Source organism: Phalacrocorax aristotelis, chromosome 1, assembly GCF_949628215.1.
Source record: "Phalacrocorax aristotelis chromosome 1, bGulAri2.1, whole genome shotgun sequence".
NCBI classification, from domain to species: domain Eukaryota; kingdom Metazoa; phylum Chordata; class Aves; order Suliformes; family Phalacrocoracidae; genus Phalacrocorax; species Phalacrocorax aristotelis.
This window is the reverse complement of record NC_134276.1, coordinates 116165267-116226214: the sequence shown is the minus strand read 5'-3', so window position 1 is coordinate 116226214 and position 60948 is coordinate 116165267. Positions and strand designations below refer to the sequence as shown.

The 60948-nt window shown below is 42.5% G+C and overlaps 1 protein-coding gene across 2 annotated transcripts; it reads left to right on the top strand.

Moving 5' to 3' along the window:
• The first annotated feature begins 2575 nt into the window (after positions 1-2575).
• On the top strand, positions 2576-27639 carry VGLL3 (vestigial like family member 3). Of its 2 annotated transcripts, none has more exons than XM_075102299.1 (4): positions 2576-2737; positions 11982-12237; positions 17749-18249; positions 25329-27639. In XM_075102299.1, exons 1-4 carry the CDS (start codon positions 2645-2647, stop codon positions 25370-25372), a joined length of 894 nt encoding a protein of 297 aa, XP_074958400.1. In that variant the 5' UTR covers positions 2576-2644; the 3' UTR covers positions 25373-27639. The 2 variants fall into 2 exon arrangements, with proteins under 2 accessions (XP_074958400.1, XP_074958408.1); XM_075102307.1 differs by having other exon boundaries at positions 2591-2737; positions 11985-12237.
• The last annotated feature ends 33309 nt before the right edge of the window (positions 27640-60948 follow it).

Here is a 60948-nt window from a genome sequence, read left to right as displayed (position 1 = left end):
CCCACTTACCACTCTTTTATACAAATTCCAGGTTACGGGCCAAATTCACTGTTGACATAAGCAGATGCAAATCTAATGAAGTCACTGCAGTTACTTCTACTTATGCCAGAGGTGAATTTGTCCCTATTTTTGGAACATGCTAGTTTTGTGCTACAGCATTGGCACACTGTATCATGTCAAAATCCTTTTCAGCAATGGCTGCGTGCCACTGGCTGACTGACATGATGCATCATGTCAAACATCTGCCTGATAATGGTCCAGTTCTGCTTTTTGACATGAGGTATCATGACACTGTATCATGCCCGAAGGCATCCGATAGGAATTGTGGCAGGATCTGATAATAAGGAATGTGTGCTAAATGAATATCGGAGCATTTTGGCATCCTGTGGAAAACACTGATATCTATGTTAGTGCATCAGTAAATCTCTTGCAAGTGCCTCATGTACTTGGGTGTAAAATGATCGCTAATGTACTCCCACCCCAAGGTATTGCGTTAGCAGAGTAGATGATAAATCATTTTCTATTTTGGTCTGGTTCTGCTTTAAGGACCAATAGTGGATTTTCTCCTAAAAACGATCAATTGGTAATGAAAGAACTTGTTCCTGTTCGTGATTCTACAGACTTGTTTTTGTTGCTGTTTGTTAAGCATGAGAGGGTGTTGTTTTGGAGGGGTTTTTGATAAACTAGCGTCGGGCCTTATTGCCATCGCATCTGAAAGTGTTTTACCTCAGACAGAATGGTGCTAAACAACATCTTCCCTAAAACAGGAAACATGTTTCACAATCCTCTGCGGCAAGCAGCACAGCTTCCCTGAGAGGATCTGCAAGGGTGGATAGCAGCCAGTCGTCCAAATGTGAGAAGGCCGGGTGCCAGGAGACGGAGCAGCCGGAGGAATGCCTGAAGGCAGCCCGGCCATACACTCCCGGTAAAAACCTTCAGGTCAGGATCAGACGAGTGTCCAGAACAGCGAACTTCAGAAGGTGGTACTTGTTATTGCTGATCGACGGCCTCCAGCTCCTGCAAACTTTGCTGTCAGGATAATGCTCTGCCTTAGGCTTGTTGTTGCGGTAGGAAACGAGTAGGAAGAGATTTCTGAAATTAATAGGGCTCATACCGAGCAGAGATTTGTAGATAGCAATCAGCACTTGGATTTTTCTGTTTCCCCTGAAGAAACCTTTCGGAAGCCCCTATATTTATTGTAGCAAAGTGTATGCTGTATGTGTATTGTACCCTTGCGGAAACTTTGGACTAGCTGTAAAGGATAACACTTAAGTTTGTATATCTACCTAAATGGACTCAAAATGCAACAGGAACAAATTACCAGAATGCTATTAAAAGAAGTGTATAGCTACCTTAAAACCTGTATGCCCAAAACTTAGAGAGAGAGAAAAAAAAAAAAAATTAAATGTGCCTGCAGGAAATTGGATCTTTTTTTAAAAAGTATTACAGCCGAATGTTTCAGCGAAATGCTTTCTATAAACAGGGAATCCTACTGGGGTCAGACAGAGCTATTTTAACCTTATGTATTCATCTAACTGTTCTGGCCAAGGAGATGCGTGTGTGTTTGTGTGTATATACACAGAGAGAGGAGAATATAAATTTAGAATTTTTGGTTGAAGGCTTCAATCTTTGGCTGCTATTGAATGCAGGTAAACTTCAAAACAATTTTTTTTTTTTAAAGGAAACTTGAAATAATTCATCCTAACCTGAATGAGGAGAAAACAAGAGCAAACAAGTGCAGTCATTCCAGGCTCATAGGCTGGGATAATGCTAACAAGCCATGTGCGTAGTCTTTTCCATGTGAGGAATGGTATCAAAAGCCTTCAAGCACAGGACTGCAGTAGGGTGGCTTGCGGGCAAAAATGTGTGTGCAGAGGTAGGCCGTAAATGTATTTGAGTAGGACTAGAGCCACTACCACCAGATACTGGTTTTCTGCATATTTTCCAAGTAGAGCAGTGCACTTAATTCTTTTTTTTTTTTTTTTTTAAACATTGCAGACCAAATGTGGGAAGGGAAGAGAGACTTCCCAGGCTAGTTGAAAACATACCCAACCTGCCACCTCGTATGGGACAAGTGGGATCTTCCTTCCTCCCAGTCGAATTTCCAGGAAGAATCCCTAAGGAGGTGAAGTGTGGCCGATGCAGGTGATGCTTGACTATGGAGAGTCCACGCTGCTTAACCTTGGCCGAGCTTCTCACGGGGCTGAAACCCATTAGCGAGGCGCTTCCCTCTCCCACCCAGAAGTGACGGGGGACTCGCCCCCGAAGCCAATAAATAAATACCGCTGGGGGCCCAATCCCGCCTCCGGGTGAGGGGATGCCGCGGGACCCCCGGACCGGGGGGCAGGTGCTGCGCGCCCGCGGAGCCGATGGGGGGGGGGGGGGGGGGGAGGCGGGGCGCGGTCCCCGCCCCCGCGGCCGCTCCCGCCACCACCGGGACGCCGCCGCGCTATAAGTGCGGCCGCGGGGTGCGGCGGCCGCCGAAGATGCGCTGGCAGCCGGTGCTGCGCGGCGCCCCGCCGCGGCCGCCCTGCGGGGAGGAGGAGGAGGAGGAGGAGGAGGAGGAGGAGGAGGAGAAGACGAAGGAGGAAGAAGGGGGAGGCGGCGGCGGTGGTGGTGGCGCGGGGCGGCCGCGGCCGCGGCCATGAGCTGCTCGGACGTGGCCATGCAACAGCCCGCCCCGGCGGCGTGCGGGGCGCCCCGCTATCTGGTCGCGCCCGCGGCGGGCTGCCCGCAGGTGAGCGGCGGGGAGGGAGGGTTTGAGCGGGGAAGTGGTGGCGGTGGGGCGGACTGGAGGGTGAGGGGCGGCTTTTTGGGGAGCCCTCCCACATCCCCCTTTAGCGGGCTGCATAGCGCATCGCTGGCTGGCCGGGGCGGAGGTCTCCGCCCCGGCCAGCCAGCGATGCGCTATGCAGCCCCCGGCCTGATTTGGAGATGCGGGGAGCTGGTGAGAGTGCCCCAGAGCAGCGCAGCATGGTAAGACCTTTTTTTGAAAAGAAAAACGATTTCCCCCCAAATTCTTCTATTTGCGGGGTGGGTGTTGGCTTGCTCGGCGGGAGTGGGAAGGGGGAGAAAGTTGTTATTTCTCGCCTTCCTCGCCCCCCCCCCCCCCTCCGCCGTCGCTCCTTACTTAACGAGCCTCCCCGCTCGCCCGCTTTGCCGGGGCGGTGCGGTCCGCGGGCGCGCACACGGGCGGAACCTCCGCCGGCGGCGGGGGAACCCGCGCTGCTCCCCGCGGACCGGCCGCGCCGCGCCGCTCACAGCGGCTCTCCTCGAATATCGGCTCCGGCGAGTTTCCAGCTGAATTTGTTGATCAGATGTATTAAAAAAAAAAAAAAAGTGAATCAGGAAATTCTTATCAGGCTGACAGCATTTTTAGACTATGCAGTGCGTGGGTGAAGTGGGACTAATATTGACTTGGCCCTAATGTAGTCATCTGAGAATACATTTTTTGGTTGTTGCTGCATTCCATAAGGTTTTATCATTATTATCCATGAAGATTGTTTTCTCCGTACATGGGAAGTGACCCCTAATATCAACTTGCCTGGGAGACATGAATATGGGCTAAAACATTAAAATTCCAATCGCGTGTTATTGGGTTTTTTCTTTATTGTTGGGAGAGAGAGCACGTTTGCAGAAATGATACCCCAGCAAACTTTTCCAGGTTGCTCTTGTTGTACATTGTAAATGCAGGCTCTGGAAAACTTGCGAGTTTTGTCTGTTGCAGCGTGCCTTCATTATTGTTTCTCCTCTAATCTAGGTCACAGCTTGCAAACCCTTCCATCTATACAGTAATTTTACTTATGAACTTTTTTTTACTGCATGAACAAATCATGCAGGTTAGCCTGCATGATTTGGAGGGAAAATAAATAAATAATCTCAAATAACTTGACTCTTTGACTAAGAGACCTAGAAGTAGAAAACTGTAATTGAAACTTTGGTGAACTTTTTGGCGTTTAACTCTGTAGGTGATCAGCTGTATTCCTCTTCCAGATCTGGGGTGTAGAACACACAGTACGTGAAAATCTATTGAACGATCATTAGCAGCTGTGTCACGCTCAAGTGCAATTGCTTTTTATTTTTAAACAGAATCATGAAGTTTCTCCACCAGCTGAAAGCAGCACCATGTATTAAATGTCCCAGAGGCACCCTAATGAATGCCAAAGTTTCTTGAAATTTCATTTTAAATTAACTGAGTTATTGTGGGTCATGCTGCTTAAGAAAAGCGGAGGTAGATATGCAAGGCAAGAAACATAGATAACTCTGTTGAGCCAGTACAGCTCATGGGCTGTGGCCAGCACGGTATATCCCATTACCACCAAAAAACATTCTAAACCTTGCCATCCTACATGGTATTGATAATTTGTTTTAGTTAATCCTGCTTGTGCCTATTTTCCTGAAATATTTGGAGCTGGAGGGTCTTCACAAACTGGTCAGATGTCAGACTGGAAAACCGAGCTGTCGTTGCTGAACTAAGAATGTTGCACCCTACAATTCTAGCAGCTGCAAACTTTAGAGCAGTTTATGTATTTTCTCTGAATCCAATCCTATTTAAATAATAATAATTTAAAAAAGTATACATAGAATGAACTCATGCATGTGTAGTTGTGGTGGAAAGATTTATTTTTTGAGTAACGAATGACATTTTGAAAGCCTCTGTTACTTCAGAATTGTCCTGTCAGGGACATTTAATCAACTGGTAAAGAGCATAAGAAAGAAGGATGAAGAATCTGTTGCCAGGTTTTTGTTTCTTCTTACACATGTGTTCAACATGTAAAATGCTCCTGCGCTCTTCGTGAGGATGATGACCATTTTAAAGAATGTTCTTTGCCGGAATTAAAACTGTGGTTTAAAAATAACGGTGAGGGAAGATGAATTAGTGGGATATCTTAAAAATAAAGCTCCTCATTGGATCTGATAAAGTGGAGCTCACCCTCAAAATATCCAAGGACTCTATTGAAGCATTTTTCAGTGTTGTACTACTCTGGTCTCTTTCAGTACCCAGTAAAATGGTTTGTTTTCTGAGAGAGAGCTCCCCCGTGCTGTGCTCCTGTTGGCTTTCCTTGTCTTCTCAGTGCGAGGAGACGTAGGTGTGTTGTTCTAACTAAAGCTTGTGCATCTTCATAGGTATTTGTAGTAAATTTGTCACAAATGTGTAATAGGTTACGCCTGCTTTCGCTATCAGTTTTGCACCCTCTAAAGAGCCAAGGCAAGATCCTTAGCTGTGGAGCTGCTGTTGCAGGCGTAAAGGCTCAAGTTCTGGGCTGCGGCGTCTCTCTGGAGAGGTAACTTCATCGTGTTTTATAGGTCGCGTGCCACGTACGTGGGTCAGGAGAAGAGTCTCCAGCAAGCGGCTGGCACTGTGTCTCTGTATGCAGTGAAAGGGGTTTGAAAGGTGGTCTCATTTTCTTTTGTTTTTTATTCTTTTTTAAATAACAGATTGCTTTTAAATGATGGACTAGCACGCACCCGGGTTGCACAGAAGAGATCTTTTTTAAATTTTTTTTTTTAGGGGGTGGTCCATCATGCCTTTTGAAAGTTACCCCACTCTAAAGTTATTCCCACATTTCTGTATCTGTAGTTTTCACTCCCTTAAAATCAGCGCGGAACTGATTTTTGCCTTGCACAAAAATGCAGAATTTCTGGAAGCTTAGCATTCACCAATCTGTAGCCAAGAAAGAACTTGCTGGCAAATTAATTCAGATAGGATTTTTTTTTTAAAGCGCTTAATGGACTGAAGCCTGAATTCCTATTGAATGTTAATGGCAGTGGAGGCTTAGCACCTTAGATCTTTGAGATTGCTGAAGTCCAGGGTGTTTGCTGGAGGGAGTTAAGTGGAGTATGGATATACGAATGCTTACACGGTGCCAGAAGGAACTGATGAAAATGGGGTGTGGCCCTAATTCTACAGATAAATCAGGGTTTCCATATTCCTTTGCCAAAAGACAGAGCGAGCGTGTGCCGGCGTTACAGTAAGAACGCGTTCCTGTGTGCGGTAAAGAGCCGTGCCTGTGCGAGCGTAAAGCCCTGCAGAATGGCGAAATTAAAACGCTCTTCACTCTGTGCTTTCCTGCGGGGCTGTGCAGATGTAGTAGTAAGTTTTGACTTTCTTACAGGTTGGGTGAGGAATGGGTGTAACAGAGCTGCTCATTCGAAGAGACTCTGGAAACACATAATCAGTGAAGAATCCCATTGTACTCTTGGTGCACAAGAAATGCTATATGGCTTGCCACGCCCTGTCAATCTAGGTATAGCAAGGTGCAGAGCTGAGGCTAAGGTAGGATTCACTCTGGCTCATGAATAGCTGAGCTTAAGACCTTTGAAATGGGAAGTTACAGTAAATGGTAGTTTTGGAATTTCTCCGTGGTATGTAGATGTAGCGAGCTAAGCCAACACCATCCTTGCTAAATCAAGGCTTGCATAAAGAGTTGTGATATGCTCAAGTCAGACTTTCTGCTGGCAGTGCTGTAGACAGACTTTTTCCAGATAAGGGCTTGTCTCCATTAGCAAATTAGGTCGCTAACTCAACTCTTCCTTCCAAACTAACAACATTGCAGACAAGGACAAGTCGCGTTTAACTTTGTGTCAGCTGGCTGTAGCTAATCCCTAATTCACGTACTGTAGCCTAGTTTTTCAGTGAAGTTCTTTGTGTCACATGCTCACAGCTTTGAAGAGGGATTATTATACTGCTTATACAGTGTGGCATTTTCAGTATCTCATGCAGCAGACAACAGCTTCACATTTACTTTTTGTAGTTCAGATGCTTTCTCAAGGCTTGTTCTGAAGCCTGGTGGTTGCTCTACTAATGACTGCACTGGAAACTGCATCAGACCCATATAACTCACCTTTAAAGGGTACTTTCCGAATTACAGGTTTTAAAATCTGGATTAAGTCTTGCCCTGTGGGGGGGCTTTTGTTTTGTTTTGTTTAATCCCACCAGAGGCTACTGATCTGAAAAATCTGGCTTGCTTTACCTTGTTGTTCTGAGTGGGACCAAATTCTATTTTACCTTCCTCTATCTGCATAAAAATAGATCTTTAGACTTTAATTGTACACCTCTGTTTAGAAGTACAGCAAGAGATGTAATAAGTTAATTCTTTTTCCACTGCTTCCCTACCTCAGTGGAGCACAGCAGGAGCTCCAGGCTCTACTGCTGCAAATCCAGCAGCTCACCTGCAAGCAAGCACACGGCTTTGCTCTCGGCTTGCTCATTTGCGAGGGTAGACGGTAGCATTTTGTGTTTTCAGGGCATGCCGTAGATACCACTTTCAGACCCAGCATTCCATGCTCTGATTGCTTGAAATTGTCGTCTTCCTTGAATACTTTCTGTGTTATCAGCAGGAGCCTGCTTGGCAGACAGCTCCACAAATGGAGGACTGTCCGTGATTTGCCTGGAGTTTGTTGCTGGAATTCCTTCTCAGAAGCTTATGTCAAATGACAGCCTTTTTCTCAGGATAGGGTCATATAGTGTTTCCTCAGTGTTTCTTTATTTTTGGTTCCTGTTCTTTCTCTCATAATGGAAAATCTGTAACAGGTGGCCACAGGCACACCAGACTTTCATGCTTGGGAACATAAAGGACCATATGCTGTATGATGGCATGTATGGAGATAATAAGTTGTAGGAATAGGCAACCAGCTTATATGTAAAATAAGAGCTGGCCTGAATTTTCAATTCAGACTTGGCTAAACTAAAATGTTCTCTGTTTTCAACTGCTCAGTTGTTTTTCCTCTTTTGCTGCCTACTAGCTGGTTTCAGCTGGAAGTGAATTTTTTTCTATTTGCAAAGAGGAACGTTCTGACATTTTTACCAGACACCCTGGGTGAGATCTGGGACCCTTGAAGTCAGTTGGACTTTTGCCACTGGCTTTAATGTGGCCAGAATTTCACTGCGTAAGAACTGTTTTGCTTGGTTCTGGATAGGGTATGTCAGAAAATAACAGGCATCTTCAAGACGGGAATTTTTTGTGAGATTTTGGACCACATGCTTCCGTGGTCTAAAAGTGGTCATTCTTCCTCCAGAAGACAGGATGATGCTTAGCCAGCACAAGCCTTCTCTTTAATATGGCCGTATTAATGGTGATTTGTTACTGACCTTTAGTTTCCTTTTGTCAGACAACTTGCAGAAAGAGTTTAAATTCTCTTTGCAAGAGCCTGTTTGTGAGTATATGAAATAACAAAAATAATGTTGGTTTAAGCTGAATTCAGCCCACGCTGTACAGCATTATTTACCCAGAGGTTGTAGCATTCATCCTTCAGCCACGAACTTGGGCCTGTTATCTAAGATGCCATCAGGTGCTGTAGACGTTGGGTTTCCCTAGTTCCTGGTCTGCTAAGCTGACTTTCATTTCTGTATTCTGGGTCTTGGCCAAGATGAGATATTGTGTGTTTGTTTTGTTTTGTTTTTCAGAGGCTGCTTAATCTCAGTCTCTAGTTTTTAAGGAAGAGAGAGGTGAAATTCATTAATATATTAAAGTATTGGAGACCTGAAAGTAGGGAAGAAATAACATTGTGTTTGGTCAGAAAATACTCTTTGTAAAGATCTTACAGATACTGTTGGCTGCTTAAAATATATGCCAGAACTATTTGTATGGAAAAAGTGCAAGTGAAACTGGGCTAGCCCACATGAGTTATCAAAAACCTAACCTGGTGGTTTTTGTTTGTTTTTGTTTCTTCCCCCTGCCCCCACCCCATGATGGTGGGGCCAATTCGTTTAGCAGTTGATGATCCTGCATACTTTTCCACTCACACAAAAGCAGCCAGAAATGCTATGAGAAGATTACTGTTAGGGTCAGAACAAGAAAGACAGAATTTGTGTGCAGGCAGGGTTTTTAAAGGGAGTTAGGGGGAGAAAAACATTATTGGAGGACGTGTACAGTGGAAAAGGTGTATATACACTGCATACAAGGAAACTTCTTTAGCCACTTTATCTCACTGTAGTCTCTTACTTAGAGTCCTGTGATGACAGGCTGATAATTTCTTCCTGAAATACCAATCAAGTAGATCTGAATCTTATCAGAGGCTTGATGCAGTTTTGAAAAATTTAATTTAGAACTCCCATCCTTCGCAAAAAACGCACCACAAAGCACAACTTTTCACTGTAAATCTTCAGTCTGCACACAAGGCTTTGCACTTGTCCATCAGTACCACCATCTTTTTTTTTTTTCTTTTTACATTTAAAAAAAATTAAGAAGACAGATTTGGTGTTTTCGAAAACAACAAGTGCTCAGAGTATCTTGTAATGACTGCCCATGGACTGGAGGGGAGGGAAGAGAGTTGAAATGGAAAATGAATCAGATTCTTAGGCTGTGGAGGGGGGGAACATTCCTGCACAGAGAAGCGACTCTGGAGATAAGTTTTAATTTCCTGAGCTCCAGTCTCTATATAGGAACATTGAAAGACTTCCTTCCTGAGAAGCAAGTCAAGCCAGGGGTTACATTAAATGATGTGTTTCTCTATATAATCGCGTGCTTGTATATGTATTTACATACTCATGGTATAAATACAAATAGTGTACCTGTAATGACAGAAGTCCGCTTTTGAATGCATTGCATGAATTAAAGGTCTGGCATATACACTGCACCTGAGATGTCAATATATTATGACTAGATATATTACCATATCTGTTTAGACCTCTATAAAGGATCTCTTTCCTACTTTGTCTCTATGTAAAGAACAAAACCCAACCAAAAACAAAGCGAAAAAACCACCCTCCCCAGCACTTTTCTTGCATTTTTAAGAGGAACTGGGTTATGGTGCACTTTTAGGAACGATCGAGTCACTGAGGTAGATGTGTTACAGACTTCTAATGCATATATATCCTGTATATGCAATAGTGTTATAACCATTTCTGTCTTACTAAGGACTCATCGTTCCGTGATTACTTAGGCAAAACCATGAAGATCACTAAAAGTGATACCTTAGTAAGCATTTCAGGAACAAATGTTGGGAGGCTTTTTCTTTGTTTATGGAAGGCACAAAGCATTTGCAGAAAAGTATATGTCAGCCCCAATTCTGCATTGCCAAAATTAGTTTCAGAGCCTCAGGCTATATTTCCTTTTAGCAACTAGTTTCTAGTAAAACTGTTTTAATTTGCCGTATCCTTCTTTGGTTCTTTCCTTTTTTAAAATGAATCCCTCAGTTTTCCTTTATATGTTACAGGATTTTGGGATAAAACTGTATGTCTAAATAAGTAATTGTGCTACGCAGAGCCACAGTATAACTTGTTTTGTGAAGCACAGATTTACTTGAATTCCAGACCATTGTCTAGGTATCCCATACTGTAAAACAAAATTACTTACATCCCTCATTGCAGTTTGTGTAACAGCATCAGTATTAAAGTATTACTGAGATGTTCTGTTTGTCAGTTAACCTACTGCAATATCAGACACATTGCTTAATTTCTACGAGCTTTTAGTATTATAGGTTTTAGTTCCACTTGTCAATAGCTGTTTCTTACAATTATTTTTTCATAACCATTCATAATTAAAAATAAGCCTCACAGTATCTATTTTGTGTCACAATGAGAGAATTTGTATCAGCTTACATGACTTTAGAAAGCACTGAGTGTAAATATATTGATGGTATACAAGGTCGGAAAATGACTTTCGATTATTTCTAAATCGGACAAGCCTATTTATTGTATAAATGGAACTTTATAGACTGTGTAGTTTAACTCTTTCTTTAGAACAACTTTGGAAAAAGGGAAAAAAACTGTAAACTTAAAAGAGATTCTGATGGCGCTAAAGTGTTGCCAAGCAAACCATAAAAGATAAGTTAAACTGTGATTCTATAGAAAAGCTATGAAATACTTCTACATATGTGCTGTAGTTGTTTTGGGGTTCCTGAAGCTGCCTGTGTATAAAGTCAGCTGTGGAAATGGCTAGCCAGCTAAAAGCTATCATTCCTGCAGCTTGACTGTTGTGGGGAGGTTTTTTTTTTTTTCTGTGAAAACAGTTGTAAAGTGGAACATCTGAAAAATATGTTCCATGCAAAATGGATCTTCACACACATTTATTTTGACATTTAGGTTTGATTTGAGAGAGAGGGAAGATTCTGAAATAGTCATTCACAGATGGCTTGTGCGGGTTTTATTTTTTTTTGTATGCCTCTCTGTGTTTTTGGTTTGGGGTAGATTATTTTGCATGTGTTTGCAGACTTGTCAGTTCCCCTCTTCCCCCAGATCGCGTGTTTAATTTTTTATGACTTGAATTTTCATCCTTTTTTCCAGACGCTGATGTTTGAAAAAGAAAAAGAAAAAAGGAAAAGGGTCAAAAAACCTCCTATCCCAACCCCAAAACAACAACAAAACTCCACCCCAAACCAGCCAAACGCCACCCCCCCTCCCCAAACCCTACTCACCATCCTAAGGCATAGCTCCCTATGATAAAAATTTTCTTGGCAGCGAGCGAGAATTTATGTATTTGTGGACTTTGATAATACAGTGGCAAATTTTTCAGGAAGCACCAAATTCTCCCATTTTTACGTCTTCAGCAATAAGTAGATGTGGGGAGTCCGGAGTCTCAACTGGGGGAGCGCAGCCGGCAAAGCCTGGTGCATGTTCAGCTAGATGGGTGAAATGCAGACGTTGTGTTATCTGGCCACCCTTCCACAGAGCTGGACTTGACCCCTGTAGCGTTTACTGAAGGGAATAACCTTTCCAGTTGGGAGTCAGGAGTGAATTCATAGAATTGCTAGATCCTGTCTGTTTTCTTTTGAAGGTATTGACTGAAAGCCGTTGCTATTAAACTGTGGTTGTGAAATGTGCCTGAGCAGCAGGTCCATCTGGGTGTGAGGAATAAAAACTCTAAGTGGCGCTGGTAATCTCTTCTTTGTGAAATGTCGGTGCAAAATATCCTTGTATTTCAACTGTAATTATGAAATGACTATTCAATGTATTCAGTAATTTTTCTTTAAGGAAACCAGATGTTGAGCTTGCACTGAATGCCATCAGTGATACATCTCTTGTTTGTTTTTAATCCCAGAAGAAGTTAGCTGTATACAACAAGATGCAGGAGTCTCTGGAAGTGACCCTTCCCAGCAAGCAAGAGGAAGACGAGAAAGACCAGCCTGCTGAGATGGAGTACCTTAACTCTCGCTGCGTCCTTTTCACTTACTTCCAGGGAGACATTGGTTCAGTAGTGGATGAACACTTCTCAAGAGCTTTGAGCCAAGCCAGTAGCTTCAATCCAGAAACTGCCCTTACCAAGAACAAGGCAGGACTAAGTCCTCTGTGGAGAGGTAAGAGGAGCAGTAACTTGCTGTCTGTGGTGTGGCTCACTCGGTCTCTGTAGCAGTAACGCGTATTGCATTGCAGCTGAAATTTTGCTCCTCTGTGGAGGTAGAAAAATCCCCCTCAAATTTGAAAGAACCGAGTTGCTTCTTGGGGTTGAGTGATCTGAAGTATTAAAGGGGAAAGAGGTGCCAAAGGAGTGGAAGAAGCAGTCATCTCCCTCTCTTGCCATAGCCCGCGGCTCTGCCGAGGCCTGGAAAGAACAGGGCAGAGCTCATGTAGCTTCAGAAATGTCTGCTGCAAGGTTGGAGGCTTATTTTTAAGCTCCAAGTGTGAAACTTGGCCTGTGAGGCAAGAGCAAAGCTGTTCGGAATGCTGGCCTTGGACGTGAGGAGACCCATGCAGCCTTCTCGGGTGACTTTGCCAGGCGATTAAGATTCGTCTACGGCTGCTTTCCAGGTAGGGAGGAGCCAGCACAGGCTGGAACAGGCTTGGGTGCAAGCCCTGGCCCACGTGGCTGCAGCCTGCCCAGGGGCAGAGCTCGTAGGGAGATATATCCATTGCTACTGGCTTCGCATGTCTAAAACAGGGACAACATTACTCTGCTTCTGAGCAGGGAGTACACAGGTAGTAGGTGCTGTGAGGCATTTGCTTACTGCCATAACACTTACCTCTTGTAATGAATATAAGCATGATCAACATAACAAAGAGCAGATCTTTCCAGATAAACTAGGCAGACCTTACAGATAAGATTTCAGAATCAGTGGCTGGAGAAAGCACGCTGGTAAGGTGCTGTTTCTGTTCTGTTGAATGTGGCAGTCTGAGTAATTTTTCAGATCCACAGCTGCATTATTTCTGATCATGTCCATACGTGGACTGGCAAAGGGCTGTGAACTAAGAGTTGTGAGCAATGGCCTTGCATCGGGTTGAGTGAGAGAGATACCATGAGGATCCTTGTAGGAGTGGTGGTGGTGTTCATAATCAGTGATGTTGAGCTGAGAGTGTATTGATGAAAGTCACAGATAATAAAGAGAGACGGGACTTTTGGAAACCGCTGTGAAGAGAGAACTAGCACAGAAGGGCTTGCTTTCCAGAAAGATGATGACAAATCCAAGGAAGTTTAAGCAAAGGTCAGCCCAAGCGGCTAGGGAGCTAGAGGAATTTATGGCTTGAGCCGGGACCATTAATGTTAATGGGAAATTTTCCGTCGACTCGACTGAGTGCAGGATTGAACCTATGCTCACTAAAAGGGAGACTGGAGCGTTTATAAATGGCCCAGACAGGCTATAAATGTTTCAGAGATGGGATCAAGGCAGTCCCCAGAGACCCCGTGCCTACAGCAAGCCCTCCTCACTGGGCTGGGAGACATACCATGGGTGGGGTTGTGTGTCTTCTCTTTGGCCTCAGACATACCCTGCTATTTTTCCCTGGCCCCTGGCTCCCCCCACGGTTACACAGCCTTCCCCAGAGGGCTCTGCAGGGGACAGGGTGGCCTAGCATAAGGGTTCTTCAGCCATGATGCCTCCTGACCCAGTGTGCCCCTTGCTGTCAGCAGGGAATGGAGGTCTGCATGTCCTGAAAGTCTTCTGGGAATAAAGTAAGGGGATATGCCCTCTGCCGTCACTGCACCTGCTGAAGTCGTACGAAAATCCCCAGGGAGGCTGCTGGGCAGGGCTGCTTGGTTCTGCGGTGTGGACGCTGAGAAAGCTGAGGGTATTTGCTTCTCCGGAGAAGGGAAGCTGACAATAATTTTATCAGGCACAAATGAGTTTCTGAAACATGCCTGCTTGAAAAGAGTGGGGAAGGAGAGATGCTAACACCTTGGTCTTCTGGTTGCTGTACAGTTGTCAAAGATGCTCAGTTACAGCAAATGGATGTGAATTTGTATCCCATTACCTAAAGTTAAAATACTATCGGCCTGAAGGTCTTGTATAAATAACCTTCATGGGAAGTCATAATTTTTGTCAATAAATTACTCAAAGATAAGTAACTAAAAGCAAGCTTTTGCATTTGCAATAGCCATTTTGGAAGGTACAGATTTAAATGGGAAGTGTGTAGGCATGAACTGGCTACTCGGCTCACTGTGTTATTTCTCCGTTACCTGAAAGGAGGGATTAGTAATGTTTTCTGCTTTTTTATCATCTTGTTGTGGGATTTTTGTAGTGTCCTGATGGAAGAGCAAACTGTACATTCATCATTAAGGTGATACTGTGGGGTTTTTTGTTTCTATGAGGGATTTTGCTTACATATAGAAAATAGAACCTGTTGTCCTGAAAAGAGCAAGTTTTCATCCTTTGTACATTGAAAATACTGATCAGTTTAGGCTAAAATAAACTTCAGGACTGACTTTTTATAAAATATATTTCCCTATAACAGGCTCCAGTAACACGGACTTTGAATATTCAATTGTAGGCGTAGCTACCTGAAGTCTTTTGCAGGGGCTAATGGAACTAATGACATCTTGAAACTAATGTTAACTTAATGGTATTTTTATCAATGTTTTTTTCCTAGCTGAAAGTGTTGGGTTTTTTTTCTTTCTTGGGTTTTGGTTTCTTTGGTTGGGGTTTTTTTTTTTTCCTCCTGCCTTAAGTGAGAAGTAATGTATTACAGAAAATTCCATACATTGTCTTCTTTACAGCATGTGCGCTTTGGCATATTTTCAGTGCATGTTGGCCAGCCACCATGAATATTTGCATTAGTCACCACTTCGTGGGATCTGAGATGTTGCCATCTCCCTGCCTTCCTGTACTTAGAATAGGAAACTGTGGTAACCGTATTATCTTTCCCGGCAGACAATTTTTGTTAAATGCCTCCTTCCCTGCTCCTGAAAGCCCTTGGAAACTACTGAGATTATTTTAATTTCTTTCTCAAGGACAACGCTGAAATGGCTGTTTCTCCATTGCCATGTCCCATAGAGGCCAGATATCTGATATGATGGTGTCTGTAAAGAGAATTGGTTGTCCTCGCTATTTTAAAGGTGGAACAGAAAGGACACCCTTCAAACACCGTGGAAATGTGTGGTAGTTGGGGTTTGTGGTTCAACACAGAGATGTTTGTTGTTTTGGGTTTTTTTATGGGGTTGCTGCACACTTAATACTTAGTAGCATCCTCTGTGAGCACTCAGGGTGGATGAAATTTGCTTGCATGTTCATACAACCTAGATGGACCCTGTATCTCTAGTGACATGACTTGACCTTAAACAGTGAGGTTGGTCTCTGCAGCTACACTCAATGGTGTTTCGGTGGGGGCTGATCTATGACAGTTTCTGACAGCAGTAATGGCTTTGTGAAATGTGCACAGGTTTGAAAAATGGAGATGACCAAACATGTTTTCTGTGGTCTAGACCTTCTGCATGATTGGTAAAGCCAATCTGGTATGAGATCTGGGATGAATTCATCTTGGCAAATTCAGTGGCTTAAAGTGCTCTCTCCTGATATTAAAGTTGTCCTGCAGATACTTTGTGGTTTTCTGTGCTTTTTTAAAGTGAAATGGTTTGGATTTAGGGCTTTTCTGTGCAGATAACAGCCAGATAGTTTCCAAAAACTCTCGATTACAGAGATTGATTTTCCAGAATACTGGCAATGCATCGTCAAGCTGTGCTCCTCCATTAAGCAGTGAGGAAAACAACAGACTGGACATGAAGAAGCTTGGTTTTGCTTTTTTTTTTTGTCAGCCCTGCTGCCAACACTGTAAGCCTTGCGCACTCTCTGTCTTGGCCTAATCCCTTGTAACAAGGAACGGTTTACAAACAAGGAACAATAGCAATTTCAAAGGGGTGCTGAGGCTTCTGTTATATGCTCAAAGCTCTCTCCAGTCTTCTAGCATGAATTAAAATAGAAAATCACTGCTAAAAAAAAGAAGCAACCTTTTGAAGAAAGCCATGTTGGATTATGGTCTGCTGGATAACCTTGCAGCCTCTGAAGTGGTTTGGCACGAAGAGAAGTGCTCTCTGTTTGTCCACAGCACATTTGCAAAGTTTATTTCTGATACCAGAAGTTAATGGGGTTCAATAAACTGCCTAAATCAAAGCTAACTGATGTGTGGAAAAAATTTCTAGGATTTTAAACCAGGTACACAAGTGTCCTATTGATGCAGTCAGAAAACACTTTTAGGTTTTGTTTCCAAAATATTTTTGTCAAAGCGAACTTCAGAGGCAGGAGTATTTGAAGAATCTGTTCATTCTCAATGGTGTCTTCACCCAAGTCTCATTCCAGTTGCTTGTTAAACAAAGCAAAACAGAAGGTCATTTAAAAAAAAAAATAAATATTTTTGTAAATGTTATGTGAGGACCAGAGGATTCTTTGCCTCGTCAAATATTAAATTTCCCTGCTTTATTTCTCTGTAGGCTGTTTTTATGACTGTTCTTTCATCAGAGGTAAAGTCCTGTATTTTTATGTTTCCATCTTTGACTAAAAAACCCTATTTGAGCTGAGACATATTGAATGAAGCAGTACTTTCAAACATTACCTGGCAAAAGGATTGTGAGAATGGAGATGCCAATACTTTCGTACACATCAAAACCACTAACCGCTCCTTCAGAAAAGGAATTTTTAGAATGTGATTTCATAATGTAGAGGAATTGGAAGCTATTTAAATACAACTTGAGCCCTAGCTGTAAGAAGCAGGAAGGCTTTAATTTCTGACAAAAGCTTCTTTCAGTTACATAGGTGAATCTGCTTGTCAGATCCTGCTGGGTACAGGGCAGTGTATGTTCTGTAAGGGACTAATGTACGATGCATTAGATATGATCTTTATCCCATCAAAACATGCAATTAGTCTGAGAAGGTCTGGTATTCTTCATTTACCAAATGTCTCATATTCTGCAGTGTGACCTGGTTCTCTGTCCTCAGAAGCGTTTACAGCCACAACAGCTGCGTTTCTAAGTGACATGTTCTGCTCCTGTCAGGAGTTAGCCTCTCCTCATAATTTCAAAATTCCTGTACCAAGATCCTCAGAGACTTGTGACTCTTCAGGCTGGAGAAGAGAAGTCTTCTCAGGGGGATCTTAACAATATGTGCAAATACCTGATGGGAGAGGATGAAGTTGAGGGAGCCAGGCTCTCCTCAGCAATGTTTGCTTCCAGGATGAAAGACAAGAAATATGAATTAGAAAACAGGAAATTTCATCTGAGCACAAGAAAACACTTTGTTGTTTGTTTTTGTGGTTTTTTTGTTGTTGTTGTTGGGGTGGGGTTTTTTGTTTTGTTTTTAATCTTTGAGGGTGGCCAAACACTGGAACAGGTTGCCCAGAGAGTTTGTGGAGTTTGGATCTTGGTCAAAATCTGACCTAGACACAGTCCTGCACAGCCTGCTCCAGGTAACCCTGCTTGAGCAAGAGGGTTGGACTAGATGGTCTCAAGAGGGTCCTCTCCTACCTCAACTCTCCTGTGATTCTGTAATTGCTGGGGAAGCTTGAGTTCAGTGATACAAATTTGAAAGATTAGAATATCATTGTGGGGTTTTTGTCATTGAATTTGTTGTTCAGCTTCAGTCATACTTCATTTCTCTCCTCTCTGCCAGAAAACTCAGCAATTTCAAGCCAAAGGAGCAGTTTCCCAACTTCATTTTGGACCAGCTCTTATCAGCCTCCCCCTCCACCATGCTTAAGTGGAGTACACCCTGATTTCCCCGTTACTGCACCAGGCACCTTCCCAACACCAGAGCCCGGCAGCTGGCCAGGACACGGCCTTCATCAGACTGCCCCACCTCCTCCCCCTGCTGCATCTGAATCCTGGCATTACCCTTTAGCATCTCAGGTGAGCCCTTCGTATGCACACATGCATGACGTGTACATGCATCATCATCACCCTCATCCACACATGCACCATCATCATCCCAGCTCACACCGTGACCCCCGGTATGGGTCCCTGCTGATGCCTGCAGTCCGCACAGCCAGGATTCCTGCTCCCCAGTGTGACGTGACAAAGACAGATCCCGCTGCTGTCACCAGCGCTACCTCAGCATGGGCTGGAGCCTTTCACGGAACGGTGGACATTGTGCCAAGTTTTGGGTTTGACACAGGTAAGGTGGTTTGATTGTGTCTGTGACTTGTTTTAGCAGGAAGAATTTGAGTAAAGTGGAATCCCTGCAGCTGAAGCAGGTCTTGTTCTCAGAGCCTTTCCCATATATATTTTCAAGTGGGAATCCCTCCTGAAATCGCTGTTAGGGCAGACGAGCTGTGAAACATCCAGCTCTTGCTGCCTTTTGCTGAGAGACATTTGTCTGCCTTGGTCCCATTCAAGCCAAATGAGTGTGATTTTTGGTTTAAATCTTGTGGGAAATGGTTAATTAAACTTCCATGTGGAAGCTTCCGGCTGCTTCAGCTAGTTCATATGTTCATTCGTCAAAATATAGCTCCAACGAGGACTGGACTAATAACTTGTCAGTACATGAAGGCTGCATCCTACTCATCTAAACTGGACAGAGCAGCATTTCCTTCCTGTGTAGTATCCACGTCTCACATAGAGAGTAGAGATGCTGGTTGAGCTGTGCTTGCCATCAAACTAAACTTCTTTCTGCAGGGTCTAGGCAGAGGTCTGTGGATTAGATCCATTTTACTGCAGGGTCTGTAGCCATAGGACAGCCTCCCTAAACTACATCTGCAAGCTTTGACTGTCAGGCTCTCATCTCAGTGTTAGGAACAGTCCAGCAGCCCTCACTGTTCGTAGCTGCTTGCGATCAGGTGATGGGTGACTAACAGTTTCCAGTGCATCCATCCTGGAGCTCGTATGCACTATTGAGGTCTCCTTTTTCTGCTTCGTACTTGTCTGACCAGCAGCAATCCTTGCAGATTAGTACTTCTTAAACATGTTATGTTATTTATTAAGGAACTACTAGGTTTGCATCCCTCTTCCTTTTTCCTTAAGGTATCTGTTTGTCTTCTTGATAGCTCTAGCTAACTGATTCAATCTGTGAGAAACACTTCCTTGCTTTGATCAGTGTGCAGGGGAACAAAGAATTGGTGGAGGAAAAAAATGCTGTTTCTTAAATATGAAATAACATGAATCTGATTATAACTGAGCTAACCTAACACAAATATCTCTCTTCCCTTATTAGCAATTGGGAACAAATAATCTCTTCTAAATACCATGCCACTTGGTGCCTCAAGAAATTAAGAAAAAGCATAATAGGCTTCTTAACACTAGACAGTTTTATATCTATTAATAACATTTCCAGCCGTGCCAATGATACAAGAGGAATTATATTTTGTGCTTTTGGGTATGTGTTGTGGTTTAGCCCCAGGCAGCAACCAAGCACCACGCAGCCACTCGCTCACTCCCGTCTGGTGAGATGGGGGAGAGAATCGGAAGAGTAGAAGTGAGGCAACTCATCGTTTGAGATAAAGACAGTTCAATAGGGAAATCAAAAGATGCACACAGAAACAAAGCAAAACAAGGAATTAATTCCCTACTTCCCATGGGCAGGCAGGTGTTCAGCCATCTCCAGGACAGCAGGGCTCCATCACATGTTAACAGTTACTTGGGAAGACAAACACCATCACTCCAAATGTCCCCCCCTTCCTCCTTCTTCCCCCAGCTTTATATGCTGAGCATGATGTCATCTGGTAAGGAATATCCCATTGGTCAGTTGGGGTCAGCTGTCCTGGCCGTGCCCCCTCCCAGCTGCTTGTGCACCCGGCAGAGCACGGGGAGCTGAAAAAATCCTTGACCAGTGTAAGCGCTACTTAGCAACAACCAAAACATCTCCACATTATCACCCCTGTTTCCAGCAAAAATCCAAAACATAGTCCCACACTAGCCACTACGAAGAAATGTAACTCTGTCCCAGATGAAACCAGGACAGTATGAAATGATAATCTGACAAGACTGGGATTTCAAGGTTTGCCTTTCTAAAAATTCCATAATGGGAGCAAGCTACCCTCTCTGAAGTGTGAGCAAATTGTCACTGTCACAAGCCCCCTGGTCTGACAGTAGCCCCAGCAGTCCAGCTCCAGAGTTATAATATTTTACTTACCTTTTGGGGATGGAGCCAAGAACTGTGTAAGGGACTGTTAGTCAGGAGGAACCACTTCCTGGCTTAGGTATGAGTCCAGCCTAGGTTGTGGGTTGTTTCAGTGCTGGGCAAGTTGGTTTGCTTACAGCTGGTTTCTTGGTAGTAGTACGCATAATAAACCAGGTGCTTTTTCTTCTGTAGGAACACAGTACCGCAAAAAGGACTATGGGTTATAGCACTGCCTTACAGGACTAATACAGCCTTTGCTCAATGCTGCCCGCTTCTTGTGAAAATCCCTATGGAGGGGTACAGTTGGATGCTAATTTTATGAGGGCCCTGATTTGGCAGTGCTTAACAGTGGCTTACATGTCTTGTAGTTGTCTACTCAGCATGGGAGGCAGTGGAGAAGGCCTGAACTGTTAATTTCTCACCCATGCCTGATGTATGGGTTTTAGTTCATGAGCTCCTGTGGGGGATAAGAAAGAGGGGAAATGTGTGACTAGTTTGCAGGAACAGAGGATCTCAGCAGAGCAATGTCTCACTTGTTTGTGACTATTCAAAATGGCCATGCACTGAAACACAACAGCAAAACCTTATAAGGCAGGCCCAGTTTGGCATGTAAAGCTTTGGAAACAAGGGAGCAAGCAACAAAACACAGCAGTTGGTGGTAGCCTGTGACATTACAATCATTTGCTTTCTTATCCTGCACACTCATCTCTCCTATGCTCTCCAAGCAGAGGCTTGCTGGGAAGGGCAGGAAGGCTCTGAGCTCCCTTTTCAGCCTTGCCTGCAGCTTGTAGATTTGAGACAAATGCTTTAGTGACAGGCATTTGAGGCCTGATCGCGGTGAAAAGAGGGAGCTTAATTGTCCCAGTGTTTTGCATGCATCTCAGATGGTGTCGTCCCAGGGAAGGTGTGTTGTGCCGCTGAGGAGAGGAGCGGGCTGCTGAAGCACCACACTGAAGCATCCAGCACAGTTGAGGCTTTTCTTGCTCTATGTTAACTCCAGGGGAGAATTATACTGGATCCACATCACACAGAATTTCACTACATTTAACTCTAATGTGAGACAGCAAGCTCAGCAGGGAGGCTAAAATCTGAAGGGCCTGGAAGCATGTACTGGTTTTGTGCAGCATTGAAGTGGTTTCTTCAGAGTAGGATAAGGCCATAGTGGCAAGAAAACTTCAGTTCTGGAAGTCTTTGCTCATATATCCCTGGAGAATAAAATACAATAACCTGAGGAGCTGTCAATATATCAGATTCTATGAGCTTCAGATGATTTATATAAAAAAGCTCATTTGGTATATACCTAGACATTGCTTTTCAGAGTCCGTCAGATACGAAAATTATTTCTCCCCCCTTCCCTTACTGTGGGTCACATTTCTTGTGCTACTGTCACATGTGATTATAGAAACATTTGCAAAATTCCTCACGCTGAATTATATGGAATGATAGTGTTGGGATCAGGGCAGGCTGGCTGTAATCTTACCCTCTTCCAGCTACATTGTTGCATCTCTGCCATACTAAGCCACATATTTGATCTCATGAATGGCTGATGCTGAATCACTTCAAAGGTTAAGAGGGGGTTCCCCTTGCATGCATGGTATAGTTTGGGAATTTATGTTTCAGAACAGATTGTGTAGGACATCAGCATTTCACTGTTCATGGAGCTAACAAAGTATTGATCTGTCTTGCACATCTGTTTGAACTTACATGGTCCTGTTTTAGAGGATGAAGAGGGATTTAGCTACCTGATTCCCATTAAATGTGGCTTAATCCTCACATTGTGTGCTGCAAATTAACCCTTTTGGAAGCTTCTTTATTGGTACAAGGGGGATTAAAGAAAATGCTAGTCGACATCAATACCTGTTACGTTTGTGGCGGCTGGTATGCAGTGTCTTTCCAAAGCTGAAGCACCCAAGCTATAATGCTCAATATAAAAGGATGTTTTATATCAAACATTGATATAAGCACATTGATATAAGCACAACACGTTCGTACTTTAGACCACAATTCCCTGCCCTGCTGATGTCAAGCAAAGCAAGGTCAGCCCCTAACAGCACTGACTGCAGTTCACAGCATATGTACAGAGAGCGTTGCTGCAGCCATAATCTCAGTGTCGGGGCTAAATCCTTGTGTTTACGTTAAAGGTGCACAAGCCGAGTTGAGCACTTAAGACCAGGGAGGTGGGGAGGGGAACTGCTGTCTTGCAGTGGAGCTGATGGTTACGGCTGTCAGTGTTTTCCTCAGGAGCAGAGCGGGAGGCTACAGAACTTTAGGTGGTCAGTCCGATCCCGCTGCACTGGGGAGGAGGGCAGAGCAACTTGCCCTGCTACTGCAGAGCCTAGGAGGATATCCTGTCCTGCTGTTGGGCAGATGTGCTAGAGGAGGCTTCCTGTAGCCCCAGCATGCTAAAAGCAGAGCAGGATTATGGCATATCTGAGGGCTGTAAGTCTATCTTAAAATTGAGGTGCACATCCTTTATCATAAGAAGTTATGCACGTTGAGGTGCATAACTTTAAATTTTGGTGAATTAATCAACATCCTCTAGTCCTGGCTTACTATGGAAAGCCCACTTTTGGAAATGCCTGTACATCAGTGTGTCACGTTGAGTATGGAATTTGAGTGGTCAGTCTACTGCCTTCTGTAGAGTTGTTTCTCTTCACACACACCCCATGAGTTTGTCACAACTCATTAAGATTGTCTAGATGTTCCCACAGAACCTGCATTCTGCTTTGTGGCAGTTAGCTATAACGTTGGTATCCCAGAGACAGGGAGTTGTGCTGGTGTGGCGGCACTGACTTATGCACCGCAAGCGAGGACGTCTTTGCCAAGAGGAAAATATTCTTGCAGCAGGCTGCAACTGAAAGCTTTCAGTTAGTAGCAGGGTTGCACTTGGATGACATGTTAGGACTGCAGGTAGCCTTGCCATGAAGTAGATGGGAATATAATGAGAAAAAGGCATGGAAAATGTTCTGCATTCGGTTCTGTAACTAAGGCAACTTTGGTTTTTTAGATTGTTTTCTGTGGCTGTTTAAACTTAATAGCTATACCTTAAACCTCCTTGTTACAGCTACCTCTGTTTGTTGCAAAGATACCTAACTAAGAAGGTGTCTGTTCAGCTGGTTATTCCCCTTTGACCAGTTGCTACCGTCAGGTGGACATCCTCCTAAACAGGTGTGTGTGTCATTTTTTTTAAAGCTGCTGGGAACCATATAACCTGTTGCCCTTCTCATCAGCTTCCATTGCCTCTGGTGACCCTTAGTGCTCCACTGGTGAACTTAAATTACTTTCTTACACTCCAAAGGGTTTCTCCTGCCTGACTCCCCTTTTTTTGTTGTTGTCTTTGTTTAGAAAAATTATAAACAGCAGGGGTAAAATAACACAAAATTGTCATCACTAACTTTGAGGGAGCTTTGAAAGAAACTAACAGCAGTTTATGGTGATTCTGCCTCGAAAACAGGTAACTCTTAAGCAACAAGGAGACATCCTCACTGAGTAAAGAGCCTCTGAACGTGTTTTTATAGGCATGCTTTAGTTGAGGGATATCCCAGGTTTTCCAGTCTAAAAAAACAGGTGCAAGTGCATATGAAATGAAGCAGAAAGCCACTGAACATGCTATAGCTGTGTGCTCTGCTTTCCCTACCTGTTTACTGCTGGACATGCAAGTGTTTGGACACCGCTTGGGAATCCTCACATGGATAGAGCCATATACTGTTATCTTTTATGGGACTATTAATTGCTTTGTAGCTCAACTCTGAAATTATGTTGATCATCATTAAAGATTTCACTGCTTGTATTCCTAAAACAAAGAGGTGGTGGTCAGATCTGAACCTGTTATGCCTATTAGGCTTTCTGAACACATGGGTCTTCCTTTGTGTTTCACTATGTGATCAGATATGGAAATGAGAGATCCAGGGATGGATCTGTCCACATGGTTCTGTGAATTTTCACAGGTTAACGATCAAATGGTCGTGGAACTTCAATGCTTGCAACATCACTGGGGTCTGGAGTTGCACCTACTTACAGTAGTGGTAAAATTGGCCCTAAAGTCTTAGCAGATCAGGCAGTCAATGCATTGGTCTTAGTACACGATGTAGCAGGGCAATATATAGTATGACACAGAGGGGAGCATTGCTGTCTATATAGAAATAATGATTTACAGTGGGAAGTGCACCTTCATTTTACGAAATGTGATTTGCTGGTTCAAACTGTCAAGGGGCAGGTTTTAAATCAGTGAGTCCTAAATGCCTTACTACCTATTAAAATACTCGCCTGCACCTCACTCCTTTCTACTTGCCCTATAAACGAGCAAGAATGTATCTTTGGGAAGTTTCATCCTCACCTCCCCCTCTACTGTCTGGATTTTAGGTATACGCCCTGTTGGGTGTAAATCTAGCGAAGATTGAATCCCTCTGGAGCAGAAAAATCCCAGATTATAACACAGGTTCCAAGTCTGTAATGCTAAGTCCACAACATAGCACCACATTTATTAGATAGTCCTCACTTTTTATAAAGGAAAATGTTAGAGGAACTCGTAACAAATGCAAGCTGAAAATCATTAATTTTTCCCATGTGGAAGCACTAGCCATTCTTGGCTAAAAATCTGACACTCTGTAGGTGAAATTATTTGGGTTTTTTACGTGCTGCAGGAACGTTTTCCCTCTTTCCCCTGAAAGATGAAATGCCATAGAAACTGTGAGATCCTAAAGTGTCACAGGCCTTTTCTAAAAGAGGTAGAGTCTGTGGCTGGCCCCTGTGAGGAAAGGTTATTCTGTTGCATACTGGATTGTCTGTGCAGACCTTGCTGGAGGATTTTTATCACGCCATGCCATGCTCCAAACAAGGCCAAAACAAGGAAGCGCAGACAGGGTTTTATCAGCATTCCTGAACTGCCTGAGCCAGTCTAAAATGTAAGCGTGGTTTAAGCTCACCCCACATAAACTGTAAAGTTGGGAGCAATAGCAATCAATGTTACTAACAAGTCCACTAGGCTGGTAAGTTTGGGGGCTTTTTTTGTTTTGTTGTTTGGTTTTTGTTTTTTTTTTTTAATCAAAAATGTTTATCCTTACTTTCGTTGCTGGGGGAGGGGGAGGAAAAAGCTCTCTCAAATTTTAAATTTTCTTTTTTCCTTTTCTGGCATGTAGGTCTACAGCATCAGGACAAAAACAAGGAAACTTCTTGGTTCTGAAGTCCAGCTAAATTAAGACCAGCTAGAGCTGGAGTAAGCGCAGTTGGGCAGGCGATGCAACAGTTGTTGACTCCTTCTGCATGGGGCAAAGGACACACATGAAGATGAAGAGCCAACCATTCTGGTTTTGCTATTGAGCCTTTTGTTTGTAAGGCCATTTATGGGTCCCACAGTGTTGGAAAAAACCAAAAACCTAACTTCTCTTTCTTTCCTCATCTGAGCCTGCTGCAGCTGGGCAACCTAACTCCTTTCGCTCCTTTAACAGTGTTTTGTTTTGTTCAGCTTGATATTTTTATGAACAGTCTCAATTGTCAGGAAAAAAGACTCTCCCTTGACTACAGTGCGCCTCCTTTCAGGAATACAGTATTTTGTAGCTCTTTGTGCATCTATTTTTGTAGAAATACAGAAAGTTTGGGTAAGGATTGATGGGCTATTTTAGGATGACATATTTTTTTAAAAAAAATTGTAAAATTGTTAAGTTCTGTTTAAAGAACTTGCTCTCAGAGAAGCACTGGCAAAAAAAATGTATAAAATGCTATTTTTAGATGTCTGTGATGTGTTTGTGCATTTTGAGTTTTTTGTTTTGTTACCTCAAATGTCTATCTTTCCTTTCTTTTTAAAGAGCTAAACCTTCCTTGTTTCCACATCACTAGATTTTGATGTTTTTGTCCTTTTGTTCTAGCTTAAGCAAGTGTAATTCGCACCTAAAGTTTCAGCCAAATATTTTTCCTGCTGGCGTTAGATTGTAGTAAGGGTGTTTTTATTTTCTTGCGCCTAAAGGTGGCTTTGTGCTGTGCCGATTGTCAGAAACTTGCAAACACCTTTAGCATGGAGGAAAGCCTGGGGTTACAGGAATTGCATTTCCAACCCATCCATTCTTTCAAAATGGACCAAATACTCTTACGGATTTAAATCAGACATGAGTTTGGGCTTCATCCACGATCCATTGAAGCTGTTGAACACAGTCCCCTGTGGGTTATGCTTCAGGCCCTCATAGTGCTTGTCAATATCAGTATACTCTTATTTTAATTCATGAGGGATGACTTTCAGCTAAGCCATTTCAAGGGTGGTAACTTATAACATCAATATTCAGGAGAGAAGTGGCAGTTTTATAAAACCATGCGACTTGTGGAAACAAAATGTTTTCAACTAGCCTGATACGTTTGCTGAGCACCTCAAGGAAAGCGCTGAAATTTTCAACTCCTGTTGACTTCAAGACCTGTTTGTCTAACCTAAGATTTGCTGTGGGCCTTATGAGACCCAGCTCCAGCTCTTGAATTTCTTGAGAAGTTGCACGTGCTCAGCGTGCATAAATTCAGGCATCGCTGCTGTCAGGATAAGCACCTGACCTTGGAAATGACATAGTCACATATAGCCACATGGCTCTGCAAAGTTTTTGGGAAACCCAATTTCTGGCCTGGGCCTTGGATCTGACTTGATAGTAAGGACTTTAGTGGAAGCCAAGGTGAACATGATGCAATCCTGAACAAGGGCTGCAAGATTAACCTTGACAGCCACAGTCCGGCAATGGGCTGGAGCTGGGTCAGCCCCCATGCCCAACCCTAGTGACTCCAGTGTGAGTGTCAGCATGTGCTTAGGTGGGTCTGACCACAGGATCGGGGCGTGGGTTGCCAGACCCTACCTATTGCTTGGAGATGTTGCCCTTCTCCTCTGTGCACCCAGGGTCCCTCTGTGGTATTTCCCAAGGCTTTTGTAACATATTTTTCTTACCACTGTTTTCAGACATCCCTGTCTGAAAGACAAACCAGCTAAATGGAAACCAAGACATAAGCACATGGCTGAGATAAGAAACAGTTTCATTTTAAGGCAAAGAACATTATAAATGTAGGTTTGTCAGGTGGAGACCACATGGATCTGCCTGTGAAAGGGGAGGGGGAGTGTTGGGATATGCATGCCACTCCAAGGTTCAGGCCCCCTTCCCTGTGCTGCTGCTTCTCACCAGGCTTTTTGAACTTGCTCCTATGAGGTGTTGAGCGTTCTCTCTTGCCACATGAGAGGGCTTGACATGCTGGCACTGGAGGCATTAGGATTATGTCACAATTTAGCAAGACCTTTAAGTGTGTACCTTGTTGATTTGAAGTTTGAGACAGCATAAAAGTACTGAATGGACTATGCTTAAATATTATTTTAAAATAGTAGGGTTGTAGTTTCTGTGTTGGGATGCTGAATTAAATGTGGTGGGTTTTTTTTCCCTCATCTTTATAGTCCATCAGTATTTCTCTTAATAAATTTCACTCTCGTGACAATTCTATGTATTATTGCTGCTCTGGTGGAGATAGCTCCTCAATTTGTCAATTAATTCATAATGCAATGGGAAAACTGTATGGGAGGGAACGTAGTAATAGCTGACACGCTTCACTTTCTTATCAGGACAGTACAGTTCAGGAAGTATCTCAAGAATAAGAGTTCTGACTTAAGAATTCTGACAGTATTAGAAATACTGGGAGGAAAAAAATCCAAGCTTCTTTTTTTTTATTATTTTTTCTGGACTTGACAAGGCTGGAAGGCAAAGAGGCAATGTATCCTCTTTGAGCTTCGGGGCTGGAGAATTTTGGTGGTGGAGGGAGGAAAGTAAAAGGCACCATTTCTTCTGGAGGTATAGTGTGCTTGACTTCCTGAAATAGTTTAAAGTCTAGCAAGAGCAGTCTTGCATTGCCTTCCTCTTTGCAAGTTCAGATGATGAGGGACCTCCTCCTGCTCCCTATAGATTTCAAAGCAGAATGGGACAGGAAAAAACAGGCCCACAGTTTGCACTGGAATCTCTTTCTGGATTGTTTTATTGAGTTGATGGGTAATGGGGATGAATATGTGGTGACGCTATTGCCTCTTCCACCTCAAGGACTACTGTCATGTGCCCAGTTTCCACTGCTGGACCTGTGAGTGCGCTGAAGGAACTCCTGTTGCTCTGCAGGCTTGGGGAGACAAGTGCCAATAAAAACCTGCTATCATCTATAGCCATTCATGCACCAGTCAATCAACTTTGAAAGTCAAATAAATTTTTTTTTTCTTCAGTCACTAACCATCCCCTGTACTAACAAGTGAGTTGAAAGTAAAAGCACAAGCGCATAGCAGTAGCCCTACTTCTGTGTTCTACAGTCTGAAGGATGGGAAAGAAAAAAATCCTTCCCTGTGACAAACTTTTAAGTTAAATTCGGCAGATTTACTTCTCTCTCTCACATACACGCACACTTATACACATGCACAAATGTGCTTATGAGAAGCAGATGTTGTGATGGTTTTGTTCTTTAAGAAAGAGGGGAGTGCTTGCTCGCATCGTTGCAGTTACAGAGAATTGATGGCAGTGAGAAAGAAACAGAAATGTTAAGACTGCTCAGGTTTCCAGAGATAGGAGAAAAAGGCCCTTAAAATCAGGTCACAGACAAGTTATGTGTCTTAACACATTACTAAAGGAGTTGTTTCATTCTTTTTGCGCGTGGTGAGTTCTGATGCTGTCCCAAGAAAGTGGATGATTAATTTCGTGAGGACTTATAAAACATGATGTACTCTGTCACTACTTCTGGGAGAACATAGGGAAATTATGGTTTTATTTTAAGAAAATCTACATACTAAACTCCTTAAAGTTGTCCAGGATTTGATTTTATTCCTACTAAAGGTGAGAAATCTGCCATCAATTTTTGTGTCTTCATTTGAAGACTGGGAGGGTTCAAGCTGTCCACCACTTTTTGAAAAGCAGATACCAGTTTGTTTCATCTGGGTATTTCCATCCCAACAAGATGGTGGAGTAGTGCAGCTACTGACTGCCCAGCTGATTTGATTTCTGGAGAGCTGAATAAGCTACACTTGGCAATAGTAAAATGCACTTTGTTCTGATTCGTCTCCTCACCAGACACATAAATTCAGTTATCAGTTTATCTGATACCTCTTTCATAGTGTGAAGATCTTCAGTGAATGGCAGTTTTCTCTCAGTTTTCTACTTCTGCCTCATAACAGTCTTTTGAGGATGACTCTCTCGTCACAGCTTTCAGAGAGAGCAGAGGTGGTTGGAGGGAAGTGTCATGTTTCCCCCCACCTGCACTTAGGATCAACTTGCCTGTACCCAGCCTTTCTGCTTCTAGGCTATTGTGCATGTCTTGCTCTCCTCCCACAATTCTTTATGTGCATGTATATATATGTGTATGTGTATATACGTATATATGTATGTGTATATACATATATATGTATGTGTATATACATACATATACACACACACTTGTAGCGATACTTGGTTCCCTCCGTTCCACCCTCATGCTTCAAATGCACATCCTTTGGAAACGAAGTGAATGGACGTCACTAAACCTCATCTGAGACTGAGAACATGTAGGCATTTTATTGCGTTCTCTGTAACCTCAGTAGCAAATGGAATTTTTTTATACTTGTAAAAAACCAAAACCAAACAACAACAAAAACCCAACCAAAAAACCGAATTCAAACCCCCTGATTTATTGTATCTGTGAAGATGACCATGGAGTCAGGAGAGTTATGTAGAGAGGTGCAATATATTGCCTTTCAGCAGACAAGCATATCTTTTTGATTATGATTCTTTTAATTAATTTCAGGTACAAGCTTTTTCTCCATACCAATCAACCAGCAACATATATTTCTTATAAATGATTTAGAAATATATATATTTTAAAAATTGACTTCTTGGCTTTAATACATCAGCCTTTGAGCTTTTAAAGGGTATTTGGATGATAAATATTGTTTGTGTGTGGATTTTTAAAAAAAGTTGATGCATGTTGTTTGGAACTGAAATCTCAAGTAAAGCAGGAAGGTATTTAAAAATAAATACTGCTTTTACATGTTAGCCCTATGGGCACAATCTGACAGTTGTGATGCAGGAAGATGTCCCTTTAAAGACTAAGGGACTCTTGCCTGAGCAAGGTCAAAATCCAGTCCCTGTGACAGGAGACACAGGAGCAATCTTCTTGCAAAGGTTGAGCTGGTAGAGCTGTAAGCAGAGACGATCCTCTCCAGCATTGTATGTAGATGGTTGGGCAGCCACTGGTCAACATATTAAAATTAGTCTGTGTTGGCAGGTTCATACTTTCCCTGTCTTATGGGGTGAACTGGTTGCCAAAGGGAATTTGAGATGCCCCTGGAAACCTGTGTTTTAACTGCCCTTGGTCTGCACAGTGCCCATGACCCTCTCCCTCTTCTTGCTCTGCAGTCTCCATGACACCACAGTGGGACCTGTGAAAGCTGGGCTGGAGCTACCTGTGAAATGCAGAATGTTTTTAGCTCCCAATAAAGATATTTTAGGGATGGGCATAATTAAAACATCGTAGTTGTCTCCTGCACCTGCTTAAAGGCTCGAGCCTTCAAGCTGGATCAGCTGTGCATCACTGATGATGGCGTTTGCATACAGGAGCCCAAGTACTGCTTCCTCCCCTCAGTGTTTTTGGAAATCTTCGATGGCATTGAGATCATTGGGACCAGCCTCAAATGCCTGAATTGCAGTCCAGTGTTGGCTGGCACAGGGTAGTGGCCTGGGGTCTGGTCCAACATCGGTGGACGTCAGTTGGAATCAGCATTGATTCTGGTGAGCTTGGGCTCAGGTAACTAGTACCTATAGACAATCCATATTTATAGCAGTTGAGGTTTACAGTAATCTAGTAAAGTATCTGCAGAACTATGCTGCACTTTCCCTGTTAGCTGTTTGTAGCTGTTGTTTAAAACCGTCAGTCAGATCAGGGTCCCTCTCCTCCCCCCACCTGTTTTCCAACCCTGCTTCCCTCAAAACTCCATTGAACTTTTTTGCCCCTCTCATCCAAACTGATGGGGTGGCTTTGTATAAAGAAAAATGTCACTGTTTTAATTACTGAATAAATAATTTAATGTGAATTTTATTGTAATATTTTTATGTAGCATTTTTTGGTTCGGTCTGTATTTCTCAATAATTAGCTAATGCTTTCTTTTTATTCTTATGCAACTGAAGAACTCATAAATCTCTTTGTAAATTACAGCATCCTGAGTTTCTATTTTTTTCATGTTATTAATTTTTAGAGCCAAGGGTTTGTCTTCTGTTGACAACATTGTAAAACAAGTGTTCTAAACCGTTTCTCTACTAAAATTGGACAGAGTGAAAGCCTAGCATCAAAGGGATTTCAAACAAGGCTCTCTTGAAGGCAATAGATTTCCATCTCAGATACTGTCAATTGCTTCTGCTACAATGCCTTTTTTTTTTCTTTTTAAGTGTCTTTTTTAGTTGAGCATTAAAGCTCAAGGCTATTTTACAATCAGACCTAGCAGAATCACTACCTGGCATTTCTTAGTGTAAGACCCTTTTTAATTTTATCATTTTCTGGCAGTTTTGACTGTCATCGAGTAGAGACTTAACATGCAAGTGGTTTATCTCAAATTGACTTTTTTGGCAAAGTTCAGTGATTCCCAGTAAGGAGGTAACTTTGCCCTTGCTAAAATTATTTTACAACTGTTTAATTAAGAAAAGTTTGCATGTCTGTGTTCTGGCTGAAGGTTTGGTGTTTTGGTCACATACATCATTTAGTGTTCCAACAGAGAGGAAGAAAAAAGAAAAACTCCAAACTTTGGCCAAGCACTGAGCTTTTGAAAAATTGCCACTTGCACGCAATCAGCAGGGAACTGTTAAGAGTTTAGTTGCAAAATCCTGTGAAGATCCTGACCATATGGGATGTACTCGGTTTCAGAGCATCAGGAGATGAGCAGGATTTTCCCCACACATCTTGCTCCAGGCCCTGTTTCCAGGACCAGACAGCAAGCAGGGCACTTTTTCTCTGTGCAGAATCACTTTGTTCTTCTTTCTTAAGCTGTGAGGAAGAGATGGAGAGAGCTGCCAGACAAACTCACGGAGAGGAAGGCCAGGAAAGGAGGAGGCTGGGTTCGAAAGCTTCCTGTAGGAGAGAATAGTGTTGGGAGCTACCGGGAGAGAAGCAGTCTCCATGGACAATGGGGATGAATACGGGACGTGCAGACCACTGAAAAATAAGCAAATAATGCCTAAAGATTGCTTGGCTAATACATTAAAGACGGGGGTGGGGGGGGTGGGGGGGTGGGATGTGACAGACACCAAAAAATACCAGAATAAAGGTTGGACATAGAAATTTGGTATAAACTGAAAGTCAAGGAAAACTTAGGATAAACATTATAGGAAATCTTTCTTTGAAGCGAGCTGTGTACACTGCAGTTCAGTCTGTGAGAAAAGATGTGGGAGCCCTATTACTTTAAGACAATCACAATTATCCTCAGGGAAGCAATTGTGTTTTAGGAAGCAAGAGTGCATTAAGCCAGGGGGTGAGCTAGCTGAAGTGCTTTTTCTTCTCCTGATAACTTCCACTGGTCTCACCAGAGTAGGGCTCCAGCTATGTTGCCCCACACCTGAGTTTCCAGGTGCTTATGGGGGTTATTACTTCTACGTGCTTTCACTGCATCACAAACTGAGAGCAGGGGAAGTGATGCTCAAGAGTAAAAACTATTCTGTGACTGATTTTAATCATGATGACCCATGTCCTCCATTAATGTAAATCAGTGTCACTCAGTTGGCTTTAGTGACATTAATGCCCATCAAGAATGTCATTGGTTACATCCAGATAAATCTAATTTGGGGTGTTATCAGCTGGAAACTGGGTGCCAGCCTGGTGCCTGGTGGAGGTGCTTCCCTTGGAGCCAGGATCAAGCCAGGTGACCTCATCAGTGCTCAGCCCACCTGGCGCAGGGGAAATGCCATGGAAAATGTGAGGAGCGGGGTCTGGCATCCTCCATGCTGGAGATGGAGGTGAGCGTGGCTGGGGGCCAGCTGCTGGGGCTAGGGCTGGCTGGCTCCAGTTAGACAGGGGTGCCATCAGCCCTTCATGGAGACCCCAGGCGTGGGGGGGGCCAGTCATCCCGGCAGGACCTCAGACTCTGAGGGGTTATGCTGCCTGCATGACGTGGGAGGCCGGGTGGGGACCAAGAAAAGACATCTGGTGAGAATTCCTCACGGCTGAGCTGTGCGTTGGGCTGGGATGCCGATTAATTTAGCTGATTTCTTTTTTGGGGTTGTTGGGAGGAGGAAGGGGGCTGGATGTCACAGCCTTCCAGTAATTGTCTCTCCTTCAGCATATCACTTTTGCTTTCTTTGAAGGAAAGTGAGAAATTATATTAAAAAGAAAAAAAAATACAAAAACCCCACCCCAAAAACCCAAGCAAGCAAACAAAACCCAAACAACAACCAACACCAGGAACTACACCAATGTCTTTGCCTTGACAATAAATGTACATCTGCAACAGTTTATCACTATGGGAAAATGAGCGGGTAATAAAGTTTTGATGTTGGCTGTTGCATGTACAGAGGTATCACAGGCTTTGAAAATGATTTGTTATGTGAATGCCCATAGTAGCACCAAGGTTCAAAGGGAGGTGGTTTGTTTTTCATGCCCATTTAGTTATGAGTAACACCAGCTCTGATTTCCTCCTCCCACCAGCAAGCAGAGTGTCCTACATTGGAAGCCAAATATAGCAACAAAGATTTCTATATCTGGCCAAAACCAAAAAATCTGTTCCCTTTTAAGAATAACACTCTATACTTTTCTGATGGAGATGGATAAAGAAAAAATTCAACTTTAAGGAAGCCAGTTTCTCAGTGGGAAACCCCCTAGTCTCTTTCAAATGCTCAGTGTAAAAGGTATGAACGATGTTTTGACATCCGTGTAAAAGCCAATGGGGAGAATTCTGTGGAGCCCCATCAGTAAAGCACTTCTGGGTTGGCAGTCTGGATAAATCTTCCCCACTCATTGGTGTGCTTTTTCTGCCCTGCTTTGTCTGTCCTCTGAGCAACAGAGCCAATACTGAATGGGAACAACATGAGTTGCATAACTACCCCTGCTTTTTCTTCACCTTTTTCTTTCTGGTTTGCTTTTGTGGAGAAATAATTCCTTGGCTCTGAGGGACAGACCCCTGCTCCACCTGGCAAGTAAACGTGACGATGCAGCATGGATCAGCAGCATTGCCCCATGCTCCCTTCCTCTTTGGCTTTCTCATCGGGGGAGTATGTGGGAAGCCAGCCCTCTGCTCTTTCCCATGGCCAGACTTTCAAGTTGTGCGGTGCCCACAGAGGGTGACCAGGGATGGTGGGGCTGCCCAGTTCCCTGCCTGGCTGGTTGGGCTGGAAGAGAAGGAATGTCTTATAAATAAATGCCATAAATGTTCATGGCCAACTCCTTCCTCAGGTAATCATTTGACCTTTTCTGAATTGGAGCTAATGCCACTTGGAGTTGAGCTTAAAATCTCTACCTGTTTTTAGCTGGAATATGCTTCTTAGGGGGAGGTAACACACCCCTCCACCTCTTTCTGATCTTGAGCTGTTTCTTTGACTTTTCTACACCATCTGAGGAAAGCTATTCAGCCTTTCCTTCGAAGGATTTATTCCCATTCCAACCCACCCTCACCACTCACCCATAAGCAACTGGTATCTGTGACATGTGAGCAAAAAAAATCCCTTTCTCTAATGTACCGGCTGCCCTTGTTTCACAAGCGTTGCCTCATTCATTTTCAGACTGTTTGGCTGAAGGCCTTTGCTGTAAGGTGACTACTTCAGGATTATAGAGTTAGCTCTTTCTCCTTTGGAAACCTGGGATGTTTTTTTGTTGATTTCAGTAGAAGCAACCTTGGACCCCTGACGCATTTTAAAACCAATGCAGGGAAGTGTCATCCAGCGAGTATATTTGCACTGGATCTGTTCTGCCAGACATGTTACTGATGAAGTTTTAAATAAACACAGGGTTGTTTGGAAATATTTTGTGTATGTAAATATGTAAAATATGCAAAACAAAGCTAACAGCTGTGGGGTGTACTCGTTGCTGACGTGACGAGGCTTTGTGTAATGTTTTTTTTCCATCATCCCCTCTTTTTTTAAGCATCTGTGTCTGTTCCAAGATAATCACTTCTCTGTGATTCCCACCGGACAAAGAGGGAGGAGGCTGGATGGGCCTATGTGATGCCCTAAAGTCTGCGTGAACTTCTGTGAAGAACCTCTTACTCTATGGTGAAACCTGCTTTCCACAGGGCACAGGAGCACATGCCCTGAGGGCAACACACAGCAATTGCTATTCATTAAAGGTGGGATGGCGCCTGGGCCAGACTGAACTTGGCCTTTCAAGAAACGGAATGCAAGACACAACACGTAGCACACAGCATTCGCGGCTGTCCTTGGGTGCTTCATAACTAGCCTGACAAAAGCATTAGTCACTGGTGTGTGAGTCTTAATTTCCTGAATTGAATCTGTTGCTCAGGAAAGGGTGACATTTTTGTAGCCTCAAGTCCTTTATTCATCCAGGGAGAGACGAAGCCTACATATGCATGTGATCCTACTGAAGGCACTGGGAGGACTGCAGTAAGAAGAAAAGAGCCACCCAGAACAACCCCAGTCCATCACACTACTAGGCTTTTCACATTTTTTTTTTTCAATTAAACAGTGTGCTGCTTTTTAGACATCCTTTCAGAGAGGGTAATTCATCCTCTATGCACAATAAGTCTCTGCACCGTCTCTGAATTCTACAGGATATTTTGTGTGACTTAGCCACCTGTTGTTTTTAACGTTCTTTTCCATCCCTACCCTTGCTCTTGTTTTCCAGTTCCACTGCTTTAAGGGCAGTCTTCCAGACTCCTGGCTAGATGTCAAAGTGGATGTCCAGGGACATGACACAGCCACTCTGTCACACAGTTAGCATCTGTGTGCAGGGGGAGCATGACCTGTCCATAAGCTGTCATGCTTGGACTCGTGGATGTCGGAAGGTGAAATACAAATACAAGCTCCATTTGTTTGTTTGGTCATTTCAGCCACAGCAAATGGAAGAGCTTGGCAAAAACAACAGCCCTGGGTAAAGGGCAAAGGGGAAGTGGAGCATTGTTCAGCAGGATCCCAGCAGACACTCTGACTCCCTCAGAAAAAGTGAAATTTACTCTGGCAAGGGAGATAGCTTAAGTGCATCCTACAGAGACCTGCTGCTGCTTATTCTCCTTGCTCCCAGTTAGCCTAGCTGGACTTTTTGCTGTGCTGTCAATGACATTTCTGTGCGAATAAGCTTGAAGGGATCTTTAGAAGATATAGTACTGTTAGGAACCTCATCCCCACCTTACCTGTGTCCTAACGCAAAAAAAAACAACTCCATGGAGACAGGACATTCTGGCAATCTATAGCATTTTACAATGCCTTAATGCTATATTCTCCCAGTTTAAAAAGTGACAGGTTCCTTAACTCTTGTTTCGTCAGCTCTTGTCCCACATGACATCTTCTAGTGACAGTGTATATTCTACCACCAGTTTCCCCTTGCAGTGACTGGAAATTGCTACCAGCCTGGATGATGCAGTAAAGTCTTTGAGGCCACTGTTAAAGCCCATGACTTGAAAAAAAATTGCTGTTTTGTGGTTTATATGTGTCCTGGTAAATTTTCTGTTGTTTTCTGTGAGGGAGAAATGGTTGCTTTTTGTATGAAAGCAGATACCAAAAGACCAGAACACCCTAATTGTACAGAGAGCCCCAGACATGGGTGAGCCAAGCAGACACTCAGAGGCAGAAACAACTCAGGAGCAGGGTGCTGAACTTCTTACTTTCCCCCTCACTGCAAAGTCTGTGTGTTGTCCTGAGAAGACCAGCACAAGAGGTGGCATTTAATTCTTCACTCCCATATCTGTAGGCAGAAAGCAATTTATTTTTGTTGCTTTGAATTTATGATATTTTGCAGCATGTACTGGTCTCATCAAATGTGGACAGCAAGCTCTGAAACCAGTTGGCCAGTGATTTACCTGCAATATCTGATGTTCTCCATGAACAAACTCATCATTCACAATGTGCACTTGCAAAGCACTGTTTGCAATGCAGGGGGTTGGTAACAAACAGGCAATTATATCAAAATTTGTATTTGGATTTGAAACATAGAGAAGCTTAGAGGAATACTGAAGCCAAGTAGGATCCTTAAGCTTCAAATCTGCCCCTTCAGAAATTATTCCCTTCTTATATTTTGTACTGTATTTCAGTGATTCTTAACATGACTTCTCCTTACTAAAGGAGAAAAAGTAGCTGTCATCCATGACAGACATTGCTGATTGTTTTTCATGTGGCTGTTTGCTGATTTGAATAGGTCTGAGAGGAAGTAGAGAGAACCCAGATCAACTGGTAAAACCTCTGGCTCTTCCATGCACAGTTTAATTCATCATTGCAAGGACTCTTCTGCAAATCTCAAACCTGTTATTTTCTTTTTATGAAATCAACAATCGTTATAATTTCATCTCAGCTGGAATATTATTTTTCCCGTTTTTTTCTTCTTTTGATGGGTCAGATTTAAACCATCTGCAGGCAGATGGAAAGCAAAAGTGGAATTATTGTTTTCACCAAAAAATTTTGCAGCTGTCAGGGTGTGTTTGACACAAGCCTGATGGCTGAAAACAAAGACAGGACACATTGTCCCGGCTGGATATCAGAGAGCATAAGAACTCTTCATGGCCAGCTCTTACTTGGAGAACTTGGGGCTAAATGAGGTAAACAATATCATTACTTAGCCATACTCAAGGGCTTTTCAGAGAGAATTCTTCATTGAATTATGTACTGCTTTTCCTGGGCCTCAGCGAGACCCAGTTGGTTTCAGAACAAGGGGGTGACTCTCTAAGTGATAGTCACAATATATCATATAGACCTCTGCTTTGTGACTGACCTACCACATGGCAGAGGCTGCAGCCATCGCTTCCAGTACCTGTCATGATGTATTGCTTTCATAACTCAGTTTAATTTATGGCCCCATCATTAACAACTGCAGCCAATGAAAAAGGGCTTAAAGCAGAGCTTTCGAGGAGGAGCTATGACTCCAACACTCCTAGTGTGAACTAGAAGATTACTTCACCGCTTCGTGTCTGGACAGTAGTGGCTCCTTGGTGATACCAACACTACTTCTTTTCAAAGGAGGCCTTTCTGCAGGAGCGTAGTCTGTGTGAAAGCCAGATCCACCACTGGGAGCTCCTGCATCTTGCTGCTGTGTTCTTGTTAGGATTTGTAAGAGTAACAGTTCCTGCTGCTTGCACCAAGTTAGGATCTTCTAGAAACATAAATGAGTTTCCAAAATGGACTAAAACTCAGATCTTCTTACACAGTTGTAGGTAGCTTTGCCTGTAGAAGTGTGATATTTTTCATTGGCAATGTGAAGTTTATAACTGTAAGGCCTTCCTTATATGATTTTTTCCCCATTTAATGGCAGACTTTGCTGTGGTTTTGTGTGGAGCTTTTTTTTTAACTACTTCAGTATTAACATCAGCAATGTGGGATAAGACAGTTAACAATAAAATGTTTGTCCTTTTCATCATGAGTTTTGAGAGTAATAATCCTATGAAGTCATTGGGAGGTGTATGTTTCTGCTCTGAAGTGGCAACCGTGTATCATTTCCATCTCCCAGGGCTGACACTGTCATCTTGGTATTTATTCATACTGTGTTTTTTCCCCCAAATAATTTGTCTGTAGCCATCTGTAGACAGAATGTGCTTGAGCTAAGCTAAAACTAAGAGAATAAGACATTCATGAACTGTGAGTTATTATCTATCATTAAGTCATCTGAATCCTTGCGGTGCGCTAGTTTTGAGTTGCACTCTTGTAATTCTGTGGTTACTGAATGTGTTGAACAACAGCTCAAACTGAAAGCAACTTTGGAAAGAGTTCGTCAGATAGCTGGGCTTCTGAAATAGTTGAGAAGACCTAGCATCCCATGGATCTTGGATCAAGGTAAGATGGGACTGTACTGCTGCAGTTGTTACAATTTGGTGAGTCTGGGAGGAAGGGAAAGCCCTGAAGATGTTTCAGTTCTTTTATTTCAGCTGTTCAAGGATCCAGAATCCTACCTTCAACGAGAAAACCAAGAAATCAGAGATCTATTGGCAATATCATCACAGGGAGCCCGGAAAAGGTAGATCATATAGATTAGAGGCCAAATCCTATTCATGTCACTCTCATTAATCCAGCAAGTATAAACCTGTTGGAAAAAGTAATGAGGTTTAGTATTAAGTCCATCAAAACTGACTTTCACAAAGGGAATATCTTTTCCTACCTCTGTGCTTGGTATACAGTGCTTGGAGGTATTATTTACAGCCTGAGGAGGAGGATGTAAGGGGCCATGTTCCCACTATGTACTCTGCATAGTTATTTACACCTGCACAAAGTGGGTGTGAAATGTTCCCCTTCAGCACTGGTTATGCTCATTTGCACCCACTTAACACCAATGTCAAGGAGCACAGAAGTGGCCTAACAGTGGAAAACCATCCTCAGCGTCCTGCTGTCCCTGGCTCAACCAGACTCCCCAGGACAAGCCACACCATTGCCGTCACTGGGGGTCAGATGTCTGCCACGTCCCACAGTGAGAAGTGTGAGAGCAAGGCAAAGCAGCCATGTCTAGCCAACACACCTCAGCTCCCCTGGCAGTTGTGCTGCTGCAAGAGATCTGGTTTCTACCCTGTTTTTTTTTTTTGAAGGTCTGGAAAAAGAAGCCAATATTCACTTGGACATTTATTCCTTTGCTGCCCATTGTTATCTTTGCAAATGGAAAAGAGAGAGGATACAAAATGGTCTCAAGGAGCTGAGGCTGTCCTGGTCTCCTAGATCCATTAATTTTCACGTGGTTTTCTGCTGTCTGTAGGTTTAAGAGATTAATTCCTATATGGCAGATCCAGTTACAAGTGCCTCACTGTGATCTCTGAGCAGGTGCATCTGTAGCAATCCCTGTCCCTCCTTGAGAGGAGGAGCATAACAGGCTCATATAACAGAAGAACCTTAAATAGAGTAAGAAAGAAAGTAGTGTAAGAGATGCTAATTTACTGAGCTCTGAACTTATCTGTGGGACATGTTGTGGTTTGACTCCAGCTGGCAACCAAACACCACCCAGCTGCTCATTCACTCCCCCCGGGTGAGATGGGGGAGAGAATCAGAAGAGTAGGTAGAAGGGAGCAAACTCATGGGTTGAGATCAAGACAGTTTGACAGGGAAAGAAAAAGCTGCACATGAAAGCAAAGCAAAACAAGGAATTCATTCAGTACTTCCCATGGGCAGGCAGGTGTTCAGCCATCTCCAGGAAAGCAGGGCTCCATCCCACGTAACAGTTACTTGGGAAGATAACTGTCATAATTCCAAATGACATTCCCTGCCCACCCCTCCTTCCTTCTTCTTCCCCCAGATTTATATGCTGAGTATGATGCCGTATGGTGTGGAATATCCCTTTGGTCAGTCAGGATTAGCTGTCCCTGCTGTGCCCCTTCCCAGCTCCTTGTGCACCCAGCAGAGCACAGGGAGCTGAAATGTCCTTGACTAGTGTAAGCACTGCTTAACAACAACTAAAACATCAGTTTGTTATTAACATTATTCTCATCCTAAATCCAAAACATGACACTATACCAGCTACAGTGAAGAAAATTTAATCTGCCCCAGCTGAAATCAGGACCTGAAGCCGTCCAGAAACAGTTAGTAGAGAAAGCATTGTGGGATACAAATGCAACTTGCAGGTGATACAAACAGTGGTCAGCCTCTGCCTCTCAGGAAAAAGACACATATTTACACAACCCCTGCAAAAAGCCACATATAGAGGCATGCAGTTCTGTCAGTGGTACGGGTCTGTTCCTTAGTGGTATATGTTTACCTCCATACTGCTACCCTAGCCATGGTCTCTAAAAGTTCAAATGGGAACAAGAAAATAGTTATTAGATTATATTTTTTCCCCTCTGCCTACAAGCTGATTTACTAGGGAGAAGTGTTCATGACAACTTCCCAAAAGTTCAGCAAAACTCTTCCTCCAATTTGTTCTTTCTGTCCTGTTACACAAGTGTTTTAACACCAAGATGTTACCCAAAAGCAATACCACTGTATTGAATTCGAATTGAATACCTGAATTGAATACCATTGCATTGTATCGATTCAGGCCGTTTTGTACACATTACAGTCCTATAACAGGTGTTGTCTTTCTCAGTACACAGCTGAATATGGTCTGACTTCTTAGCAGCAGTGATAAAATGTCTGGAGGGGGGGGAAATACTGAGTAGAAAACACAGTGTGATGGATGCTGTTCTGTTTTTATAGGTGTTGGTTCACTGAAGGGGCATCATTAAAGGGGACTTCACTTCCAGGAGGGTCATGAGCATTATACTTTGTGATAAGTACTTTCCAATAGAAAGCAAAGCAGCATGATTAACTGATTAAAGGTGAGGATAATAGCATCGAAATTCACAGCTGAGCTGAGCACACTACTGAACAAGCTGAAGGAAGACATAAGAAGTTTTTGTTGTATTTCATCAGACTATTGTTGATGAAGATGAAAACTCAGGTAGGTTACCACCTATTTTTCACCAGTCAAATTGCCTTCTCTGGTTTTTTGTAGGGAAGTCAGCTAAGTAAATGATACTGATCTGAGTGGACCTTATATTTTCTGTGATCCTGTTCCTGAAGTCAAGCAAGTTCCCTGGTTTCTCAATAACTATCCTAGAACTGTTTACTTAGTAAAACTTACAAAAGCTGGCTGAGATTCTTAAGTAGGAGGAAGCTTAGAGGCATAGCATGATACTACTATTGATGTGTTTCCTGTGTTTTGAGGTATGGTTATTACTTACATAATTATTTTCTTTACTGACAGAATCATGCAGTGTTCTAGATTTGAGGTTCTCTCCCCCCGCCTTCTTTTTTTGTTATTATTTTTTTCTCTGGGGAATTTCTAGAGAAGCTTGCGTTCCAATTGAGGACTTTAAGGGGTGCAGTCTTTTATTGTGCTGGATGCTCAATAATAGCTGTGCTTCTGGAAATGGGTGTGACAGCATAAAATCTCCTGCTGTCACAGTCCTTGAGTGAAATTGTAGCGCAGATGAAGGCAGATGGTGTTTTGATATTGGCTTTGAAAAGGTCTCTTTTTTGCCCTTATCTGCTTTCCCAAACTGCTTTTTTTCTGATTGTGAGAAGCATGTCCACCCCTTCAGAAAAAAAAAAAATACATGTAACTTAAGACTTTAAACTTGTTATGAGGATAAATATCTATTTTCTGAGGACAGCATGTATCAGTTGCTTGGTTGTGTATTTAGACTATTAATATAGAGATTGTGCAGGCAAAAGGAAGTTTAAATATATCAGTGGACAATAGTATTAGTTCTCACATTGTAGTCTTATATCAAGGGTTCTAGTATGACCAGAGGCTCATTCTGTGTCAATTGCTGCATGTAAATACATTTCTTTATGTTGGAAAAATTGCCTTCTGCCTGTAAGTGTAGCTGAGAGATGCTCAGAGAACAGGAAGGTCCCCCTGCTGTCAGGAGGCAGGTGAATGCAGACAGGGATGGTATTGTGGAATAGCACATTATAGTACCCTGTGAAACAAATACCTTTTTTGACAGACAACGACAGATAACATTAATTACAAAGACAGGAGATTTAAACAAAACAAGCAGATAGAAATCCTGAGAAAGGATTTTTCAGAATTTACCTCTGCCAATTTTTGTGTGGATGGTTATAATTGTGACCACTAGGCATGGCCTGTGCAACAGCTTGGCTGTTACCATTTATAAGCAATTATTAATAACACCATTTAATTGCAAGCTAATTTCCTCTAAGGCAGCTTATGCTTGAAGCTCCTGTGATTTAAATGTGAAATGACCCCATTATTCCTTTATTTAATTGATATTAACTGAGACTGATTAACATACAAAAGTTAAACCAACTTTAATTAGAAAATCATTACTGGCACCTCTCTAATTATTATTGGAGGCAGCAGCATTTTCAGTGGCACCAAGCCGTTAATATGAAAAGCAGCTCTATGAATCACATTGAAAGCAAACAGCTTTGGACTGAATATACCTATAGAGGTCTTGTCGTCTTTTTTTTTTTTTTTAAGAGATAGAGATTTAAACCGTAAATCTACCCTTAAAGATATGTACAGGCTCTCATATTTATAAACTACTTTGAAGATACCTGTATATGTATTTAGCGTTCATAGTGCACTATCACAGCAGGCTGCTTTTCTGTCCTTAACAGAGAAGTTAAGATTGAGCTTATTTTCCCCAGTTATACAAACAAAGTCTCATTCACAGCAGGGTAAATTCCTCCAGCTGTTTGTGGCATGGATATGAACAGCTGATCTCATCTGAAGAAGTCAAGCTGGGAAACAAGGGGGGGAAAAAAAGCTGTTAAGCAGGAAGTGAAATGTGTAATGATGTAACTTACTATGAAATTGGTCATTCAAGACAGTTGTGTGCTTTACATGTACCTGCTTTTATAGTACTGTTTGGTTTGCATTTTGGATTTATTTGTTTAACATGATGATTTTACCACTGTAGAATAAATATGTGCTATTATAACCGCCTTGATATGCCAACAGAGGCACTCAACGTGGTCACAGATGTGGCCTTAGAAAGGAAAAATTTTACATCAGTTAAAAATTGTGTGCATGTTCAGAAAGAGGAATGCAACAGGAAAAAAACTGGAAGTTATATAGCTTTTGAAGCAAGAAAAGAGCTTACTGTATGGAGAGCTTCTCTAAGCTAGACCCATAGCACCAGGAAGTGTTATGTCAGCAAGCAGCCTGTCCACAGCTGTCCACAGAAAACCTCCCAGCTCTGCTGTTGGGGGAAGGCTCCCAGCAGAGGCAGGCCTGAGGACAAAGACTAAAGCACAGCCTGATGTTGCCATCTGCACCATCATTTTGGGACTGTGGATCACAGACACCATCCTCTCCTGCTAGTGTTCACTGAGATGTCAACATTTTCTGGTGATGGGGTTATTGAATCATTCAAACCCTCCCTAAACTGTTACTTCTGTGAGCAGCATTGTTCATCATCGTTGAGTATTTCTGTATAAAATGTCTTTCGTGCTGTAAAGATCCTATCTGAACCTCTTTTGAATGGCTGCAGCAGTATTAGAGAAAGCCAGCAGATCAGATTAGCTCTGTGACACTGAATTTTACTTTTTTTTGTTTTGGTAGCTCCATCTGTATGAAACAGATAGAAAATATGATTTAACTAGTTGCACGGCAATCTTTAACACATCAGTCCATCTCCAGGAGGTGTAGTGGAAAGATACAGTCCTGCATATGCGTATGAAAGGAGGAAAAGGTACCTTTTGCATATTTGTCTCTTTTTGACCCTTGTATTTTGCTCATGTTAGAGAGTGACTTTGTACACAAGGGTTGGATCTGAAGCTTGAAAAAGGTTATATGTCATTAGAAACGTGTACTGCTCTAGGGTAACATCTGTCAGTAAATAAGCACGGTTGAACTCACGTGCATGTCTTGGTGGGCATATGCTGTGCGCCTCAGCCTGGTGTCTCTGGTGGCAGCCACTCAGGCAGCAGCAAGTGACAGCTTGTTAAGCTGCAAGATCTGGGTGGCCACCCTGGGGCTCCCAGTGGCTTTATCTAAGTTTGCCTCGTAGCTGTTGTGAGTTTACCTTTTTCTTTTTACGCTCAGTCGCTTTTAAATTGAAATTATATGTATTGCGAATATCAACTTCAGAAGCCAGCCCAGTGCATCTTCCTTTGTAATCAAGGCCTTAATAAGACCGAGATATCTTTTGGTATCTTTTCTTTAAGAAAAGGGATTTGCGCTTGCGCTCTGCAAACCAGCTCATGTGCATCACTGTTGCGGTGCTACATGAGAGCGGAAAAGGAGCTGAAGACTATGGAGAATACAATGTTAGTTTCTGAGAGCAATTTCAGTCTGTTCCAGTGAAATCATTAATGGAAAATCTACAATAACTAATTAACTACATTCACAAACTAGGCTTGCAAAACAAGATAGACTTGGACCACATCAGAAACTGGAAAGAATGTTATTATATAGGAACACATCTTGATAAGCTTTAAGATTCTTGGAAAGACTTCTGAATTCCTGTTACAAAATTGGAAATAATAGGAAATACGTATTAGAGAAATTTCAAGGATGCATCCTCCAAATGCCTATTATTAGGGTGTTATGAAAATATTCTGAGTCATTAAAAATAGATATAACATACCTGTTTTAAATTTCTGTGACTCCTCTCAGTAAATGTCTTCTGTAACTATAGTTGCAGAAATAAATACAAGAATTTTGGTGACTGAAGGAATGCCATGAAGAGAAATGGAGCAACTGAACATGGGTTTCATGCTAATAACTGATGGGCCAATTAGACAATCTAACTGATAATACAACTGACATAATATGCTATAAAAGTTACAAACTGTAGCAGGTACTGAAGATGAAATTCTCATCTCACATACATTCTCTCCTTTAATACATGTATTGAAAGTACTGACAACAACTTTGTATACCTTTAAAAGGATATTACTTTCGGTTTTCATTACAAGGCATTCCAAGATGTCTGGTTTTTATCATATCTAGGCAAAATGGAGAAGGAAATTCCTTGGAAAGTGAGAGCACTAAAGAATCAGTGGGCAGAAAATGTTAATAGAAAGATCATATTGAAAGATCAGTTCAGTTACTCCTATAAGTCGTATTTTTTAAAAAGTATTTTAAAAAGTATTTAAACTATAAGTGTATCCTTATTTTTTGAGTTCACATCTTTTCACCCCATCATCTAAACTTAGGGGAAGTGTGGAGCTAATATAAGTGGTTGTATTTAGGCACAAGTCCTTGGTGGGATCAAGATCTTTGCTCTTACCTAAGGTAGGATTAAGCTACTGAACAAACAACCACCCAATCAAAAGAAGGAACCTCCCCTATCAACACTCATGTTTGTAAATGCTAAATTAAAAGGAGTCCTTTGGATATGGAGCCAAAATTACTTGTATGCCATGTGTGAACAGAGATAAATGGTTCTTGCTTGAACCATCTCACTTTGAAATGACAGACTTGTAATACCAAGCACAACCCTTCCTCCAGCTGAGGCTCCGATTGTGCAGCTGTCATTGAGCAGAGCTTCTGGGCACAAATAGCCTCAATGCAGGGATTTAAAAGGACAAAATGTGTGTGCAAACTTGGCTTTCTTTGACTTTGAACTACCTAGGCAACTCTTGTCGGTGGAAAAAACATTCTGTTCAATTTCAAATCAGAAAATTGAATTGCCGAGTATTGCGGAATAGACTCAGACAAGCACAAAAACTGACATCTGAAAACATTTGAAAAGCTTTATTTACCCTCACCTAAATGAGAACTGAATTATCATACTATTATGCTTATGTAGTGGAAATGTAGTTCTATTTTAAAATGCGAACAAGAGAGTGGTAGAAAAGACAAGATATGGATGCTACAGTGCAGTGGTAAAAGAAATGTAACAGAGGCAAAAATTTCATTTCTTTTCATTACAGAGAAAATAGTTCAGGCCAAATCCAATTGCACTGGAGTGAGGGAGAAGATCCCCATTAACCTCTGTGCAGCTGGATTAAGCCTTCAACTGGTATAACTGACTTCCTCGGTGGATCATATTCTACATCCCATCCTGTAGGTTGCTAAGCTTTTTCAGCTGCATGCTGCTGTAAATAACATTGGTAGTGCTCAGCATTTTGTCTATATTTTTTTTCTTTTTTTAAAGCATGGGAGATGTCACTGAGTCTGAGAAAGAAGAAATCCATTACCAGTGGATAGAGCTTGGATCAGTGCACTGAAAACCTGTTCTCTGAATGCTGTGGGAATTAGATCCTTTTGTACACATGTACATAGAGCCACTGACTTAAACGCTTCAGACTGATCACGAACTTCTGGAAATCAGAGTATCTTCATTCATCATCAGGAATTCATGTTAAGATTCATGACAGGTTTTGCATGTTTATGGAAACCAAGGGATATAATTGGGAAAAAAAAAGTGCTGACTGACAAAAAGATCTTTAATTTTGTTTATATATCATCAGTGTGACCTAAAGACAGTTGCTTTAGCTAAAGGAGGCTAGATTTCTTCAAGAAAAAAAAAGTACTTTTATGACAAAAATAGGTCTATACCCCATCTCTGAGCAGTCATTAGTTTTTACAAGTTCCTTCCTTTTGCCTTGTTCTAATTGGTGGCCTGTTGGGAGCCCTGAACACAGAGCTGTCAAAGCAACCCTCTTTTTTACTTTTTTGTCACATTCCAGTATAATTAGACAGATGATTGTAGTAACAAACACAGTACCAGCTGTTTGAAGCTTAATACTATTTAAGTATTACCATGCCTTTATTTTAAAGGTACTGAAACATATGGGAGTCATAAGCCACTTCTCGCTCTCCTTTCTCTGCTAACCTAGACTTTTGTATTCACATGCTAAGCCTGTGTTTGAAGAAAGGGGGGAAAGAAATAATATTTCTGAAATACCCTGTAATAACTACAATTCATCCATCTCACTCATGAAACTCCAATTCCCCTTTCTACTCCGTCTCTTTACTGACATTATTTCTCTGGGCACAGAAGAGTGACAATAACACAGAAACAGGTTGTTGTAGCTTTAGCAGCCTGTAGGGGAATAGACAGGGATCGGCGACCGGAAGATCACGGGATGTGACGGAAAGATAGACTCCTCCCCACAGGAGTGGCAGGAACAGGAAGCGCAAGAGCTATATAAGCGTGTGACGCAGCTAAATAAACGGACATTTTGTATCCATCATATTGATGTCTGTGCATCACTGTCCCCAGGGTGGGTAGAGCCCTGTGTCCCGGAGATATGCGGCCCAAGATAAGTTCTCCCATAGAAGCGTACAGCTACAGCAGCCTAAGACTCAATTAATGGCAATAAAAAGAGTAATAACAGTAATAAAGACTTTGGTTTCGAATGCTCTTTTCCTTGAAAAAAACTCCTTGAGGCAGCAGATGTACCCTTTCTACATCACTGCTTGGGTGGCTACTGGAACTAATTTCCCTCCCAGGATTCAAGTTTTCTGCAGTGGAAGTTGCTGTCTCTTTTCAGTTAGAGGAGAAATTAGAAAAATAAATATCTATGTTTTAAAAGGAAATCTTATATAAAAGACCAAAAAGATAAGAAAGGAAAATACAGCAGTAAGTAATTTAAAGATATCAAAAAGTTACAGCCAAATTCACCCTGTCCAATATTACTCAGAAATCTGCAGAGCTATTCCAGGGACTAAACTAACCACAGAACTTGCATTCTTGGTTATACAGAGCTAGCTTTCTGCCAAAGTACTTTAAGACTTTGGCATCTTTTGCTTTCATGTAACCGGGAATCAGGTCCTATAGATTTATCCCCTCCACTCAGAGTTCTGTTCAGTGAAATCCCTGGGCTTTGCTTTCTGTGTTTATGATGGGTGGGAGGAATGTGCAGCAGGAGGCTTGAAGGAAGAGCAAAGCCAAGGATAATAGCAGGCTTGGTATTGCAGTATATAATCAGGTTCCTCTACTGTGCCCATCACTGGGGCATCTCTGTGTCTCATGGTAGCGTAACAAAGGGGTGTACTTAGTGCCTGTCAGGTACGAATCCTACTATTCCCATCATGAATAGCAATACATTTTCTGCTGTGTAAGAAGATTTTGGGTCTTTGTGATTTATTCTCTTTAAATACTGTGTATGTTCACATATGCGCATTCACAAGCCAGCAAAATGTCTCTGCACTTGGAACCAAATGTCCGGGGTTGTCAGCAGAGGTTTTGTGGTGCAGGTTTGGCTGGGCTCCTGGGAAAGCTGCCCCCCTCCCTGGCCTGGGTGGCAGCGCGGTGCTGCCGGTGGCTTGGTTCGCCGGGGCTGCCCGCGCTGAGAACACGCAGCAGGTGCAGTCACTCTGTGTCGGTCGGGCATCCTGCGGGGTCTCCGCAACAGCTTATGGTTTTGCTTGAACAGGAGATTAAAATCTCATTGAATGAGCTCTGTGTTTTCGTTTCTTTTAAAGGATTGTCAGGCTATGACTGGTCTCCTTTTAAATATGGAACGAAAATAAGCATAAAAACTTCTGCTACCCTAGCCAGCTGCAGAAAGTAACGCCTGCTTGTTCTCAGACATACCTGAATTCAGATTGTATAATGGAGATTACTTCCAGTAAATTCTAATTAAAGATGATTGTATCATATCAAATGCTTTATGAATATTAGTAACAAAGCTGAAAGCAAAGAGAAATTTAAGATAGCAGAAAAATATTCTGGCTAATTTGAAGGGGGGGTAGGTTTGTCATGTGTTTCAATGTTTTCAACAGAGCATTATGAATGGATATTCAGCTGCATAAAAGATGAAGTGCTTTTTTTTTTTTCTCCCTTCCTTTTTTCCTCTCCTCAGCTCCTTACTACTTTTTGAAAATTAATCCTTTCCAACAGGCTGATCTTTTTTTTTGATGTTGAGTCGGTGGACAACTGAGCTATTTCACACTTGGGGAGCCAAATTTTGTCTCCTATTGCACATGTTCAGGCCTAAATTTGGGCCTCAGATGTTTCAACAGAGACAAAATTACTGCAGGCACAGGGTGTTGAAATTTACACTGACGCTCATGTAGGTATGCTGGGAGATAATACTTTCCAGGATAGGAAATCGTTTCACCTTCAGTGAACAGTGTTGGAGAAATAAATCAGCTTAAAAAAAAGCCCAGCAAAATTAGAGAACAGAAGATATGGTTTAATTGCTCAAGGGAAGGCTGAACGGAACTTTAAAGTCATCCTCGTCCTTTTGCAAGGCCAGCCAAGCCTCTGGCATAAATCAGAGGAGCTTAAAGAGTGCTCAAGTTGGTGTTGTGGGTCACCACTGTGCCAACGGCACTTCCTTGCTCTGGCCTGACCCTCCCTTGCGCCCAGAAGAGGGTGACACAGTGATCTTAGTACCATTTCAGGATGAAAATCTGACTCTTGCTCCACTGAGACAGAAGAGAGGGAAGACGGTGGGATGACTATGGCTGGAGCCATGGCAGTACAGACTCTCCCAACACACTGGACATGTGAGCCCTGCCATTTTAAGATAACTTTCTGAAAATATATATTAATTTTCACATGCATATATATATGCTATTGGATTTTAGCTGTGAACTGAATGTCTTTAACCTGTATTTTGGCCCAAAGCTGTCTCTTTAATGGTGGTACTGCAGAGAGACCATACAGACAAACACAGCTGTGACTTTACGCTTAGCTGTTGCTCATGCATAGCCCTAAGCAAGCAAAAACATTCTCCCAAGATGCAAGGAAGGATGCTGAGGTGACCCTTGTTCTCTCTCTCCATAAACTCAACTCGCATAAGACAGTATTCAGCAATGGATGAATAGATGGACCTCAGTGTAAAATTTTATCTGAATAATGGTGCCTTTGCCAGCTCAGTGTTTCTTTTTTTTTTTCCCTGTGGTAGTTTTTTGGTGGATTGGGTTTTTTTTGGGGGGGGAGTGAGTGGGGTTTGGGTTTTTTTTTCTGGGATTTTTTGGTTTTTCTGAAGGTCAGCTTTGCTGCTAGGAATAAGATGGTTTCCTACTGGGATGATTACAACCAGTTGGCTGATGCTGAAGAGACGCCACTATATAGTACAGTTACAAAACATGAGATGATCCGAGAAAGCTTTTTTCATCTATCTGCTCTACTATTGCACCAATTCAAAAGCAAGCAAAAAAGAAAGAAAAAAAAGTAACACCCCCTCCCCAACTGTGGTTATCTTAAGAAAGCCATATTGAATATTGAAGCACTTGAAATGTTTTGACATCAGTCTTAAAGCTGAGCTGTGGTCATTTTTGCTTGGCTTCTTTTAATTGCACCAAAAGATACACTGTGCATGGAGTTTTGTTCTTAAGGATGAAAATCTAAAGCAAAACATGTAGATTGCTGAGAGAGGATGGTTTTTGCGCCAAGTGGACTAGAAGGATGATGGTACCAGAGAAGTACAAGATTTGATTTTCAAGAGTTTATTTACTTAAAGAAAAACAACTCCTTATTCTGAGGATTTGCAAATACAGTACCATGCAAGTCCATGAAGGACAGTACTTGGAGTATATAATATCTACCTGTTAAAAATAAGCAGACCGTGTGTTCTCCCTAGTGCTTCCTTCTAGGGTTGTATTTTGGCACCTTTTAGTGTGGAGTGAAAATCATAACCAGCTATTCAACACTATGAATGCAAGGAGGTGAGATGCCAAGACAGAAGCATAAGGCCATATGATTTGTGCAACTACTTTAATTAAGCTGCCCAATGACTTATTGTGAGGAAGCTTACAAAATAGGGCCTGTGCATATTAGAGTGATAAAGCAAGTGGCTTGTGGCATACCTAACCCGCAGGGGAAACAATTTGTTTCTGGCTTGGTGCATGCTACAGAAGTTTTTCATACTTGCTGAGCACTTAGTTGAATTTAGATGGCACAGATCATCTTCTGGAAGATACCTGGAAACTTAATAGTATCCAGGCCATTTTCATAACAGAAGTTGCTATTTACCAGTATGAATTACTTAACATTTCTCTTACTGGCAGATAGCCTCTCTTATGTCTCGATGATAAACCAGACAGACTGAGATTATATAACAAAGATGCACCTAAGGCGTTAAAATATCCCTGTCTGGAGGCTGATCACAATGTAGCCAGGGTACTGGAGGGCCCAACATACAGGCTAGCATTTCTGGAGCCAGGTGGAAAATACGAGTGGTTTTTGGCCTGATTTGAGCTCTGTGCTGTTTAAATATTTGTACCTGAAATAATCTGGTTAGTACCTGCAGCTGTACCTGTTTATTGGTGGGTAAAAGTTGGTTTGAGAGTAAAGCTTGACCTTCAATTTTGCTTGAAATGTGCTCTAGTCAGAATTCAGAGACATTCTTTTCTCATCTTCCTGTATCTGAATATTGTTGAAATGCTGTTATGATCTTGACGATAAAATCTAGTATAAGGCCATTGTCAGACTTCTGAAGAGAGTCAGCAACTTAACTCTTCCATGTCAAAGGTATTCGGAATTTTCTCTGGGTTAGCTTTGGTCCCACAACTGCCTATTTAAAAGACCAGTATGGTTTCTTCTCTGTGCTTCTTAGCATGAGACTGGCTCATAGTACAGTATATTTTAACCATGAGAGGTAAGATCACTTCTGCTAAGCCACAAGCATTTGTACAGAGATATGGTTTTATTCAGCTTCCTTCTAGACACTAATTTGCTTTGCTGCAAGCTCTGTAAGACTATGCACATGTGTATATTTTTGGTTAGTTATTTCAAGACAGTGTTTAAAACTTACAGAAGGCAACTTTGAATTTTAGTGGGGAAGGGAGGAGGAGACAATGACTTTACTTGGAAATAATCACAGGACTTGCCCAGTTAATGTTTCCCTTCAAAATATCAGGGATGGCTAAGCTCAGCTCTAAAGGCCCATATAAACTTGGGGTGTGCATGTGGAGCATCGTTACTTCACTTTTTCACGGAATGGTTGAGGTTGGAAGGAACCTCTGGAGGTCATCTGGTCCAACCCTCCTGCTCAAACAGCATCACCTAGACCTGGTTGCCTAGGACTATGTCCAGACAACTTTTGAATACCTCTGAGGTGGGAGACTCCACAACCTCTCTGGGTAACCTGTGCCAGTGCTCAGCCACCCTTACTGTACAAAAAGTGTTTCCTGATTCACATCCTTTTTGACTTGTAATTGTTCCATGAGGCATCAGTAAAAATTTTATTGACTTTAGCGGCATCTGTTGGGTGGACAGTAGGAGGGAGGCAGTCAAGCACTTGTACCCAAGACTTCTCAGGGTCAGTGCTGAACACCTTGAATCACTTACCCTTTTCCTTAGGTTGCTGCATGGACTGAAAACCAGCAGTGACCTCCTCAATGACCAAAGCTGTCTTGATAATCCTGGCTCCCTGATCTTTCCCCACCTGTCTTCCTCTCCTGTCACCAGTAAACAATGCTGACACTTCTGCACATGAGTATGATTATCCATCTCACCTAATCATCATGCATATCCAGTGACTATTACCCATTTCTGAAATGTCCCTTAGTTTGAAAACAAATTTGACATAAATCATGTGAGGTGAGAGGAATGCTCTGTGTGTTTGACCACCTTGGCAGGTAGAGAGCAGAGGTAATGAGTCTCTCTCCTTGTTCTCAGAGCATTTATTTCTCTCTGTGAAAAAGGGGCAGAGGGAAGTGATTTATACTCTAGTGTTGCAGGCATAAGTAGTCAGATGGAGGGGCTTAAACCCTATTCAAATACATCCACTGTTGCAAAGCAAGGGGAACACCTGTAAGAGTGGTTAACATTACATTTATGCCTGTTTCTAAGTCTGTGCAATTGCAAAAAGTTGAAATATTCTAGAGGTAACAAGCAGCTGGGAATCAAGCTTTGATTGGAAGTCAGCTGACCAAGGGTTTGTTTGTTGGGTTTTGTTGTGTTTTTTTTTTTTTAAAGTGTCCTTCTGTTATGCACTCAAACAGTTCCTTATTTTTAGAGGATCTGTCTGAGATGCCCATTGCAAAGCATGCAGTGCATACCCAGAAGCAGCATCAGCAGTTTAAGTTTATGTGAAATATTTTGGCTACTTGCCATTTTTTTGCTCATATATTTAATAGCTTTCTTAATATCCTGGCTTTCTGGATTAGCAGAGAGACCTAGCAAATGGAAGCCAAAGAGCTCTGTGTGCATGCTCATGGGTGATAGGCACAAATTAGAAGGGCTGTGGGAAAGAAGCCCCCTGACGAACAGCTGCTGTGCCATGTGCATGACCGTGTTGGGGAGGGGGAAGGCAGGTGGTTTTCTGATCAATGATGTTATACTGGTCAGAGCCATCTTGTGGATGCAGTCATGGATTATGTCCCTTTCACATAATACGAATTTATGCCTCTGTCCCCATAGGGGGACTGGACTGCAGTGAATTATACTTGCATAGCTACAGTATGGTTCAAATTATGTGAGTAGACAAGACTTATTTCCAGTTTTTAATGAAACAATAGGGACAGATCCAAAGACTGTCAAAATTAACAGCAGGATTCCTGTGGGCTGCTTTCCATTTATTCAAGAGCCACCTAAGAGGGCACTTTACCCTCTAGAAAGAATTTAAAATATAATTTTTTATGACTCGTGGGCTTATTTTCCCTTCCAGGCTAGTGGAGAGGACTGCTGTTATTGCTTTTGGGATGTGGCTCAGACTCTGGTATTGGATGAGAATTCTTTGAGAATATCATTAGGAAATACACCACTTCAGCATTTTTAAAATTGTAAACATACATCACTGTAATATACCATTGTTATAAAATAAATATCTGATATTCTGGAAATATGGAAAAATCCCATTTGTTTTAAGAACCAAAGGATGGCAACTTTTCTTCAAGATCACAAAAATATGCCTCTTGCTGCTGAAAGCATGCTTTGCGTTAAATTCTAGAGTCAGTGGGTCTAGGCCCACGTATGTGTTGGCAAGACTGTGCCTGACTGCTGGATGTATAGCGTATGGAGATGGCAGCAATTCTGTGAGACTGACTAATGAAGATGGGCACAGCTTCTGGCTCTCCTTGAGAAGTAAAACCATCCTTTTCTCTGCCAGTGTTGTAGATCTTTGAAAGGCATAGCTGGAGCTCGCCTATATGCAGTGTTTTGTGTTGCTTGTGTGTGCCTTTAGAAATATCCTTCCTTGTTGTGTCCCAGTAGAAACAAGTATCTGACACTGTTGCTGGTGCTCTAGTTTCCTTCCATAATCTTTTTTTTTCTGTTTCAAACCCTTCCAGTGCAAAAGAAATCATTGCCCCAGTTGGTAATTAATGGCACTTTGCATAGCCATAAAGGCTCACTTATGTGAATCTCTCTGTACTTTCTTGAGGTAAAATTTTAAACTACTATTTGCCTGATCCAGGACACTGACTACTTCAACCTGTGTGTTTGTAGCAGTTTTACTTGACCTAGTGTTTCCTCTTTAGTTATTTGCCACCTTTGATTTCCTGTTTTTTTCTCATTTCAGTGCTAGGTACTGATGTAGCTATTATTTTTGACCAGTAAGTCCCACGAACATGATTCTGCCTCATGCCGGCACAGCTGATGGCTGACCTTCCCCTAGAAAAAGATCATTTGTCAAAATAAAAGCATTTAGCAGAGATTTGAGGCATTGGTATTTATAGCTTTTTTTTTTTTTAACTAAAATACTCTGTTTGTTTGCCCAAAATCCATTTTCATGGTTTCTTCTTTCCTTCCACCTTTTATAAATCTGTCTCTACTTGAAAAAATAGTCACATTTCAGGCAATAGTGGGCTTTTTTTTTTGTCCAGCCAGATATTTAAGTTGATGCCAGAGGAATTATTTCCAGAGTTTATTCTATGAGAAATCAGATTTCTTTCAGTCTAAAGGCACACAAATGGCCAATGTCAAAATGGTTGAATTGACACACATGCCAACTTCTAGATGCTTTTCTCTGAAAGCCATTTGTCTGGTGCCATGGTGATCTAACTTTAACTGAGGCAACAGTCTAGCTGAGATTATGCAGAGCCCAACCTCTGAGGTAAATGGTACCCTCCACATGCAGGTGTTGCCATGACAATAGTTGTCAGCTTTGACAAGGAGCACTCAAAAGAGGCACTTCTGTCCAGCTGGGAGCACAGGTGAACTTAAGGATGGCTGTGGTCCTGGAAAGGTAATGTTTCAGGCCATCCTACAACAACTGCTATACTGCTTTCTGGTCTTCTGCATCTTGCTTGTTGGTAAGGCTGTGCTGAAAAACTGCATGGTCAATGGATGCAAGACCCAGCTACAAAAACCGTGTGGTGTCCTGTGGTAAAGATACAACCAGGACAGATTTTCCTGCCGAGCAATAGCAGATTACAGCAAAAAATGGAGATGTCTTATCCTGGGCTGTACCCCAACTAACTGTAGCCCTGGCTCCTGCGTGATGTCCCAGTACCAGTATTTCTAGTTCAGCCCTGAGTCTGCCTCCATTACTCCCTGTGTTTTACATTGCACTGTTCTGAGGAGTAGGATGAGACTCAAAAATGAGAAAAGAAGACAAATTTATTCCTGCTTTAAATTCATTCTAGACATATCCCCCTGGGGAAGGGCATAGTCGGTGGCAGTGGCCTTTGGCCAAGAACAGGGTTTGAATGTAATCATGCCCTTTCCCATGCACTTTAAAAATCACATTTGAAGTGAGGGTTATCACTAACAGTGTAAACAACTCACAGGCCCCCATTTTGCCCTGTGAATTAGAAACAAGCTCTGCAGCCTGTCTCCTATTCCTGTCCTCCTTGCCGTGCAGACATGGGAGGATTACAAGGAACAGAAGCAAGAACGAAATGTCCAAAACACTTCTTCCTCTGAGGGGTCACGTATTGAGGAAAGGTACCACACTGAGATTTTTTTCAGAGCAAGAGGAGTTCATCTGCACCCTACCAGGGAGCCACTGTACTACTTGTTCTGTGTCAGATTCCACGTTTGCCTAGAAACCTCACAAATGGAAAGGCCCTTCTGCTGTCCCACTGCTTCCAGAGAGCAATATGAAAAAAAAACCACATAAGAAAATGCCCCCTCTGAAGTGACAGCTCACAAATGAGTTCTGCTATAATATGACTACACAGGCATCTCAAGATAGTATTTGGTAATAGTGAGAGTGATTTATTTTTAGATCAGTGAGTCCTTCATCACTTGGTCTATCTATATGTCTTCTCATTAGCTCAGCTTTTACAGGAAAAAGTAGTGCATAATTCATTGTTTCCAACTAATTTTGGATATAATTTTCATACTGAATTTACCAGTTCACAGTTAAGTTTCTTGAAGTGTAGGCTTGGGGCTTATTGCTTTTTGGTTTTGTTTCCTTAGCAATAATATTTATTAAAGCATCCCATTGGGAAAGGTATATTAATCTTTCAGATTAACAAACAGAAACTCTTGGATTACAAGGAAACTCTTTCCTGGAAGCATCCAGAGTATGTGGTTAACATGTATTCTTATATTCCTGAGGCCCATACTTTAAAGTGGGAGAAAAACCTGTGCTAAGACTATGTATTATTTTCTTATTTCAGACACATTATAAAAGTATACATGCACCTTTACTGCATACAGCATTCGTCACTTTGTCTGGCAAGTCTGCCTTTTCTTAGTGCTTCTGTTGTGCTCTTCAGTCTCAGAAAGTGAGTATGCATCAGGTTAAGTATGGGAGTCGTAGGTTCCTTCCTCCATTTGTTATGGGCTTTATCTTCCTCAGAAAAATTTCCTGGTGTTTAACAAAAATGTAATTCAACCTGACAGCCAGGCACCTGAAATTGTTAAAAATCCTGTTCTGTGCAGTGTCTTGTCTTTATTGTGGTAGAATCTGAGTGTTCTCCACAGCTAGAAATGAACAAGAAGACTTCCGATAGTCAATATAGTCAATAAAGTTTTGTTTCCATCTCATTCCAGAGAAAAGTTACCAAGACAGTTATTTACCTGATTGCTTGTTTTTTAAGATCTGAGTGTGCATCTGTGCAGAACATCAAAAGTTTGGGTGCCTTAGGTTTGTTGCTAATGTGGGTTCAGCAGATACTGAATTGCATGGGTTTTGGCCTGAACGTAAGAAAGATGAAGCACCTGTACGAAGTGCCAATGTGATGCCCATCTACAGGAAGGGACGGAAGGAGGATCCGGGGAACTACAGGCCTGTCAGCCTGACCTCAGTACTGGGGAATATTATGGAGCGATACATCTTGACTGAGCTTACCAGGCAAGTGCAAGACTGAGTATACCAGGGGATCAGGCTCAGCCAGCATGGCTTCATAAAGGTCAGGTACAGCCTGACCAACCTGCTCTCCTTCTATGACCAGGTGACCCACTGAGTGGATGAGGTAAAGGCTGTAGCTGTTGTCTGCCTGGACTTTAGCAAAGCCTTTGACACTGTCTCCCACACTGTCCTCCTAGAGAAGCTGGTGTCTCATGGCTTGGACGGGTATACTCTTCACTGTGTGAAAACACTGACTGGATGACCGAGCCCAGAGAGTTGTGGTGAATGGAGCTAAATCTGGGTGGTGGCCCATCACGAGCGGGGTTCCCCAGGGCTCAGTGTTGGGGCCAGTCTTTTTTGATATCTTTATCATTAATGTGGATGAGGGGACTGAGTACACCCTAGGAAAGCTTGCAGGGGACACCAAATTTGGTGGGAGTGTTGATCTGCTCGAGGGTAGGAAGGTTCTGGAGAGGGATCTTGACAGGCTGGATCAATGGACCAAGTCAATTCTATGATGTTCAACAAGACCAAGTGCTAGGTATTGTAATTCAGTCACAACAGACCCATGCAACGCTACAGGCTTGGGGAGGAGTGGCTGGAAAACTGCCTGGCGGAGAAGGACCTGGGGGTGTTGGTTGACAGCTGGCTGAACATGAGCCAGCAGTGTGCCCAGGAGGCCCAGAAGGCCAAAAGCATCCTGGCTTGTATCATGAATGGTGTGGCCAGCAGGAGCAGGGAGCTGATGGTGCCCCTGTTCTCGGCACTGGTGAGGCCGCACCTTGAATACTGTGTTCAGTTTTGGGCCCTTCAGTACAAGAAGGACATTGAGTTTCTGGAGCGTGTCCAGAGAAGGGCAACGAAGCTGGTGAAGGGTCTGGAGAGTAGGTCTTATGAGGAGAGGTTGAGAGAACTGGGGTTGTTTAGTGTGGAGAAGAAGAGTCTGAGGGGAGACCTTATTGCTCTCTACAAATACGTGAGAGGAGGTTGTAGTGAGGTGGGTGTTGGTCTCTTTTTCCAAGTAACAAGCATTAGGACAAAAGGAAATGGCCTCAAGCTGCATCGGGGAGGTTTAGATTGGATATTAGGAAAAATGCCTTTACTGAAAGAGTGGTCAGGCATTGGAACAGGCTGCCCAGGGTGTCGGAGTCACCACCCCTGGAGGTGTTCAGAAAATGTGTAGACGTGTCACTTCAGGGTATGGTTTAGGAAGCATGGTGGTGCTGGGTTGATGGTTGGACTTGATCCCAGAGGTCTTTTCCAACTTTAATAATTCTATGATTCTATATTCAAGAGGTATCAGTGCCAAACAGAGCTAACAACAGCAAATTAGAACACAGTACAAGGCTTAAATGCATAGGTAAACCCAAAGCCTGACCTTGAAGGCTGTTACTGAGGGACAAACTTAAACCTCAGGATTCCTGGAGGAGCAACTTGAAAGAATCTCAAGTTTTGCATTTTTTGTTGAGATTGCCTATTTCTATTTCTGAATAATTCCAGATCTGTAATCTTGTGTGAAAAGGACAAGAGCTGGCGTAATTGGAGTCAGACCATCAGCAGTAAGGAGCTGAGGGAGTTTCTGACCTGCTGTGGTCTATTACAGGCATCACTGCCTTGTGAGTCAGTGAGCAATGCAGGTCTCGAACTTGTGGCCTCTCCTTGAGGATCTCTTGGTGCACGCCCTTAACCATTGGAGACAGCTCAGTGGCAACTGCCTCCCAGAAATGATATTTTCTTTCACTTGCAAATGTAATTCTTCTTGCGTGGGTTTAATTCTGGCTAACAGTTCCTGTGCCATGTGATGAGCTCAACCTGGCACCCATGGGTAATGATGATTAAACTCTGACCTAGGTTACTGCAAATTCCAGTAATATCACTGAATCACCTCTTCTCCCATTTCCCCTGAGAGAGAGCAGTAAAGTAGTTGAGGAAACCAAGAAGGGCTTGATGTTTCATTCCATCAGTCTTTTGTGAAGCTGAACCAGAATAAGGTGGGCAAACAACCAACTAACTCCCCCTCCTGCTGAGGGAGCAACATTGTCCAGGCAAGAGTCAGCCATTCTCAGTGGTGCAGGCGTGGTGTAGTGTAGAGATACAAGAGTAGCCCAAAACCGCCACTTGGTTTAAATGTTTTGGTGGCAGTCACTACCATCACCCTTGGCAGTTTGTTCCATTGATTAATTATTCTGCTGACTTCCCAAATTCTAGTCTAAATTTAGATGGCAACCCTGCTGCTGCAGAGAGTAAGCCAGCCCTTAGGAGCCCATCTCTGCCACCTTCGCTTATGTTGACTCATACTTTGTAATACATAGGAACTGCTCAGGATGAGGAAATTCATCAAAACCAGGCCTGGCTGTATATTCACAGTAATCTACATGAGATCTGGCTTCTGGCATTCTCCATATCCTGGAAAAGTGAAGAAAATACTTGTTTTCATTAAAATGAAAAGCATGTTTATGAATTACTGCAGTTTAAAGCAACTCATTAACTTTCCCTGGGATCACAGAGGACTAGCAGCTTTCCCTGGACTGGTTTGAATGGGAATGATGAAAATCATATCCACAGAGCAGGAAGCAAAACGCAGGAGATGGTTTTGCCTTTACTGGGTTAGCTCCTGGGTGCTGATTTTATACTGATATTCTTGGATGACATTGCTTCTCGTTCAGGGACGTGTAAAATATTAATAAAATACAGTAAAATATTCATTTTTCAATGATAATGAATCCTCTGTAAATGTTGAGATTTCTAGGCTGAAGCACCTGGTACAACTCACAAATCCTTAACAGAAACAGCTTGTTTTACTAGCAGCCAGTCCTTGATAGGTTCATCAAAGAATAACCTTTTTCTCTGATTCACTGTAACCACACAGGCAGAAAGATGGTTCAAGTTTCTGATAGTGCCATCTTGAACAAATTACTGATCTTTCCCTACTCCATAAGAAAAGACCACAGTGGTATTAGTGACATACCACATGGACCAAAAACTGCTTTGACTAGATCTAAAGTCTGATATGTTTTGGCAAATCCAGCATCTGTCTGAATGAACTGCAGAATTTATCTGTGTATCAACTCCACTGGATAAGTGAAAAAGA

Excerpts from the sequence above, each read along its gene's own strand:
- VGLL3 (XM_075102299.1), top strand. The coding sequence starts at position 2,645 with ATGAGCTGCTCGGACGTGGCCATGCAACAGCCCGCCCCGGCGGCGTGC. Across the intron at positions 2,738-11,981 it reads CCGCGGCGGGCTGCCCGCAG|AAGAAGTTAGCTGTATACAA; the intron begins GTGAGCGGCGGG and ends TTTTAATCCCAG. Across the intron at positions 12,238-17,748 it reads ACTAAGTCCTCTGTGGAGAG|AAAACTCAGCAATTTCAAGC; the intron begins GTAAGAGGAGCA and ends CCTCTCTGCCAG.